We start from the raw sequence: 72,089 nt of genomic DNA on the forward strand, positions 1-72,089 counted from the left end.
ATTCTTGTTTAAAAAATTAATTACCTAGTCTTGCAATAATTTTAAAAAAATATTAAAATTAAATAATTATGTAATTTAAGGACAATTATCTCATACAAAATTCAAATGATATTAATTTCATTGTTCGTACGGGAAGAAAATTCAAATTGTTAATAACGCATCAAATTATTAATAACGCACTAACGCATAAACACGAATCAACACAAGCATTACAAGGTCTTAATTAATCAAGTTCCAAACAAAGATCTTAAACAAGAATTACAAGGTCCAAATTGAAAAAAAAAAACGTTCTTCATTCCATAATCTTCATTCATCATCAAGTGTAAAAGGTCGAGGAACCTGAATAATTAACATTCAATGCTGCCATTTAGGGGAGAAGAAACAAGATAATATAAGTCACAAGAGGAAAGACAAATAACTAAAGTGAAAATATGAGCTCAATTAGGCATAAAAAAGACAAAATTTATAATTTGAAAATTGAAATTGGAAATGTAGACAAAAGGTTACTCACCAAGTTTCATTCTCCAAGATGTGTTAAAACATAATCTGTCTTTTGGTGAATTGGAAGGGCTTTCACAATAGCTAACTGTTTTGGATCGTCAGCTAACCATTTAATCGCTTTAGTCCATTGTTGTCTATTAAGATCTGGTATCAAAGCGGCCTCATGTAATACTTCTTGAATATCTTCATCATCAACTTTACCATCCATTTTTTCCACCATTCGGTTAAAAGAGTTCGCCATTTTATCCAAAGAAGCTGTTATTCCTTCTTTTTCTCCCATCTTTCTCTTGTGAGGATGTGTGCCAGAAGAAGTCCAACCTTGTCTTTTTCCTTTTGTATTAGAGCTTGGTTCTTCTAAATCTATGGTAGTAGCACCTAACCCCATGAATTCCAGTTCATTTGTTTCTCTACTCATCGCTTCATTAGCATCCATAGCAGTTTCAGCTCCATGGCCGGTGTCTCTATCTTTAGCACACAAATCCACTATATCATCCCGATTTTGAAGCACCTTGTATCGAAACGGTTTAGCCGATTTATGCGACTGGAAAACAAAGAAAAAGTCAAATCCAATCTACTTTGAATAACAAATAGCAACATATTAAAGAATACTTACAGTGCAATATTCATTCCAAGCATTTTCATTTTCAACTGTGATCATGTGCTTAGTGCCATCCCAATCAAATCCACTCTGGCCAAGGATGTCACTTACAACACCATACCACAATCTCCATAATTTGATACGGTTTTTGACATTATCTGATGTGACATTAACATTGAAGCTTGTAGATAACATTGCGGCTGCAGCATTCAATGCTGACCTTTTCCAACCTCCATCACCCTTGTTGCCCAAATTCCTTTGATCTCTAAGTACATCAGCCCATACACGTTCCATTTCCAAATTCCATGTAAAATAACTTCTTGTTTCCTCATTATTTTTTCCTAAAACTTTTCTTTTATCCGTCATTTTTTCATTAGATGACTCCATTGAAGTTAATGTCACTTATTCAACCTGCACATAACAAATAGTAGATATGACCTACTTTATTCATTTGACTAGTCCACTGCACAATCATAGAAAATATTTCAAGCAAAGTTTTTATGCAATAGCAAAGTACATAAAAGTCTATCTTCAATAGAAAAGTACAATAGTAACAAAGCACACAAAGTTTGTTAGCAATAGCAAATTACATTTAAAAAAGAACTATCCCTAAGCAAAGTTTCTCCTAACTTGATAGTTAGCAAACATATTCATAGCTAATGTATCTCGAAATCTTGTCCATTCCTCGGTAGCTTGAATAGTTGTGATATCATCTATGACATTATTTTGAACTTCTTCCCTTGATTGATGGACTAACTCTTCATCAACAACAGATAAAAATTCTAAGTCTTGAACTTCTAAAAGTTGATCAGTTTGTTGTTCGTCTCTTATGAAATTGTGTAACACAAAACAAGCATTGATAATTCTTATTTGTGTCTTTATATCAAAAAATGAAGGAGTTCTTAATATACTCCATCTTTTTTTCAAGATCCCAAATGACCTTTCTATTGCATTTCGGGCACTTGCATGACGAAAGATTAAATAACTCCTTGTAACTTTGAGGGGTGTTTCCAATCCACTCATTGAGATGATATCTAGTCCCTTGATATGGTGCTAAAAATCCCGGACCATTGGTATATCCCGCATCCACAAGAAAATACTTACCTACAATGTTTAGAATAACAAACATAGACTTAAACTAGACCAAAAAAAAAGAAAAAAAATTATTTCTAAGAAATATTACCAGTTGGAATTTCAAGTTTGTTTTGACGACGTAATGCATCTCGTAATACTCGAGAATCTCCTGCAGACCCTTCCCACCCAGGTAACACATAAATAAACCTTAAATCTAGACCACAAGCAGCTAACACATTTGTAGAGACATCACCCTTTCTATTACGATATCTAGGTCTCTCATCAGGAGAAACTGTAACCGGAATATGAGTCCCATCAAGTGCTCCAATACATCTCTACAAACAAGACAATTTTTTTAGATTCTAAGAAAATTTTATAATTAACTAATTTCTCCTAACAATTGATAAACTTACCTCAAACCATTTCCACTTGTTTGCTTCCGCACCTTCTAAAGTACAGGGTTGAAAATTCAAATAGTCTTTGCTCACTTTCATTACCGCTCTCAAGACATCATTGAATTGCCTACTTATGGTTTCTTTAGATCTACAATAACTAAATTGCACTACCCTATATTTTAGGTTGTGAGCAAGGATATGTAAAAACATTGCTACTGCTTCAGTTGTTGGAACATTTCTTGTTCTTACTAATCCACCCTTTTCTTGTAAAATTCTACAAAGGTTAAAAAATGCATTTTTACTAAGCCTCAATTGTTCAATGCAATCTTTATTTGTTCCTCTATAAAGACGATTAAGGAAGTTGTGACGTTCTAGTTCCCAATTACGGGTTGGTTCCTTAACAAAATAGTTATTATGATACCATGTCACTACACCAATGACCATATGAACAACACAAGCAGCAGCTAATAAGATTATCTTCTTATACTCTTCTCTTTTACGTTTTCTTGAAGTCATTGCAGTGTCAACTATGCTATGATCCATTTCTTCTCAATCCAAACTGCATGATAATGATATAAGATAATATGTGCATATATTATTTGGAGATTTAAAACAAATATCTAGGTAAAAGATGTAAAACAATAATACTAGTGCAATACAAAGATGATCAACTAAAAACAATGATACTATTAAATAGGATATGAATATGATGTGAAAAATGATTGAGGAGACATGAAAATGTTTCTCAGAGATTGGATTCAAAATGCGTGGATAGTTTTTTGTTAATAAAAGAAAGTGTACAGTTCATTTAGAAAGGATAGATGGTAAATTTCTCTTCTTTTTTCCTTGGGAAGTTGGCAATTTCTTGTTTAATTTGAGATATTTTGGAGACAAGGTTGAGATATTAATCAATTAACAACTTAAATGCTTCCTCTGTCAAATATAATACAGTATATAATTGGAAGGCAAAGAAAATGAATACAGTATATAATGGATCACAATATCACGTTCACAAACAACAATATTTATCAAAGCAAACCAAATTACTACTTCAATTAAAATATAGGAGTATTAATAAGAAGCATGCATCAAGGAATGTAAATAAAAGAGAACATAAGTTATGTAGAAAATAAAAGACAACACACAACAACCATTCCAATGAAAACAACTTAGCCCACGCATTTCATATTATTTTGTAAGATTAATTAGATACCTCTCCAGCGTTCACCGTAATGACATGCGGAGTAAACCAAGATCCTGGCAAAAAGATTCCATTAGAGGATACCATCACATGCACAAGAAATTCAACCTTTAACTTCATGAGTGAAACAAATGAGATCGTGCACATTTTTTTCAAATAATATAACATGTAGATATCCAATAGAACAGTGGACACAAGCAAATAAGAAATTAGCATATTCAGGACAAACAAAAATAAAATAAAATACACATAAGAAATGGGAACAACAACACATGACACACAGGCAAAAGAATAATTTTGAAAATCAGGGAATCGATAACCCGATGGAAAAGGTCCCAACTCCAAAATTACAGTTCAAACATATAGATAAATAAAAAATATTTAAGTACAATAACAATTAACAGGTATCACAAAAAGGTAGATAGTTCCATTGCATTCATTTGATTCTTTTTTTGTTTTGCAGTTGTCAATTGCAAACCTGAAAATTCCAGCATTGTTACTAGTTAGCAGAAAGCTCTACATCTGCCAATTGAATAATTAACATTGTTACTTGTTATTCCAGCATTGCTTAAAACCTATTTATTTATTCATTCATTCAGTTTTAGCATATTCTTTTACCCTTACACCTTTTCAGTTTTTTCATTTTATAGTTGAGAAAAGAAAGTGTTACTTAAGCATTAAATTGTTTTGTTTGCTATTGTGGTAATCATGTTCATGAAAGGCTTTCTGGACTTCCCAGTGGCAGTGCATTGTTTGTAGAAGCTATGACATCTCAACAACTTATGCTTTCCATTCAAGAGGAGGATTTCATAGAATTGAATGATATTGCATGAATTGATTGGCTTTAAGAGATAACTGGTAAGAAATTAGTATTTTTCAGTCAGTTGAAATTAGTATTATTAATCATAACTGCTTGCAAAGAATAATTGAATGTGCCGACACTAGAATACTGCTCCTCGATGTATAATGCAAAAGGTTTAAAATTAGTGATAAAAAATAATTAAAAATACTGGATAAGTTAGATGATAATTGAAAATTTAATAGTTTATAAATATAAAATGAAATGAAAAGATTTTAAATTTTCTTACTGAATTTCAAAATTCGCTACTGTACATATTTTTAGAAGATAATTATTTTATCCTAAAAATTAGAATTGTAAATTTTTTTACTTCTAATTTTAATTTTTTATGAAATTAATTAAATAAATGAATTTATACTATAATTTATTGGTTTTGTATTGTAAAAACTATATATCTATATAAAAATATATAAATGGGGCATTTACTTTTGATGTCCATTTTAATTTAATAGATTTTGCTCCAAAATTAATTAAGAAATTATTAGTTCCTTCTCTTCCATTGCTCATGCACCCAACCTCAATTGTTATCACAGTAAATAAATTAAGGAACAAGTAATTTATCTAATATTTATATCTTGTTATATTTGTGGGACCATCAGAATTTCCTCTCTCCACTATAGTAGCAAGACCTATTTGTTACTGTTTGTGCTACTTTCATTTTCCAATCTTGTTCAGGAGGCAAATCAGATGAATTCCAAATTGTAAGTGTTACAACATAATGATAGTTTATGAATTGACTTAACCTTCTTTGTACTTTTGAGGTTAAGCTGACTAATTTTATGTTCTTCATGGTATTTTTGTTTGGATAAATCTCTCCATAAATACTTATGAGAGAAGAAAATAAAAGAAAAAATGAAATAAGCTTCTCCATAAACTAAAACTAGTTTATGCATAGGTTAAAAATTAGCTTTTGGAGAAGTAATATGAGAAAGCTTCTACTCATTAGCTTATGGAGAAGCTTTTTCTTTTTAATTTTCTTCTCCTATTAGTGCTTATAGAAAAGCTTGGCATTGTTGGTGTTTGGAGGAGTAGGGGCAGTTCTTGGAAAAACTCAGGTGACAAGGTCTTGTCGTAGGGTTCTGGTTGGAGGTTGCATGACTATGGCCATAACATTTGGCATCACCAAATTGATTGGCTCAGTTGATCTTTGAATGTCATTGTTTACTAGTCATTTAAGTACAATCCCATATTAGTAGTAATGTTTTTTTTTGGGGTCGTGCTGTGAGTAATCACGGTAGCTAGTATTACTCTTTGATAGATCAAACAACAGAATTCTAATATTTCTTAGAGGAAAATGGCATACTAGCTTAAACTTACTATTTGTGTAGACAGTTAGGTTGGGATTCTATATCTGGAGAAGATCATTCTATTTCACTCTTGAGAGGAGAAAATTTTCAAGCCTTGGCTACCTTTGATCATGATAAAACACAGCAAGAAGCATTACGCCGCTTTCAGATTTTGTTAGATGGCAGAAATACTTCTCTGCCTCCAACCAACATTAGAAGGGTAACATTCATAATTTTTTTATAAGACATTGCTTCATTGCTTTGATTCTACTTATTTTTGACATGTAGACTTGAAAAATACTTTCAGGTTGCTTATGTAGCTGTAATGAGGAATACTACCACAGAAAATAGGACTGGATTGGAATCCCTATTGAGTTTCTATAGGAGTACTGATGTATTGCAGGAATTGGAAAAATATTACGTATGACACAAGCATTTAAACTAAATGCAACTTCTCAAATTCCATAATCCCCATTATAGTAGCCAAAGCGCTAAGCCACTTGATTAAATGTTGTTATAAATTCATGCAAGTTCTATAGCATCAAGTGCAGATCCAAATGTAGTTATAGAAGTTCTGAATCTTTTGTTGTCTGATGCGGTATTATAATTTTCTTATGCAATTCTTGTTATAAGAAGCTGAAATTCCTTCCTGTTTGACCTTTTTTTATCTGATTTCTTCTTAGATTCCAGATCAAGATATTATTTATGTACTAGCAGGAATAAGCAATGAAGGCAGTGAAACTGCTTAGAGATGGTTGAAGGTATGTGCTTCCATGGTAACAAGTTCTTAGTTGCTCTTGTGCTTTCATTACTAATATACCATATAATGTCTATAGGAGTAGATCGGAAAACAGTTTTGACTTCTGAGATTCATCTAAAACCAGTGAGGATTTGATAAAGACCACACTGACAGTGCATACAAAGAAACCATTGCAATTCAAGGTCAGAGCTGTGGTGACAGTGAGGAATAAGATCAAAGAGGATTTCAAAGAGACTATGTTGAAGCATTTGGATGCCATCAATGATAGCATAGAAACAAGAAATGTTGTGCTGGAGCTTATCAGCACCGAGATTGATCCAAGTAAGCCAGCCTTTCTAATTAATAATTTTCTTTTCCTAGCTAGCTAGCTAGCTAGGTGTCACAAATTGACCATTTCTTTCTTCCATCATTTTAATGAATTGGTTCTGCTACTTAGAAACGAAATCTCCAAAGAAGAGCAGCAAAGCAGCTGGTCAAAGAAATCCAATGTCAAAGCAGAGAGTTAATTATACAACTGAATTCATTGTGGACTCGAATTTTGGAGTCCCTGGAGCTATTACTGTGACAAACAAACACCAAAGAGAGTTCTTCTTGGAAAGTATAACCATCGAAGGGTTTTTCAGTGGAGCAGTCCATTTCCCCTGCAAGTCGTGGGTACAAGGAGAGAGGATATTCTTTTCTAACAAGGTAACTAACCGGTCATTTTCCAACTTGGAAAGGTCAAACAATTACTAGCTTAGTTGAACAGACACTCCATTTTCTTTTTTTATTGACAAATTTCAAACTTTCAGGGAGTGTGATTGATTACTTTGCTAACAAACTTAAGCAGATGACTTCTTGGGTTGCCATCTAAACACTAAAATGGGGAGGTAAACAGAGATTGGAATTTACCATTAAGGGAAATTGGAGAACACAAACAAGCACAAAGAGGAAAGATACAAATAGACATGAGGCTATGAAATAGCATAAAATAAGAGAATGACCAATTTTATGTTATAGGATAGGATTGTAGATTTGGGGAATTCGGCTTTGGCCCATGTGCCATCACCTTGATTTGGGGTTAAGGCTGCTCGATACTATCAGCCTATTTAAATCTCAATGTAAGCTCAATCCATTGAACCTGTGAGTTAAATGGATTAGATCAAGTTGACCCGTGAACCAATCCATTTGTAGGATTGTGTTATTTTACTTTTTGTTTCTTTTGTTGGAAGCTGATCTATTACTTTTTATTCAGAAGAATCAATGCTACAACATCTCTGAGGATACCTGGCAACAAGTTCTAGCTTTCAACGGGTTTACCTATGAAAGGACTAAATGCTTAGTAAAAACATAAACTAAAAAGAGATCCAAAACCAAAAAATGGAAAGCAAAGTTGGACAAATTTTAAAGGAAGCAATAGGACATGTCTGCAATCCATGGTAGCAACAGGGTTTGTTCTGCCCATAACGCAAATAATTATAATGATGGGCAGCATAAAATGGAAGTTGCAATCATGAAATCGTTGTTTAGATAAGAAGAGATGCTTCATAAAACAAACAGATCCAGAGTTGGTGGCAGTGGTTTGCTTCATAAAACAAACAGATCCAGAGATGCTTCATAAAACAAACAGATCCAGAGAAGTTTCAATATAGGCTTTCAATCTCATAGAAAACGAAACATAAATAAAAAAAATAAGCAACCCTTATAACTACAAAAATGAAATCAAAATCAAACAAACATAAACTTGAAAAAAGAAAAAAAATACAGAGATGAGTGAGGGAGAGAGGAACTTACCAGCGAGAAGAAGAAATGCCACGGAGAGGGACGCTGCTGAGAGGGAAAGAGAGAGAGTGGTGTGCTGAGAGGGAGAGAGCTCGTGCGTGCGATGAGGGAGAGAGCTCGTGCATGCGATGAGAGAGAGAGGTTCGTAGCGTGTGGTGTGAGGGTTACGAAGAATTTTAAATTCTTTGCTTTTTAATGAGAATTTCAAATTCTCTGAAATTAGCATATAAAATACTTTGTAAAAATGACAACATTTTAATTACTTTTAAAATATCCCATCCAAACATATTACATTATTAAAAGGCAATTTAATATCTTTGTTGAAATATTTTACCTACTTAAATTTCCCCATCCAAACACAGGGTTAATGATATTGTTATTAATTTTATGTATATTAAAATGTGTAAGATTAGAAATCTATTCCTAATTGAAATGAAAAGATACACTATAATTTTTTTTTCAAATTTAGTGGACCAGTCCATTGAATCTACAAATCCATCTCAAAGTGGATCAGGTCGCATGGATCAGGTCAATCCACATTGCCATCCCTTTACCCACCACTACAAAACCATGAGAGAAGGGGGGGTGGGGGGGGGGATGATAATTGGGGAAAATACAGAAGAAAAATAGTCATTAGATCAAATTTAAAATAATCTAACGGTTGAAAATAAGCTTTCTCATGGTGGGAGACATAGCTAGCTCTTCCACCCTAGCCTCTGCCTTCATTGGCACCATTTCATTTCCATAATAACCTCCGCTAGGTACTACGTATAAAATAAAGAAAACGAGAAAAACAGTCTCATATTCTTATTCTTGTCATTTCTTAATTTCTTATTATTCCTTCTTCGCTTGCTTGCGGTGGCGAGTGCATAAACCCCAACACAACAACACACTCTTCAATTTTCTAGGGTTTGATTTTTGCTTCCTTCGCCTTCTCCAATGGCCGCTAACTCGCTCCTCAGATCCTCGCTTCTCGCTCCTTCCTCCTCCGATCTCTCCAAAGTCTCTTTCCCTCTCAGCTTCTTTTCTTCTGCATTTTGTTGTAAAATATCTCGAAACGCTGTGAACTTGACTGTGCTGTGATATGTTTTATTTGTTTTCGGTTGGTTCTACGAATTTGTACTTGGTTTTGGATTTGTTGAGCTCTGTTTGGTTACTCAGAGACGCAGCACCTTTTTTTTTTTTGAAACCGATTCTCTAACGTGCTTCAGCTTTTGATATTCATTTATTCTTGCGTTTTCTTGGAAAATCTGGTGGAGACTTTTATATAAACTTGTTTTTTTTGAGGTTTTAGAAAATGGTCCGACTGAATTTTTTTTTTGAAGAACGTTAGAGAAATGAATTTTTGCAATATTAAGAATCACGACGAGACCGCAATTTAAAACCTTGGACTGTTCGCTTGTTTTGTTTTTATTGTCTTGATTAGTTCTCAAAGTTTGGTTTTGGGTTTGGTGGAAACCTGTGTTTGGTTGCTTAGAAAACATGGTAGGTGGGAACGAGCTGTAGCATTTTCTGAAGAAAATAGAGATTTTGAGAGATGATAAAGAATAAGAATAGTTTCGTTCTCATAGTCAGTGTATTGGCGTATTATTTTGATGTAACATTCTACTCATGTATCTATATGTGTGATGTATGATTCAGGTATTTACCAATGCCTCGGGTTGTAATTTAAAATCCAAGGGATTACAGACCAGCATTTTTGGTACTTCAATTCAATGTGACTCCTTAGTCTTACAGTTGAGTAGCTCAAACTTTTTTACCTAGTGCTCTTCTCTTTAGTGTGCCTGTTTCGGTTCCTTTAATAGTATGTGGTTTTATACACAGAAATTGCAATGCTCGTCACATCCAGCGTATTAAAGCCACAGCAACGGAAATCCCTCTCCCCACCCAGCGTAAGAATAGAACCACTATTGTGTTAAGATTAGGGTGACTTGCATGCAATTTCTTGATTCTTACTTGTGGTTGATCTGGTCTGTTCAGAATCAAGGAGCACTGGGAAGACAAGAGTTGGAATCAATGGTAACTTTCTTGTTATCAGAGTTCCCTTTGTAGTTTCTTGTATCTACTTGCTGCATTTAATTTTATTATGCACTTTCAATTTTGCACTGAATACAAAATTCTTCATAGATGATGAATTATTTCAAGCTTTTCCTTCCATACCATCTTTTCATTTTATCCAGGTTATATTTAGGATAGCTTATAAGAATAGCTCGACTTTTTTATATTCTAAGTGACTTTTGCTTATGACTGTGACATATGTAAATAGTTTTGTAAAGATTCCTTGAACTGTCTAATTGCTTTAGACGATATTGGTAGCCTCCTCATTTGTGGGTAATGTTTGAAGAAGGTAATCAAATGTGCCCTAATTTTGTTATGAATCTGTATGCTTTTAACCTGAGAGAAAGATTTCAAATGATATTTTTGTAAAATCCTGATTTTATTGGAGGAGTTTTGCAAAAAAGTTGAGGTAGATTTCTCAATTAAGTTATAAATGAAAAACAACAGTAGACTATTAAGTTCTTTGACTTGTTTTTTGTTTGGTATTAGGAACTTGCATATCAGTCGCCTGAGCCAAAAAGAACAGTTTAGTATCATCTAAAATGTGGTTATATTGAAGATGAAAAAACTTGGTTTTTGAATGGAAAACTTATTCATGGATTTTTTCTGTGTGTCTTTAGATAACTTACATATGCTTAATGTGCAGGTTTTGGTAGGATTGGAAGGTTGGTGTTACGTGTAGCTACTTCCCGAGATGATGTTGATGTTGTTGCAATTAATGATCCATTTATTGATGCAAAATATATGGTATGTAAATGCAAATTATGCAATTACCTTAATGATCCTTTTGTTTATAATATAATATGTTCATAATTTTGCTATTATATAGACTAATAGACTATTAAATTTGTACTTTCTTGCATATGTGTTTATGTATACATGCATACATATGGTGATATATACATCTATCACAAAGTTTTTTGCTTTTTGTTTCTTGTGTTGCCTAACATTTAGGATTTAGATTTATATTATAGAATGTTTGGTAAAGATTAAAGTTGAAGAAGTTCTCACCTATTTTTGAAAAGCTCTCTTGGGAAGCTGGAAAAACAAGTGGTTTTTTCTTCAAAATAAGCTGAACCAAACTTGTTAGTATAATGCTCTGATCTTGGATGCCTACCATGTCACCAATTTGCAGTGACATAACTTTATCTTGTATCTGTTATGCTGATTAAATTGGGATGTTCTTCTACTATGGTCTATGTTGCTTAATGCCTCTTGCCTTTTGCTATTTTACATATCTTGAGATTTATTTAGATTATTATTATTATTTTCACCTGAAGCCCTGTGTCTATACTTTAGGAGAATCCAATTTGTGATCTGTTTGAAAACATACAAAAAAATACAAAGGCTCTATTTTAGTATTTCCTCATTTACTTTTGCTTAGTATGACTGAGTTTCAAATGGAACCATAAATTAAGGAGACTTTCTTGTTTTGGTACACAATAAGAGGACTTTATCTGTTTGCTCAACCCCCAATTTTTTGTTATAATAGTAGCAAAACTCCTTTTAAATATTGGGAGTATAGAACAAAGATTGTGTTAAAAAGACAATCATGTGAGAAGTAAGTTTTGTGACATTTGTTGGGAACCTGGGAATATTTGTGCAAGTATTTTTCTGGATTAAAGGTATCATGAGTTATGCTGAGCAGTACACACAATGATAATAGATGTTCTAAAATATTACGAGGAATTGATGAGTGTATTGTTGTACACTTGTATTCCAATTTTTTCAATAAATAAATTCATCTTTTGTTTTATTTTATTTGTTGTGCATGTATCTTTTTTAATTCATTTATGGCTGATGCTTGGCTTTTGATTTATATTTAATTTATTCTCTTTGTAATTAGACCTTATTTAGTCAATCCTTACATTTTGCTTTATCTTTTAATTAATCGTTTTCTCTTGTAGGCATACATGTTCAAATATGATTCTACTCATGGTCCATTCAAGGGGACCATTAAGATTTTGGATGACTCTACTTTGGAAATTAATGGGAAGCAGGTTAAAGTGGTGAGCAAAAGGTATCATGAGTTGAGCTCTTATAATTAAAAGGGATGTTATGTGTGTACTAGATTACAAAGTGTTAAAGAGTTCTAAACAATAGATTAACATGCACACATTTATTTTATGTATTCAGAGATCCTGCAGAGATCCCATGGAGTGATTTTGGGGCTGAATATGTCATTGAGTCTTCTGGAGTTTTTACAACAGTGGAGAAAGCTTCATCACATTTGAAGGTATCCAATTACCTGTCTACTAAGTGTTGCTTCTCTTTCCTTGTCTCCCCTGTCTTACTCTCTCCAGCATCAAATCTTAATTTGAGCTTTATCTTTTTACACTGTAGGCTGGTGCCAAGAAAGTTGTAATATCAGCTCCATCTGCAGATGCACCAATGTTTGTGGTAGGAGTGAATGAGAAGACATACAACCCAAAAATGGACATTGTTTCTAATGCAAGCTGTACAACGAATTGTCTTGCTCCTCTTGCCAAGGTTTGATTACGTCATGTATTGCTAAGCTTTATTGAACTCAAGGCTTTCTCTGTGATGAGAATGTTTAATGTTTTTGTTTGTAGTTTAATGGTATAACACTTAACTTAAAGGTTTAATGGAAGCACCTTTTCCTTAAAGAGCAAGGAAAAATAATATGAGCAAAATATTTTAGTGATTCTGTAACACATCCTTAAAGGGGGGCAAGCTGTTTGGTGTGTGTCTAACATGAAATATTCTTTTATCTATTCTTCAACTTATACTATCACATATTCCTTCTTAATTAAGTATTTTCTACTGATATAGATCCTTTTTAAGTGAACTTAATGCTGATCTATCTTTAAGTTATTTGAATGAAAAATGTGGCCCAGTGTTATTTGATTCAGCCAACACATACATATGTAAACCTGAGGGTATATCATATTGGGGCATTGTGTTAGAAACTTGCATAGCAACATCTAACTTTTCCTATATAAGTTACTCATCAGGTGGTTCATGAAGAGTTTATAATAGTTGAAGGTTTGATGACAACAGTACATGCAACAACAGGTCTCTTTTCCAAATTTGCTAATTGTAGTCTCTAGTTTCATTTACTCATGCGGTCAAACCATCCCTTTATGTTTCACATGTGGCATTGGTAACATCCAATTCTTTTTTTTTTTCTCAGCAACACAAAAGACTGTAGATGGTCCTTCTATGAAGGATTGGCGAGGAGGAAGAGGGGCAGCTCAAAATATAATTCCAAGTTCAACTGGTGCTGCGAAGGTACAAGATGGATGGACACAGATTTTATGCTTTCTATTTTCAGTACTGGTATTTGTGATTAGGTTTGTTTTATGAAATCACAGGCTGTTGGGAAAGTTCTTCCAGAGCTAAATGGAAAACTCACTGGGATGGCATTCCGTGTTCCGACTCCCAATGTTTCTGTGGTGGACTTGACTTGCCGGCTTAAGAAGAATGCATCCTATGAAGATGTTAAAGCAGCAATAAAGTATGTCTATTGCTTTTTGTTTTTTTGCTCCACCCTCATTGCTGTGATTGTTCTGTAACCTTTTGCTTGATTTCTATGACTTTGCTACTGAAAAATATGAAGGTATGCCTCAGAGGGACCACTGAAAGGAATCCTTGGGTACACAGACGAGGATGTTGTCTCTAATGACTTTGTTGGTGATTCAAGGTACGTTATGTTCTTCTATTACCTTTAACGGAAAGACTTTGCTGAATTACTTTTCTGGTTGAAAAGTGAGACACCATAGAAACTGACATACCCAGTTTGGTTGACACATTTACTCCTGTTTGAAACATTTCTAATTTGAACATAAGAAAACTGAACCTTCATTTCTCTTTCCCTAGCTAAAATTTACTCATTTGGATGTATTATTTGTGAAATAATTATTCAAAATGAATTCTTTTCTCCAGGTCGAGTATCTTTGATGCTAAGGCTGGCATTGCGCTTAGTGCTTCCTTTGTTAAGCTGGTTTCGTGGTATGACAATGAGTGGGGTTACAGGTATGTGTGTATTTTGTGTATGTAGACCAAAACCAGCACTGATATTCGTAGGCCAATTTTAATAGCAGAAATTTCTGTTCATGCTGACCTTTAGTTGATATTTTTTTGAATGGTTTGTGTTGCAGCAACCGAGTATTGGACCTTATAGAGCACATGGCATTGGTGGGAGCTCAAAATTGAACACGATTAGTGTATGTTGTGTTGCAATTCTTGTTGAATAGGTTTAATATTGGTAGTGGTTTAGGTTGAGATTTTGGTTTTGATCTGATTTTTATAAGATTGTGAGGTTAAATGATCACATCATGTACACTGAAAATAAAATAAAAAAGGATATTATCCTGGTTACGTGCTTTGGAATTACCAGTATGAATTTTACAATCTTCCTTTTAAAATGGTAGACATTTTAAAGGGGAATCATTTATTCTTGGCCTGTTCGGATAGGGTAACAGACAATTGTGTAGCGATATGTTGTGTTGCAATTCTTGTTGAGTTAGCTTAAATATTGCCAATGGCTTAGGTTTTCAGATTTTGGTTGATATGATTTTCTAAGATGTGAGTTTAATGGTATGTTTGGTTGGAGAAAACACGGGTCATAAATTTTTTTTGGTTGAAGAGAAAATGGAAGGAAAAGGAAGAGAAGAGTTGACTTGCAGAACAAAAAATTTGAAATTTTCCTTCCTTTCACATTCTCTTTAATTCAAATTTCAAACTTTTCTCACTTTCTCTCCAATGTTCCAAGCAGGCTGTGTTCTTTATTTCATCTTTGAAACCATCAAGTCAAAATTGCAAAATTGGTCCCCCACTTTATCTCCAATTACGGATTTGGTCCCCCTGTAATTTACTTCACAAATTTGATCCTCCAGTTTTATAAATCCCTGCAAAATTGATCCTGGAAGCCCGATTTGGGTGTTGACCGTTAACCTCAGACGTTGACTGTCACGTGTCAATGCCACGTGTGACTGTCACGTGTCAATGTCACGTGTCAACGTTTGAGTGATTCCCTGTAAAGGCTTCATTTTTTTAGGTAAAATTGTACTTTTGGTCCTCCAGTTTTACTCAAATTTCGATTTTGGTCCCCTTATAGTTTAATTCACACATTTAGTCCCCCAATTTTATAAATTTCTTTATAAATTGTTCCTATGAAATTGGTCTTTTGAATGGTTTAGCCACTGATGCTAAAGACATGGTAGGTCTTGATAAATCTCACTTTTTTTTTCATCGCAAGTTTTTCACTCACTTGGAACTCAGAGCAAAATCACTTTTTCTCTTTCTCCCACTTCCAGGGTTGTTCAACTTGGGAAAGTGGCGCATGAATCCCAACCTGGGTTTGAAATTTTCAGATCTCTTACTTTAACAGGTTCTGTAATAACCCCCTATTTTTTTTTTCTTTTTTTGCTCCCCCATGCGATATTATGTGTATACGATTGCTTAAGTGGCCTATGTTGACAATGATATTTTTGTTTGAAATTTGAAATACAACTTCTCCAGTAATGAATTTGGTTGAGTTTATAAAGAGATTTATAAAACTGGAGGACCAAATGTACGAATTAAATTATAAGGGAATCAAAATCGAAATTGAAGTAAAGTTGGGGGATTAAAAGTATAATTTTACCTACAAAAAATGAAGTCTTTACATGGAATCACTCAGACGTTGACACGTGGCATTGACATGTGGCAGTCAATGTCTGAGGTCAACGTTCAAATTGGGCTTCCACAGAACTAATTTTGCAGAGATTTATAAAACTGGGAGATCAAATTGATGAATTAAATTATAGGGACCAAATCCGAAATTGGAGATAAACTGGGAGACCAAAAATGCAATTTTGTCAAACCATCAAATGTGGATCTTGACCCATACCAATGCAATTTCACTATTTTAAAGATGTCCAAAATTGATTTAATCTTTTGATTACATCTTTGCTCTTTCCTTCTCAAAGCACAATAATGGTTTCCTGAAGAAAACCTTCTAGTTATTTGTGCTATGTTGAATGCACAGGAATGTAGTAGCCGCTGTAATTTTCCAACACAATCGATGACCCAATTAACTTCAACTTCCCTTGTAGAGCAACTTCACTACTGTTATTCATAGGATAACAAAAGTTTGATCCGATTTTGGATCTGATTTTTGCAAGACGTGGCTTTGAATGATCACATCATGTACACTGAATAAATTAAAATGACACCACGTTTTGGAATTGCGAACAATGAATTTTACGATCTACCTTTTAAAACGCTGTGCATTCTACACACAGCTTAAACTTGATCTCTGATGAAGGTTTTTTCTTTTTTCTTTTTATATAAAATTACTTCATTATTCAGAAGCAAAGTCTCATCTACTGACTAGTAATGTTAAAAACGAAAACTGTAGTTTACAGATTCTGTATCCTAAGTAGATTCAAAAACAAGATTGCTTATAAGCAAACGTGTTACTCACCTATTAGTTTTTTAATCCTCTACGTAGAAAAGCTTGAGAAGCAAAATCAGAACTTAGAAAAGCTTAAGGAGCAAAATCAGAACATAGAAAAGCTTGAGAAGCAAAATCAGAAGGTAATGTGCTTGTGGGAAATACCCATATCAGTATATAGGGTCATAATTCAATTTCTTTTTTAGTGACCGACTGATTCACTTTAAAACTTTTATTGGTTATTAAGCCAGACATAAGAGAACTCAATGTGAAATATAAACTGTCTTTTTGGATGCAGAAGGAGAGATGAAATTTAATGAAAGAGTCACAATGATTTCTATGGAAAAACAAGAAAACTTTTCTTGGCTATTAAGCCAGACATAAGAGAACTCAATGTGAAATAGAAACTGTCTTTTTGGATGAAGGAGATATGAAATTTAAAGAAAAAGAGTCACAATGATTTCTATGGAAAAAGAAGAAAACTTTTCTTGACTATTAAGCTAGACATAAGAGAACTCAATGTGAAATAGAAACTGTCCTTTTGGACGCAGGAGAGATGAAATTTAAAGAAAAACAGTCACAATTATTTCTATGGAAAGAGAAGAAAATGATTTGCCAAATTTCTTTCTTGAATGTTACGCACTATCTTCTTTCGTTTTTTAAGGAAAAAAAATAAGGAAAGGAGAAAAGTTGTCTAACCATGAATGAGCAACACATAGTATGATAGGAATGCATTATCAAACTAGTATAGTATCCGTGGCATTGCACGAGCTACGTTGATTTTTAAATATTTTAAAATTAATTGTGTATTTATAATTAAAATAATTTATTATAATATTATACATGCTTTAAAATGACATATTTTTTAAGCTTAGTCAATATAATCCAAAACCAAATAGTATAGGATTAATGTAAAATATTATCTTAAAAAATGTAAAATATTAGACAATACTAATGTGAAAATATTGAAGTGAAACAAATAATGTTAGGGTAATAACTAACAATCTTAAAGTATCTTCTATGTGATTGATTGACTATATATGTAATGATACTTACATTTGTAAGAATAAATGACTTGTTATTGTTACTTTGGATGAGAAGAGTCTTAAACACACATACATATGGAGAGAGAAAAATCAAATTATACTAATATAGCTTTAATAATTATTATATTATTTTTATTATTTGATATAAAATGTGATTTTTATTAATCTAACCATTGAATTATATTTACATATTATCAAAATCGTTTGTGTCATATTTATCAAAATTGAACAACAATAAGGAGGTAATCAAATGATTTGTATTTTAGTATATTTTGAAATGTTTATATTGTGTCGATTTTAATCTATATGAATGAGGTAGCAAAAATTATTTTGGATTAATATGAAATTTTGCATATGTAATCTATGTGAAATGAACTTTCAATCCAACGATGAGTTTTAATGAAATATTATCCGTTGAAAGTTATAAAATGATATAATAGTTGTCAAAGTTACACCGATGTAATTTGATTCCTCCTCATATAAAATACTTCCTCTCTTATGATATGAGAGGAAATATCTTGTATGAGATAGATGATTAAATCTGGATTGTATAACCATAGGTAGAGGATTAACATTTAATATTTTTCAAGATTTAATATTTAAAAAGTCATGCGATTTTTTAAGTAATCACATTACATTAAATCTTAGCTCTCTATGTTTGATTATAAGGTTCAAATTTAATCCTCTCACTCTCATATAAGATATATTCCTCTCATACATATGTCCTTATATATATATATAGGAAAATATCTTATATGAGAGTGAGATGATTAAATCTACATTATATAACCAAACATGAACAGTCAAGATTTTTTTTAAGCAATCACATCAAATTGAATCTTAACCTTTCATGTATGGTTATATAATCCAGATTTAATCTTCTTACTCTTATAAGATATCCGGATTTAATCTTTTTACTCTCATAAGATATGGTCATATATATATATATATATATATATATATATATATATATATATATATATATATTCACTTAATTCATTCATTATTCCTAATTTAATAATTTTTTATATAGATCACGGATATTCTACTATAGGTAATCCCAAGATTGTTTACATGTTCGATTGGTTCAAATTTAAGTTGAAATAAAATTCAAACCAATCATATTTAATTGACTTAGTTTTTGTAAATTTTTATATTCAATACAAACCAAAGCAATTCAATTAACATCAAGTTGGTTTAATTCAAATCATAAGATTATGTTAGAAAAATTATTATATTTCTTTTGTAGTTTTTATCTTCAATTATTGTCTATTTTATAAAAAGATTAACTTTTATATTAATGTAAGGTAAAATATTTCTTGTTCTTTACTAAAATACTTATTTTCTTGATATTTCATTCACCACCACCTAATAATAATAATATAAAAATACCAAATGAAATATAATATAATAATCCTAATAAGAGTTTTATGATTTACGATTAATATTCACAATTTGAGATGTTATAATTAACATGTTTAATATTGAATTTTGTTTGTAAACTTACTTATTCCAGCATAATTTGCCACAACTTTTAAAAGTTCATAAACTATCAAGTATTCAATTTAAATTACATGATCCAAGTCCATCTTCAAAGTACAATCTAAGTTTAAAAATTTCTTTACACGGTTTTTCATACTCAATACTAAGAGCATCAATTGAGATTTGTGAAACATTTAATCAATCTTATTGGAAGGACCTTCTTAAGTTGCTTCCAAAGCTGCTTGATGACGAGTCGAGCGATCACATAAATAGGAAATTGAACCATTGCAAATATAGTGACAGGAGAGAAAGCAGCACTGTATGTCAAACTTGAGGTCCAATTCTTCCATTCCAAACGAATGGTCGACAACATGGTTCCACTAAATGCTAGTATTGTTGTCAACAATGACAAGAATAACAAAGCAAATCCCAAATTCAGTTTTCGTGGGAGAGACTTGTGAAAATCCCACAACTCATACGGGGAAGTAAGGATGGAAAGGAACACCACCACTGAAGTTAGGGAGGTTGCAAGAGCCATAACATCCATGAAGGTGAAAGAGAAAAACATGAGAATGAAGGAATACTGGTGTACCATTTTCAGTTCCATCGGAAGTAGTGTAGGCCGCAACAAATACAACTGTAGAAACTAGAATAGCAACAGTGGAGCATGATTGATCTGTTTCCTTTAACCATATATTTTTGTGCCTCTATTAGCATTCCATTATGCTCACTTTCTAAAATATCGTCCGCTGTTCGCCCATCTATGTCGTCACAATGCATGTTATAGTGTTTAGGCACCATCCTTCTCACCTTCTGAACATGCAATAAAATAGTTATTTTCTAGTCATTGCAATTATATATACATAGTAAATGATTTATTTTAAGTCATTATGATTGAGCTAATTATGAAGTACTCAAGTAATGTGCATGAAATCTAAGTTTGAATCTTGTTGTCATTGTTGTACTAATAAAACCAATTTATTCTATATCTAGATACATGTGTGTGGACTTTATAGCCGTTTTAAAGGATTTGAATGTAATAACATTAGGAATTAAAAAAATTATAACTATACAAACTAAATGAAATATTTTAAACTATGATAAAAAAAATTAAAGTTGTCACAGCCATACCATAGAAACCAAAAGGGGTAATTTAACCTATATAATTAATTGAAATTAAATTTATGCATTTACATGCAAACAGTTGAAGACATATTTTGTTGACCGAAAGACATTCATTCAAAGATTTTTAAAAGTGATCACGAGTATGTTTTAATTAGTCGATCCAATTAACACTATCTTAACTAATTAAGTTATATGGGTGTGTTTGACTTTTTTTTAACACATAATATGTTTAGTCAAAAGTTAAGAATCAGTCTCGGATACTAAAATCATCAATGCATTTCTATTAGTCTATATTAATAAATCATATAGATGGGTCGTGTCTATTCCAGTCATTAGTATTTTTTAGGCAAAGACTATAACAAGATAAACAAGTTTAACGCTTTACTTTTTCCTATACTTGTCATTTTTCTATAATGCTATATATTTATATAGAAAAAAAAACCTTTTTATATAAACTTTTTAAGAAATTAGTTAACATGGGTTGGGCACACAACTTTCTATTTATCCTTACATGATCAATATGTTCTGCCCATTCTTAGTAACATGAAAAGTAGCCGAGGGATTCACATCAATGAATTTTTCAACAAGTTCCACAATTCCGATTTTAGCTGCCATGAGTAGTGGTGTGCACTCGCCAATGGATTCTCTATTGTTTTTTCGCCTTTCTTGCCTCTTACTTTTACTTAACCTTCTCCTTTTGGCCACGTTGAAGGGGAGAAGTGGCATTGTGATCAATGTTATCCTTTTACAGTCATTATGGGATATTTGCAATGATAAGTCATATTGTACTAAAATATTTGCTAGGCATTCAGCTAACTTATATTTTTTCTTTTGCTTCCAAATATGATCAAACCCTTCAAACTCTGCGATGTTGATCAAGCATAAGTTTCATCATAAAGAAATAATAGGTTGAATATAACTAATTAGTAAAGAGCTATGGAAATTAATAAGTGATGTTAATGTTAGCTAGTCCAATGAATCAAAATATTAATATTAACTATTTTTTAAAAGATGACATTGCTTGATATATATATATATATATATTATCACATTTGACTTAATTTATCACACACTTATATGGTTCACAATATTTTCCAATATATGCATGTAATTTCAATGTGCATGTATCTCTACTACATGCAAGAAGCCATAATTTCTTCGGGTTGTAGTTTGAAGTTTTCATACATTAGTCCATTATCTAAGAGTTAAACTCAGGCAGAAGAAATGTCCGCGTACATAGAAAATCGATGCTACTTCCTACTCCTATAAAAGAAGGAAGCATCTAGCATATCAATATACAAATTTCAAAATTTAGTCAATTCCAAAGAAGAAATTAATAAAAACAAGTTTAATGGCAACCCTATCATCCTTAGGATTCCACCATGAAAAAGATCTTAAAATAACGTTGAAAGTAATCCTTAATTTTCTCTAAAATGAAAAGATTTGACATAAAATTTGATCAAGTCAAACAAATTATGATACGTGTTTTTTCAACATGTGTTTTTTTTTTTTTATTTAAATATGTTTTTAGTCCTTTTAATATATAAGAGTGTTACTTTTAGTCCTTCAAATTGAAATTTATTTTTTTTAATTATTTAAATTTGAAAAATTCTTTTTTCATTCCTTACATCAAGATGACATTAACTGGATGTGTTGGATGACAAACAATTTTGTAATTTTTGAAGACTTTTAGTTGTCAAAATTTGATTTTGAATACAACTTTTGGTGATTTTTTTTTTAAAAGGACTTCTCCCATACATACATTCCTTTTGAGTGTTGCTTTGGATATCCAATATTTTTGCTAGGACACCTAACAACCTAGGTGCAATACTTGACAAATATTTTTTCAATTTTTTTTTATTTTTTTATTTTTGTTTAGAATTTTTTTAATTTTAAATATATATTTGTCAATTAGTTTTTAAATTGTTTTGTAGTGTAATTTTTTTTCTAATATTTAGTTTAATTTTATAATTTTTTATGATTTATTTGTTAAGTATTGATATTATTTATAAAAACAAAAAAAAAGTATTCTAGTTAATACTAAAATTAGATTCGCCAAAAAATTAATTTTAAATATTGTAATATTATATTTATTTAACTTTTAAAAAAAATTGAAACAAATATTTAAAAGATATTAAATTTTTTACTTATGAAAAATATTGAAATCATAATTAAAAATAATTTAAATTTGTTAGTTACAAAAAATATTGAAACGAAAATATTAAAAAAATTTAAATTAGTTATAAAAAATATTGAAACAAAAATTTTAATTGTAAAATAAATTTATTAGTTATAAAAAATTATTGAAATAAAAATTTTAAATATTTTAAAATTGTTAATTAGTTTGAAAAAATTGATTGAAACGAAAATTTAAACAAAAATTGATTTTAAATTTTAAAAATTGATGAAACCAAAATTTAAAATTTAAAATATGATAAGATTGTTATTTTAAAATAATGTTTTAAATCAAATTTTAAATTATATTAAATTAGGTACTTATAAAAAATATTGAAACCAAAATTTAAAATATATAAAGGTTGTTAGTTTTAAAAAATGATTGAAACCAAATTTTAAAATGTATTAAATTTTTTAGTTTTAAAAAATATTGAAAAAAATATTTAAAATAATTTAATTTTGTTTGTTTTAAAAAATATTGAAACAAATATTTAAAATAATTTAATTTTGTTAAGTTTAAAAAATATTGAAAGAAATATTTAAAATAATTTAATTTTTTTAGTTTTAAAAAATATTGAAACAAATATTTAAAAGTGATAATAAATTTGTTTGTTTTAAAAAATGATTGAAACCAAAATTTAAAATATTTTAAAATTGTTAGTTAGTTTAAAATAATTGTTGAAACTAAAATTTAAAATATATTAAAATTGTTTGTTTTAAAAAATGATTTAAACGAAAATTTAAAAGATTTTAAATTTGTTAGTTTAAAAAAATGATTTGAATGAAAATTCAAAAGATTTTAAATTTGTTAGTTTAAAAAAATATTGTATAAATAATGGTTAGAGCTAGAGGTCTCGGATGAGCTTTAGGTTGAGCAATAGGGAAAGCCCTGGAAGGAGAGAGGCGATTGACGATGATAATGATGCCTCAGTGGCGAAAGCTTATCACATTTGTTTTGAGAGAAGTTGTTACTGATGTTGATGTTGAAGGTTTTCCAGGCGGACCCCATGACACATTAGTTTTGAGAGATTTTGAAAATTACATTGGTCTTAGAGTTTGGAATGGAGTGGTATGTAAATCTTAAAAAACATAAAGCACGTAGTTTACAACTTAATATTTTTTTGTTACATGATGGATATTATTGTTTGCAGGAACATCCTGAGCTAAAGTTATCTTCCCATGGAAGGAAGATGGCTAAGTTCGGGAGGCATGCTCCAGAGATTGAAGGCCTTGTGGCTTCCAGCAGACTAAGTCCTTTGATCGCATGCTCCCTAGATATGGGCAATCTATAGAAGCATATATGATATGAAGTTTTGATGATCTCAAAGATAAGCGTTTCTCAAGTTTGATCTAAGAGTCACAACTCTTCAGAAAATAACTCCCAAGAGTCACAACTCTTCAGAAAATAACTTCCAAGAGTCACAACTCTTCAAATAACTCTTAAGAGTCACAACTCTTCAGAAAATAACTCCCAAGAGTCACAACTCTTCAGAAAATAACTTTCAAGAGTCATAACTCTTCAGAAAATAACTCCCAAGAGTCACATCTATTCAAGAGATTTTTGAATGGCCATCAAAGGCCTATAAATAGGTGACTTGGGACACGAAATTCCTAAGAGAGTTTTTCTGAACTGAAATGTCTTATCCTCTCAAAAAGATTCCTTGGTCAAACACTTGCATATTCAATAAGGAATCTTGATTGATCTTCAATTGTAATATCCTTCTCTTAAAGAGAGAAACTTCTTCTTCTTCTTTTTCAAAGATATTGATTAAGGGACCGAGGGTCTCTTAAGTTGTAAGGATTTATAAACACAAGGGAATGATTGTCCCTGTGTGGTTCAGACTTTGTAAAAGGCATTTTACAAGAGAGTGGAAATCTCAAGCGGGTTGCTTGGGGACTGGACGTAGGCACAGGACGTGGCCGAACCAGTATAAAAACTGAGTTTGCATTCTCTCTTCCCTTAAAACTTCTTTTTTCATTGCTATTTATCTTTTGCTTTAAAGAAGTTTATTTTGAATTGTCTTTTGAGTAATTCATATTAAGGGTGCATTGTTAATCCAAAAAGAGAGAGTGAAATTTTTAATTGGGGAATAGTTTTTGTATCTTAACTCAACCCCCCCTGTAACATCCCAATTTTTGTAGTCTAGATTAAAAAGGATTGTTATTTATAAATAAATAAAGTTTTAGAAAAATGATGAGATTTTATAAATAAATAAATAAGGAGATATAATTATTAATTAAAATAATGATTTGAGAGAAAATAAAAAGGATATTTCATTTATTTGTTTGATAGAAAATAAAATAGAGTTTGTTTTTATAAAATAAATAAATAAATAAATATAGAGCAAATAATAGGTTGAGTACCCTAGGTATAAATAGTTGTTTTAAGTCAGGTGTCTCTTTTTGGTCTCATTTTCGTTTTTCCCCTTCTCCTCTCAAAACTCTTTCTTTTCCCGCAGTCCACCAAACCTGTCTTAGAAAAATGATGATCTCGGGCTCATTCACCGTTGGATCGTCGTGAAATTTGAGCACCACGTTCGCAACCCAATTACGAGCATTATCACCGTTGGGAATTTCGATATTACGTCTGAGCTTAGAGGAAAACCTTTCGCATTGTAGCCTTTTATTTTCCCGCAAAAACTCAAAACTGTCTCGGTAAAACTACGATCGCGGTTTTGTTAACCGTTGGATTTTCATGAAATTTGGATATGTTGTTTGAAATTCAATTGCGCACACTTCCACCGTTGGGATTTTCGAGTTAATATTCATGGAGGGAGAAAAAAGGAATCGCATGAAGATAGTATAAGTGGAGGTTTCAATCTATTCTCCGTCTCTCTGACGTTTGGGAATTTTATCGGAGCAGTCGGAGGAATAATTGAAGGAATCTCAGGGAACCGCTACAGATGTTACTATTTCTAGCTGAAGACACGTGAGTCCGCTCAGAGGTAAGGGATGAGTTATTCAAAATTGAGGATTTGTGAGAACATATGTAGGGATCCTTAGAGATATCAATTGGAATGAGTTTTTGGGTATTTTTGCAATTTTTATTTTATCCTTATAATTATTACAGTGAATTATATATGTTTGACAAACCAATTATTGTGAAATTGATATGCTATTGTGTTGAGCGTGAACCCTATAAGTAGAGCATTTTTCTAATTAATATGAATTGATGAAATAAAGTAAGGAAAAATTTACAGAGAGATATTGATTTTGTATTTTCTCTTTGTCTTATTTTTTTAGGTTTTTATATATAATTTAAAAAATTAATATCATAATTGAAATTGACCAAAGTGTTCATATAATTATTTAAAATTTGTGCATTGAAAGCTTACTTTGATATTTGTGATTCAATATGATGTATGCTAGCTTATATATAGAGAGGTAGTTATTTATATTAATAATTTATGTAAATAATATTGTAGAGTGTTATAGTATGATTTCAAAAATTATTAAGTGTTGGAGTTTGAGAATATTATGGTTAAATTTGATGAACATGTGTGTGTTGTACTTTATGAATATCATTAGGAATGTTATGAGATGTTAAAGTGTGGACATGATATTCGATTGTGAATAAGTGTATGTGTTTAACACTTGATGTTACATTAATTATATTGTGAGCTATGAACTATACAATAACCCGACCAGTGTTTATGCGCAGTGTTAAAGAGAAAGTGTAGGTTCCTAGTTAGGAGCTAGCGTTAAATTGTAGCGCAATTGTGTTAAACATATTTGAAACATGAGTGTGAGGTCGTGGTATTGTATAATTCATTAGCAGTGTTTATAAATGAAATATGTGATGAATTATGGAATAATATTTTGCCTTGAGATTATAATATTGTTATTGAGATTGAGTAAAAATGTAAAGTATAACATGTGTTGAATTGTGAGATACGTGAAAACATGTGATGGTGGATTGTGACATTATGAGATGTGAAATTGTGAATGAGTTTTGGTTGTAAATAAGTGTGTGATTAACTCTTGATGTGACATTATTTGTGTTGTAAGCTGTGAATTGTACAATAACCCGACCAGTGTTATCTTGAGAAAAGTGTAAATGCGCAGTGTTAAAGAGAAAATGTAGGTTTCCTATTTTAGGAACCAGTGTTAAAGAGAAAATGTAGGTTTCCTATTTAGGAACCAGTGTTAAATTGTAGCGCAATATGTTGTACGTGTTTAACACACGAGTGTGAGGTCATGGGTATTGTATAATTCACGAGCAGTGTCTGTGTGCTAAAATGATTTTAGGGGTTGGACCTGAATCAGGAGGGAGAGGCCCTGACGGACTCTTCGGAGTGTAGGCCATATGGTTGGAGCATTCTCGCAAAACATCGTGACCCTTACTGGTCTCCCTATGATCTTACTTAGTGAGAGTGACCTGATAAACCTATTGCGTGGTGTGTCTTGTTATGGACTCCTAGGCGCCCCAGGGTGGTTTTTCACTGACATGGTACCACATTGCATATAGGCTTGAGTCTTAGCATAACTGTCTCATGTGCTTGCTAATTGTTTATTATGAAATTGATGTGTTATTATGTCTTGATCAGAGCGTGTGATTCTTGTGTAATGTGATTGATGATTGAAAAGTGAACTTTGAATGACAAAGTGGTGGAATTATGTGAATTACGCGTAACTAAGTTTTATTTGGTTTATATGATATGTATATCTAGTTGTCTTGTTTCTCTATTAGTTAGGAATGTGATAACTCATTCCCCGTGTGTTGTTTGTGTTTGGATCCTGTGATGATCTTGAACTTTGTGTTCGGGGGAGCAGATGACTAGGTGAATTGCTTTAAGGAACCATGTGCTGAAGGACGTCAGGACACAACGCTCTGATAGGATGTGGCATTGGGGTATAGGGTTTTATAGACGGTCTTGTTTGAGCCGAAGTGAATTTATTATATATTTAGAAAAGTTTTATGATGATGTTAGAAAGGTGAATGTGAGCCTACTACCCTATTGAAAGACTTGTATTTAAATATGTTTTAAAAACTTGAATTAAGTTTAATTTTTTTAATTATTAGTACATGTATGTGTGGGGTAGAGGGTGTCACATTTAGTGGTATCAGAGCAGGTCGAACCTTTCGGCCAGTGTGTTATGTGCTTGCCATATTCTGTGTGCACTATGTATGGTTACTTATGACTAGTTTTGATGAACATGCTTGAATTATTAATTTATTTTCCTTTGCATGATCGAATGAGACTTAAAAAAAAATAGTTGTATGTGCCTTGCATCCTTAATATTTGCTATACCATAAATCCACTATTGAGTCATGAGTTATGAGACTGGCCATCTCTATAATTTGTGAAGTGCGGTTCGACATTATGGCAAGCCGTTAAGTGATGCAAGAAGCCTTGATATTGGTGGATAATGCTTAATGAGCCCTTATCTTCTTGCGTGTATGTTGTTAATAAACTTATTTCTATCTTGATGTGTGGATTAGTGTTGTAAAAACCTTTTGAACCATATATATGTCTTGGATGAGTATGTCTTTCTTGATGTGTAAACGCATGACTACTTAACTCACTTTATTTTGTGTGTAGTCATGAATGTAGTAGTTGAAGTTTGTAATTTTTTTAATACATCCTTATTAACTATTAAATTCTTACTTCTTATATGTACGTTGTATACTTATTATAAGAACCTTATAATTTTGGGTATGTTAGTAGTATGGTGTTTTGCCTTAATTGCATAGATAGTATGGTTGTTTGAGATTCTTGTTCTTAGCGATGGTGATACTCTATAGTTCAATGACTCATAAAAAAAAATATTTCATAAAGAATACTCTTTTGACCGTACCTTCTGATTCTAGTGCAAACTATTCTTTGTATTGTGTGCTTAAGTCAAGTAATTCAATTACGTTTCCAAGCTTGAGTATAATTCATTCTTTGTGTTGTGAGCCTACATCAAACATTTGGATTATTGATGTTTCTGTCACAATCAAGCAATTGTTAACGTCCTCATATGGGTGTACATTGTGGTCATGTTTTCGTTTCTAGAATTCATTGAAATATTGTTGTTGATTCTGAATAAGTGATCATTTTTTTTATTTCAAAATTATTGTCTCCTAATCAATCGAGTGTTCATCTTATTATCGGTTGCTCATCTTCCAATCATGTCTTGTTAAACTGCTTGATAATCTTTCTTGTTGTTACTTCTAATACGAATAAAGAGAGACTTTTCCTTTGACAATCACGTTAAGATATTTTGAGAGGAAACACTTGAGTAGACATGATCATTGTTACCTATAGACGAAAGTCAAACTTAGTAAGACAAGTACCTGTGTTCCTTGAGGATATGCTTAGTTACCACCTAGGTGCAAGATTGAGAATCTTATAAGTGTAGTACCCATAGAAACTTGTAACCGTAGTTCGTGGGAAATATCTAGTGTAGAGTTGTTGGAGAACATAGTGTAGTTGGAAAAGTTATGAAGTATAGTTAAGAGGTTTAATGTGGAACCTTAAGAAGAGAGTAAGGTAGTTAGTAAGACATTAATTGTTAAGCATAGAAGGATTCAAGAGTGAGTGTTCTTGCATAAGGTAGGTGACCTAAAAGATTATTGAGGATAGTTGTATGATTAGCAAGATAAATATTAGTTCTTTTTACCTTAATATGGAAAAAGTTTGTGGATGCTTTAAGAAATACCTTAGTACCTATTGTGACCTCTATGTGTACCTGGTCATGTCATAATATGATTGATGTCCATGTGTGTTCGTGGAATGCGTGACAGGATCTCTCACCTTGAGTTAGCTCTTGTTGTGGTTTTGATGATTAGTGTTTAGTATGTTTCCAGTTAAGTTGAATTATGATGTGCATTATAAGGTTGTTATAGACCCTTGGGCATCATGTTCCAAGCTAAGAGTACTTTAGGGTATCAAATTATAAAAGTGCAAAAGATATGTGGGATACCCTACAAGTAACATATGAAGGTGCAACATATGTAAAAAGATCTAGGATAAATACATTGACTCATGAATATGAATTATTTATAATGAATCCAAATGACAACATACAAGACATGCAAAAGGGATTCACTCATATAATTAATCATCTTGCATCTTTAGGAAAAATCTTTCTAAATGAAGATCTTATAAATAAAGTTTTGAGATGCTTAAGTAGGGAATGACAACCTAAGGTAACAACCATTATTGAATCACGAGATCTATCTAACATGTCTCTTGCCACTTTGTTTGGAAAGTTACAGGAACATGAAATCGAATTAATGAGATTGAATCAAGATGAAGAAAATGATAAGAAGAAGAAATGAATCGTTCTTAAAGCTTCATCTTCAATCCAAGAAGAGAGTGATAAGGAGGACTTAATTGAAATAGACGAAGATGATGATCTTAGTCTATTTGTAAAAAGATTCAACCAATTCTTGAGAGTAAGAGGAAATCAAAGAAGATCAAACTTTAAACCAAAAAAAGGGTAGAAGATTCATCCTCTACTCTAAGATGTTATGAATGCAATCAACTTGGACATCTGAGGGTTGATTTCCCAATGCTCAAGAAAAGAATAGACAAATCTGAAAAGAAAGTCTTTAATGAAAAGAAGGCTAAAAAGGCCTACATTACATGGGATGATAATGATATGGACTCTTTTGAAGAATCAGAAAATGAAGTTGTAAACCTGAGTCTAAGGCCAAGAGTTATGAAAGTGATGAAGAGGTATCCTTGAAGAAGAGTTGGTACATATATATCGGATGCTCTAAACATATGATAGAAGATGCATCAAAGTTCACTCAGAATCATTAGAATTCTTGGAGTTGGAAAAATATATGATGTTTCAGAATCATTAGAAGAAATGCATATTCATAAAGAAGATCACAAAGGCAAAGGAGATGGAAATAATGAAGATTTTCACATTGATGAAATCTAAACAAATGCTGATCTTCCAAGAGAATGGAGAACTTTTAGATATCATCCTCTTGACAACATTATTGGTGATATATCAAAAGAGGTAACCACTAGACATTCTCTCAAAGATATATGCAATAATATGACTTTTGTTTCTATGATTGAACCTAAAAATTTGAAATAAGCCATAATTGATGAACATTGGATAATAGCTATGCAAGAAGAGTTAAACCAATTTGAAAGAAATAATGTTTGGGAGTTAGTTGAGAAACCTGAAAATTACCCAGTTATTAGAACAAAATGAGTATTTAGAAACAAGTTAGATGAAAATGAAATAGTTATTAGAAATAAGGCTAGATTAGTAGCCAAAGGATACAATTAGGAAGAGGGGATAAACTATGAGGAAACATATGCTCCTGTTGCTAGATTAGAAGCCATAAGAATGTTATTAGCCTATGCATCCATTATGAATTTTAAACTTTATCAAATGGATGTGAAGAGTTCCTTTTTGAATGACTTTATCCAAGAGGAAGTATATGTAGATCAACCCCCTGGATTTGAAAATTCAGATAAGCCCAGTCATGTCTTCAAATTGAAAAAGGCTTTATATAGCTTAAAGCAAGCCCCTAGGGCTTGGTATGAGCGTATGAGTAAGTTCCTTTTAGAGAAGGATTTCTCTAGAGGTAAAGTGGATACTACTCTTTTTATTAAGAAGAAATTAAATGATATTTTATTAGTACAAATCTATGTTGATGATATTATCTTTGGATCCACTAATGACTCTTTATGCAAAGAATTCTCTCAAGACATGCAAAGTGAGTTTGAAATGTCAATGATGGGAGAACTAAATTTCTTTCTTGGGTTGCAAATCAAGAAAACCAAGAATGAAATTTTTGTCAATCAATCAAAGTATTGCAAGGAATTGATTCACAGATTTGGGATGGAGAATGCTAAGCATATGGCCACACCAATGAGTACTGCTTGCTATTTGGATAAAGATGAAACCGGTCAGTCAATAGACATTAAGCAATATCGAGGTATGATCGAATCACTTCTTTATTTATCTGCTAGCAGACCAGATATAATGTTTAGTGTGTGTATGTGTGCTAGGTTTCAATTAAATCCCAAACAATCACATCTCAGTGCCGTTAAGAGAATTATAAGATATCTGTTAGACATGAATATAGGATTATGGTATCCTAAAAATTCCACATGCAATTTAATAGGATATTTTGATTCTGACTTTGCCGGTTCTAAAACTGATAGAAAGAGCACCAGTGGAACTTGTCATTTCATTGGATCTGCTCTAGTTTATTGGCATAGTAAGAAACAGAATAGTGTTGCTTTATCCACTGCTGAAGTGGAATACATTTCTGCTGGTAGTTGTTGTGCCCAAATTCTTTGGATGAAGCAACAACTTTCTGATTATGGAATATTTCTTGATCATATTCCTATAAGATGTGATAACACAAGTGCTATAAATCTATCTAAGAATCCTGTTCATCACTCAAGAACTAAACATATAGAAATAAGACATTATTTCTCGAGAGATCATGTTCAAAAGGGAGATTGTGTTCTAGAATTTGTTGATACAAAGAATTTGTTAGTTGATATCTTTACAAAACCTCTCCCTAAATAAATATTCTTTGCTATTAGGAGAGAATTAGGTCTTCTAGATGTCAATGATCTAGGCAATAGGTAACTCAAATTGAGTTTTATCCTCCTTATGATCAATAGATTGTCTATGAGTCTAGTTGCTTGTGTTATTTGATTTTGTTTGTGATTGATGATTTTTGATTGAATGTGTTTGATTGTGCTTGTGATTGAATGTTTTTTTATTGTGTTTGTGATTGAATATGTTTTTTTTTTGTGATTGATGATTGTTGATTGAATGTATTTGATTGTGTTTGTTTGATTGTGCTTGTGATTAAATGTGTTTTGTTTGTGATTGAATGTGTTTGATTGTGTTTGTGATTGATGATTAGATGTGTATTTGACATGAAATAGTTAGCTTTAAGTGAAAAAGCCTTGTTTAAAGGGTCTGGTAATCGATTATATAAGAACAACAAGGCTGTAATCGATTATAGAAGCCTGTAATCGATTACCAGTAGGCACTATTAGTTACAGGTTAATCCTGTAATCGATTACAAGGCTTCCCTGTCTATAAATATCTGCATTTTCATAGAACCCTTATTCTCCCGTTTCGTGTGACGGCACAAAACCTTCCCCAATCTTCAAATCCACATATCTATCTCATTTCTTCACCAAATCACTTCAAACAAAGCCCAATCTTCATCATTTTTCATTCTCTTTCAAACCTACCGATCAAAATCAGCTACAACATCTTCAAATGGCATAGTCATCGAAGAAGCGAAAAGGGTCTTCCTCCACCACCACCACTGCTGGCTACCGCCGCCAAGGAACCTCTGGAAACCCACCCACACCAGTTCCTCCTTCTTTTTCATCTCCTAGATCATCCACATTGTTTTCCTCGGATGATCAGCATCAAAGGTATTATTCTCAATTCTATAATAGAGTCATTCTAGACCCTAAGTACCTTGACCTTGAATTCTTTGATGAAGAAACATTTGATTGTGACCAAGTGTTTCAAAATTTTGGTTTGATTGATTTCATGTCTTTGAAACTGTCGTACTTTCTTGAATTAGTTAAGGTGTTCTATAATAACTTGAAAATTCAGGATGGTATTCTTTACTTTGAGGTGCATAATATTCTCATTGTCATTGATCAGTCCTTGTTCTTTTCCTTGACTAAATTGCACAATCAAGGTGTTCCTTTTGAGGGCACCCTTGTTGATGATTAGAAATTTGATTATTCTAGTCGTGATGCTCGCTACATGGTCTGCAATGACCAGGCTGACATGACCGGCAGATTACTTGTTGGGTCATTAACTTTTGATTGTCGCATTATGCATTATATCATTGTTTGTATTTTGCTTCGATCTTTAAACCTTGCTCAAGCCTCTGAGGAGGATTTGATTATGATGTGGGCCTTTCAAACTGGTCGTCAGATCGACCAGGCCCATCTAGTTTGGTATCAAATGCATAAGACATTACGGGCCAATGCACCTCTGCCTTATCCCCGCCTTGTTACTCTTTTTCTTCATCATTTCAATGTTCCTTTGGATGATGAACCATATGTCAAGGTTAAAAGGTCGTTTTCCATTGGTGCTGGTGTGGTTACCTCCTTTGGTTACCATAAGGATGCTGATGGACAATGGATTCATAAACAAGACTTGCCTCCACCTATTCTTGATGAACGTACCCCATCTCTTCCACCACAAAGGGCTGATTCCTCTTCTCTTCTGACCGAAGTCCTCATAGAACTCCGTGGTCTTCGAGCTTTTGTAGGTGAACAATTTGATGCAATGGATACTCACCTTGATGCAATGGATGCACACTTTGATGGGATGGATACGCAAATCACTCGTCTCAAAAATGATATGAGCTTCATTAGGCATTGCTTCGATCCCCCAGCTGACTCTTGGTTTATTTTATGGATTGCTTTAGTCTATGGATGGCATTTGATATGGTTTTGATGTTGCCTTCGCTCCTTCTAGACACTTTTGGCTTTTTGATGTTGCCAAAGGGGGAGAGAACAAGGGTAGAAATCATAAACCTTTAGGCATAAATTCCAAACTTAAGGGGGAGTAAGTGTTGTGAGCATGCTTTATCAATTGTATATAGTTTATCTTGATTTCAGGTTATTGTCATCATCAAAAAAGGGGAGATTGTAGAAGCATATATGATATGAAGTTTTGATGACGCCAAAGATAAGCGCTTCACAAGTTTGATCCAAGAGTCACAACTCTTCAGAAAATAACTCCTATGAGTTACAACTCTTCAGAAAATAACTGCCAAGAGTCACAACTCTTCAGAAAATAACTCCCAAGAGTCACAACTCTTCAAAAAATAACTTCCAAGAGTCATAACTTTTCAGAAAATAACTCCCAAGAGTCACATATTTTCAAGAGATTTTTGAATGGCCATCAAAGGCCTATAAATAAGTGACTTGAGACACGAAATTTCTAAGAGAGTTTTTCTGAACTGAGATGTCTTATCCTCTCAAAAAGATTCCTTGGTCAAATACTTTCATATTCAATAAGGAATCTTGATTGATCTTCAATTGTAATATCCTTCTCTTAAAGAGAGAAACTTCTTCTTCTTATTATTCAAAGAGATTGATTAAGGGACTGAGGGTCTCTTAAGTTGTAAGGATTTCTAAACACATGGGAATGGTTGTCCCTGTGTGGTTCAAACTTTGTAAAAGGCATTTTACAAGAGAGTGAAAATCTCAAGCGGGTTGCTTGGGGACTGGACGTAGGCACAGGACGTGGCCAAACCAGTATAAAAACTGAGTTTGCATTCTCTCTTCCCTTAAAACTTTTTTTGATTGCTATTTATCTTTTACTTTAGAGAAGTTTATTTTGAATTATCTTTTGAGTAATTCATATTAAGGGTGCATTGTTAATCCAAAAATAGAGTGAAATTTTTAATTGGGGAATAGTTTTTGTATCTTAATTCAACCCCCTTCTTAAGATAACTGAGGCCACTTGTCTACCACGATCGAGGACTAATGTCTATTTTTGTGGAACGCTGGCATAAGGAAACTAGTGGTTTCCATTTGCTCGTCGGAGAAGTGACTATCACCTTGGATGATGTGGCGTCGTTGCGACATTTGTCTATCGTAGGGGCGTTCCAAAACTTCGAGTAACTTCATGTTGACGACGTTGTCGATATGTTGGTGGAATTACTCGAGGTCAGTGTTGCAAAGGCAAGAGCTGAGACGATTCAATGTCATGGCTCTTATGTTCGGCTATCGTGGCTATGCTACGTGTATCAGACAAAAATCAAGACATGTCACTGGATTATAGCAGCGCATGCGTATTTGTTGCATCTGCTTGGATGCACACTCTTTGCTAACAAGAGTGCCACACACGTGCACGTGCTATTCTTGGATGCACTGCGTGACTTGACGCAGAGTGGGACTTACGCTTGGGGCGCTGCTGCACTTGTGCATATATATGATAATTTAAATGAGGCGTCAAAGAGCACGACAAGGCAGCTTCCAGGATATATCACTCTATTACAAGTTAGTTCAAATGTTAATAAAATGTTTTTTCATTGGCGTTGGTTATAATATGTTGTCGCTTATTTTAATGAATATGTTTGCAAAATATATATAGTATTGGATCTACAAGCATTTCTCGTCTGTTGCTTCTGCCTTAGTTGTCGAGGATTATGACGAGAGGAGACCGCGTTCATGCTGATGGACCTTTGGCAAGGCACTGCTCGTGTCGACGTATCGCAGGCATCTGGACAGACTGACCCTTGACGTTGTGTGCTAGATTCTGTATGGTGACCACCGTTCATTTAGAGAATTTGAGGTCATCTCCTTGTTTTTTGGCTATCTCAGCTGGGGTCCCTTGACAGTCATTCACCAATCGGAGAGGGTTGTGCCTTCGGTTTCTATTGAAGAAATAAATGCTATATGGATGCAGTTTGGTGACTACATTGGACCTGTAGGGCAAATCTGTGTAGTGTCTGGCAAGTGTTCGTCAAATTACATGGAGTAGTTCTACATGATTTCACATCCATTTATGACTTCGGCACAGCCAAGGGATCCTTCTAGAGTTTCACCAGTTCAGCAATATGACACATTTGTTGAACCAAATGTGCATCAACAATCAATGGCGGCAGTGACACTTGATGAAGCAAATGTTGATGTGCATCGTCTTGGACATGCAGTGGTAATATATTTTTTTTTGGTGTTTTATGTTTGTTGTTTTCTTTTCTATTTTATTACTAACTATTGTTATGTTTTTTTTTTCACTTACTAGGATGGTTATGTAGCAATTGTTGATAAGTTGGAAAGGCTACTGAACTTGAGGATCTTGAACGAAGGAACAGAAGCCTATATTGTTGTTGAAGAATGTCTGAGCACACCAGAAGCTACATTGGCCAACCAACTGTAGGTCACAGATCGAGGTGTAGGCGATGTACGAACGATCATTGAAGTTGTTTTTTTGCCTTATATATGTCAATTTTAATTTTTTGGATAATTATTTATTTTGTACATTTATGTATTGACATTGAAATTTGGTTAATTTATAGTTTTGGTGCGTTACTTACGGACACGTTTTTAATTATTTTATACAAAATTTTGTTATCCGTTTATCATTACTTAATAGTTATTGTTGATTTGAGGAATAAATTAATTCATCCATAACAAATTACGAATGTATGTTTTTTGCAACATTTAGGCATCATAAATCATTTTCAAAGTTGACAACACACTATGAATTGCATGCGTCTGTTTAAAAAAATGAATACTACACCTACATACTGACATAGAAATGACTACTCAGTTGTTTTAGTTATGATAGTAACAATGCATGTCTGATGTAAAATTAAAGCATGACACAACATTGTTGTACTTGACAATACATGGGAAGTGCCACGCGTCTATTTTTAAAAAATAACGCAAGCAGTCTCATTGAAAAACATCTATATATACCATACCAACACTCTCAACAATCATACATTCTTGCCCAATCTACCTTTAGAAACCAAATTCTACAAGAAACTGTGGAATTTTTGGGAGAAACAAGCAGTCAGACCATTGTCAACTCCAGATTAGCTTTTATTTTTCTGAATGGATCAATTATTCACAACGAATCTGGTGTTTATTTCAGAAGTTCCACTCTGATACCCATTTGAGTACCTAATGATTGTGGTTTTGAAACGCTAAAAAGCAGAATGCACAATACCCTTCAACTAACTAACAATCAATATTTGGATGAAATTTACTATCGGCAGCCATTTGCAGATGTAGGTAACCAATTTGCCTTTCAATCTATGCAATTGAAAAATGATGATGATGTTAACATAATGTTAATGTGTAATGATCAATACTCGTGTGTTGGCATAATTGAATTATTATGTACCATTGGTAGAACACCGAATGATATATTAAACTTACTTCAAGCCGCTATGGCTCCTACTCATGATGCCCTGTTATATTACAACGAGAGGTGGAACATGCCATGCCAACACGACTTTGTGGGTTACTTGTTCAAAGGAAAAAAATCCAAAAAGATTTAACATTCCTTCGAGATGTAGCATCGATGGACTGAAGGATGTGATCAAGCAAGTTGCACCTCAAAGGGTTCCTCCTTACACTGCTTTGTCTGATAATGATAATGTGTATTCCACAACAACGCTAATGGTGATAAAGGACAATGGTCTCGTAAAAAAACCTACTACATAACGGCAAACAGATTCAATGTAAGATAACCAACAACATTGTCAGCATGTATACTAACATAGTAATTATGCAATTACCTATACAAAATGATTCTCATACACATGACCAATGCATATTGCGCGATGCACAAAAGAATCTGGTAGTGGTTGACTTCTAAGAGGAAAAAATATCATGCTTTGTTGTCGTGAAAGAGAAACAATGATCATGTTGTATCGTGAAACAATGACATATTCCATATCCGTAATATTCATCCACTTGTCTATGGTAACCTACATGTATCAAACAACAAATAACGGTTACCTAAATGTTATTTTAAGAAAAAGTGACATAACAATAAACTTACGCACCATAGATAATCTGTCAACAAGTAGGGAACGTTTTAATTCCTCAAATCACTCTATGCCACCAAGCAGGTTGATATACTCTTCCGACCAACTTGTCAGTTCTTTATGCAGATGGTTACGCACCAATGACCATGATTCTTTACCCATACTCAATAAGGCAGCTATTGCACGATAACCACAATTACCATCTACTTTGACATCAATAATGTTTTCGACAAAATCCTGGATGCACGGATGAAATTGGTCCAACATTGGAATATTTCGTCTTTTTATTGGTTGCTCAAATGATGATGCACTACGTTTCATTGAAGAATTACTATTTTGCACAAAGTGTAACGCATCAACATACTCCCAATAAGACGAATCACATTTTGTTGACTTTTGTTGTTTGGTCAACAATTTTTTTGGAGCACCCTTGGTCTTCACCTTTTTTAGAGGAGGACACATAGAGTTCAGATCAGGATAAGAAATATCTTAAAGCTTTATCTTCAAATGTACTTTGCCACAAACATCAAGTTCCTCAAATCATTTTGATATGGTTTCCATCTCCTCAGTTATGGTCACCTCAGCCTCACATAACCCTTGATCTGAAAAACTAAGTCTCCGCCAAAAAATGTGGATTGTCTCTAGTGGTATGGAGCTAACAATATATTTAGACAACTCACATGCACATGGAAGACCGTGGGTGGTCCTCATGACACATCCACAACGTGAAGGGTTTTTTCCTGCATAAGGTACACACTCATACTCAGCAACAATTTCATTTAAAACATACCTTGATACCATGCCAAGTAGTTTTTTGTACAAGGTAACTTCAAACACATGCCCAACCACATGCGTGCTTGTCTCAAAAGATGCTTTAATTTGGGTGTGTTGAAGTGTCATCATGTTGTTCATTGCTTCCCAAACACTTCATATGTCACCAAGGGTGTTTTGTATGAGTCTCTTTAATGACCAATGAGCACTCTCAATCCTACAAATGAAATATACTACAACGTATAAACAACTGCAAAATTTTCATTTAAGTCAACACCTAAACAAATCAACACAAACAAAAAATAATATTCATACTTGTTAGTAGTTTTGTTTCCAAGATGCATCACTTTGTTAGTCCATGCTTTCACAAATTTTTCTTTGTGCAGAATCACCCATGTTTGACATACATAGTCCACAAACATAGGCCACAGAGAGCAAGCCATTTCAAAGTTTTTAAGGTGCTCATCAAAAGAACTCTCACATGGACAGTCAACCAAACTCCCCTAAGCCTCCATCACATTATCCCATGCATTCTTTTGAGCAACCAGGGTTTTGCACGTTGCCTTCACATTCTTGTCAATGTGAAACTGACACAACAAGTTCATAGCATCCGAGAATACAGTTTTCAGTGCATTCATCAAAGTCAAATCTTTGTCGGTAACAATAACCCAAGGGAGTGCATCAACTTTCATGAAAAGACCCCGAAGTCGTTGTAGAGTCCAAACAACATTATTAAGACGTTCTCCTTCCAAGTAAGAAAAAGTAGCAGAGAATGTCATTCCTGTTGGTGTAACACCAACAATATCAAACAACGACAGTTTGTACCTATTTTTTTTGTAGGTACTGTCAATAAAAAAAACCAAATTATAAAAATTGGTTAATTTGACTGCATCAGGATGACTTTAGAACAAGTCAAGTACAAAATTCTCATCCTTCATCCTATGCTAGTGAATATATTGATCTCGGTCAAGTAACATCATGAGCTGTTGCATTTCGGTGTTACTTCCTCTTATGAAAGAATGGTAAGCATGTTTGGCATTGTAAATTTGTTTGATTGTTATAAAACTGTTGGCATTGTGCTCCTTCAACGTCAAAAGAATATTTCTTGACTTTACCATGGACTTCATCATATCACCAACAATAATCTTCTCATCTTTAGTCAGTCGACCCACTATGGATGCCCAACAAATGACTTTGTCATTTCATGATTGTGAATCCCACAAATTAACTTCACCATCAATCCTTCTCCTCCCAAAACTGGCTTCATACACAACTTAAATGGGTGCATGTTCTTACCAAATCATTCTTCTTAGGCCTATACTCACCACTCCTTTCGCAAGCTATTAACAGAAATGAGGCCCTTCCTCTAACACCAATATTTATGTTTGACCTCGTTATCACGACAACAAATCCAATTTCATGAGTCACCGATCGATCCAATGTAAAACTTCATCACGGGTAGCAAACAACTATAACACAATTCAAAGAAGGTCTGAGATCAATGAACATTTATGTAATATAATTATTGTACCAACAACAAAGTAAACAAATACCTAAGAAGTATTAAGGCATCAGAGCAATCAACATGTTGTACTTTCACGCTAGCATCTTTCTCATTTTCAATATTCATATCAACTTCTTCAGACATGATACTATCATACATCCACTGTTCTTCGTCCATCTTAATAAAACATTTAACAAATTCAATGATAAACAAAATACAACTTAAAAAGATTATACAATCGTCTCATTTGTTATCAACACAAATATAGCTTTATACAAAATAAAAAAAATGTATTGTACATGATATGGCCACAAACTACATTTTCACAACATATCTTCATTAAAATATCATATAAATTCTAATAAATACATCATTCAATAAATATCATATAAATTCTAATAAATACATCATTCAATAAAATACCAAATTTATTTAATTATCAATTGCTGTAATAAATATGTAAATACATCATTCACTTAAATATCATATTTGTTTAATTTTTAATCACTATAATAAACATCTAAATACATAATTCAGTTAAATATCAAAACTGTTTAATTATTAACTTTAGTAAATATTTTAAATGTATACAAAAAATTTGTTTTAGCAATCTAATGTTACTTTTACCAATCTAATTACTAAATTATTTTCAATTAATTATTAAATTTATTTTTAAGCAATCTAATGTTAGCTTTAGCAATTTTTAAAAGTTTATATATATTATCATTTTTTTACCAATCTAATTATTGAATAAATTTTTTTATTTTTTTTATACCACTATAAAATAATATCACCAAATCGATATTTCTAAAATTGCTAAAACTATTACAAAAAAAAAATTACACTACAAAACAAATTAAATAAATAAATAATTTTTTTATTTACAATTAAAAAAAAGCATATGGATCAATAATCTGTATGATCCATATAGATTGTCAATCTAGTCCAACAAACACGGACAAATCCAGTCCAACAAGATGAGAGACCGAAACGCATATCTAAAAGAACTCGTTGTGGGATATCATATCATTATTAGTTTAAAAAAATATGTATTTTTCATTTAAATGTCATCAATTTCAAAATAAAAGTTTTCACATTTTTGGTATCTTCTTTTAATTTTATTATGTATTTTTATTAATAGATTATCTAAATTTTAAATTAACAAGAACATTTAAATAAAATAATATTAAAAATATGTAACATATTTTAAATAATAAAACATTAAAATAAATTAATGACATATAAAATAAAACCATAAAAAATATACTATTAATAAGTCAAATTAATATTATTTATTATACATTTAAATAATTTTTAAAATATTTTAAAAAATAAGAAAAAAATAAACCGTTAAAGAATTATAGATTTGAAAAAAAAATTAAAAATTAAAAAAATTGATTTACAACTTCAAAGTCGTAAACAAAAAAAAAAAGATTTTATGACTTTAAAGTCGTAAAACAAAAAAAAAAATTCTTAAGACCTTGAAGTCGTAAAAAAAATAAATTAACTAAGGCTTACTGCTTTTAGGTAATTTAACTAAGACTTCAGTTTAAACAATAGAAAATCAAGTGTTACAATATCTAAATCAGAAGTCGTAACACTTGTTACGACTTACCGCTTTTAGAGTGTGTTTGGATAGAGAATTTTAACTAAGGAAAGCAATTTATCAGATAATTTGAATTTCTTTAATCTAGAATTCATTGTTTGGATGTTTTTTTGTGAAGAATTTAAAATTTTAGAATTTTAAAACAAAATTTTAAACAACTAAAAATTTGGAATTTCAATTTCCTTCTAAAAGGTGAGAAATTGAAATTTTCTTCTTACAGTCTTCTCCAAGACAAGAAAACACCGAGCTCGTGGAACATCGATCGGGTGTGAGCGTAGAGGAACACGTATAACTAGCACACCAATCATATCTTCTCTTTTTTTCATTCATTATTTTTTCTGATGTAAGCTCCATTGGAGCTTGTAGGCCTAGGATCTTCTTCATCAATGGATTCCTTTGCTTCTTGGAAGATAAATGGCAGCGGAATGGAGAAGGAAGAGAGAGAGGAGATGCTACTTCAAGGAGAAGATGAGTCTAGAAGAATCTCACCACCATAGGAGGCCATGGATAAGAGCTTGGAGGAAGAAGGAGATGAATGAAGGGAGAGGGAGAGAAGAGCACGAAATTTTGTGCTCTAAAAGAGCTTTGAAATCTGAAGTTAATATTCAAATGATCAAAGTTCAAAAAAATGCACACATATGACCTCTATTTATAGCCTAAGTGTCACAAAATTGGAGGGAAATTTGAATTTCAATTCAAATTTCACTTGAATTTGAAATTGAATTTGTGGAGCCAAACTTTGGAGCCAAAATTTCACTAATTATGATTAGTGAATTTTAGTTATGGTTCAGCCCACTAATCCAAGATCAATTCCAAGATTCTCCACTAAGTGTGCTTAGGTGTCATGAGGCATGTAAAGCATGAAGGACATGCACAAAGTGTGACTATATGATGTGGTAATGGGGTGTAGTAGGCAAATGCTCACCTCCCCCTCTAAAATTTAATTGGATTAGGCTTCTACCAATTCAATTAAATTTATTTCCAACCACACACATCAAATATTCACTTAGTGCATGTGAAATTACAAAACTACCCCTAATACAAAAACTAGTCTAGGTGCCCTAAAATACAAGGGATGAAAAATCCTATATTTCTAGGGTACCCTACCTACAATATGGAGCCCTAAATACAAGGATAAAATATAATGACATCCTAGTCTAATATGTACAAAGAGAATTGGACCCAAACTTGGCCCATGGACTCAGAAATCTACCATGAGGTTCATGAGAACCCTATGGCCTTCTTCAGCAGCTCTAGCCCAATCCTCTTAGAGCCTCTTGCTCTTGGCTCTAGTGACTGGTCCCTTCCTAGGGAGGATTGTATCATCCCCTTTCCCTTGAAAAGGATTTGACCTCAAATCTGTTAGTTCCTCCTCCTCAATATCAATTCCACCTACAAAAGGAATTAAATCAGAAATTTTAAAAGTGGTGCTGACTCCATACTCTTCTGGGAGGTCCAACCTATAGGCATTGTTATTGATCCTCTCCAAAACCTGAAAAGGTCCATCCCCTCTAGGGCTAAGCTTGGATTTTCTTTTAGTAGGGAACCTATCCTTCCTAAGATGGAGCCAAACCCAGTCACCCTTATTAAGAACTAACTTTTTTCTTCCTCTATTGCCTTTAGTTGAATACACCTTTGTTTGGTTCTCTATTTGGTTCTTAACCCTCTCATGCAACTTCTTTACAAACTCTGACCTAGATTCCCCTTCTTTATGTATAAAAGAAGTGTCTAGTGGGAGGGGAATGAGGTCTAACAGTGTTAGGGGATTGAACCCATAGACAACCTCAAAAGGGGACTGCTTGGTGGTTCTATGAACCCCCTTGTTGTAGGCAAATTCTACATGAGGAAGATACTTATCCCAAGACTTATGGTTTCCTTTCAGAAGAACCTTTAAAAGGATGGATAAAGACCTATTCACTACCTCTGTTTGCCCATCAGTTTCTGGATGACAAGTGGTAGAGAAAAGAAGTTTAGTTCGTAGCTTAGCCCATAGGGTTTTCCAAAAGTGGATAAGGAACTTAGCATCTCTATCTGACACAATGGTCCTAGGAAAACCATGGAGTCTCAAAACTTCCCTAAAAAAGAGTTTTGAGATATAGGAAGCATCATCCACCTTGTGGCATGGTATAAAGTGTGCCATCTTTCTAAACCTATCCACCACCACAAAGATAGAGTCTACACCTCTTTGGGTTCTAGGAAGCCCAAGGACAAAGTCCATACTAATGTCTACCCAAGGTGTAGATGGGATGGGTAAGGGTGTGTATAGCCCATGAGGCATCACCCTAGACTTGGCTTGTAAACAAGCCACACATCTAGTGCAATGCTTATGGACATCTTTCTTCATATGGGGCAAATAAAACTTTTCTTTGAGTAAGACAAGGGTCTTGTCTATCCCAAAGTGGCCCATGAGCCCACTCTTATGGCTCTCTTTCACAAGTAATTTCCTAATGGATCCTTGGGGTATGCAAAGCTTTCCCTCTTTGAACAAATACCCCTCAGCCAAATAGAATCTATCTTGGGCCTTTTTCCCACAACTCTCATAAATGGGAGAGAAATGTTCATCTAAAGCATACAAGTCCCTAATATTATCAAATCCTAAAATTTGAGCTCCTAGGGAGCAAAACAATGTGTGTCTCTTAGAGAGGGCATCAACTACCACATTTGTTTTTCCCTTTTTGTATTTGATAACATATGGAAATTGCTCTAGGTACTCTACCCATTTTGCATGCCTCTTGTTTAACTTGCTTTGCCCTCTAATGTACTTAAGTGATTGATGATCACTATGAATGACAAATTCCTTGGACACAAGGTAATGTTCCCAAGTTTGGAGGGCTCTTATTAAGGCATAAAGCTCTTTATCATAGGTGGGGTAGTTAAGGGTGGCACTACGAAGTTTTTCACTAAAATAAGCAATAGGTGTCCACCTTGTAACAATACAGCTCCAACTCCCACTCCAGAGGCATCACATTCTAGCTCAAAAGTTTTAGAAAAGTCAGGAAGAGCTAGAACAGGTGCCTTAGTAAGCTTTTCTTTGAGCAAAGCAAAGGCTTGCTCTTGTTTTTCACCCCAGGTAAATGCCACATTCTTCTTCACCAGCTCATTGAGAGGTGATGCAATTGTAGAGAAATTAGGAACGAACCTTCTATAGAAGCTTGCTAACCCATGGAAGCTCCTAATATCTCCCACACTTTTTGGGGTGGGCCATTCTTGGATGGCCTTGATTTTATCAGGGTCCACTTGGACCCCATTTCTACCAACTACAAAACCTAAGAAGACTATATTATCTACACAAAAGGTACACTTCTCTATATTTGCATAGAGGGTTTTTTTCCTAAGGACTGAAAGAACTTGCCTGATATGTCCTAAGTGATCATCTAGGCTCCTATTGTACACTAAAATATCATCAAAATAAACAACTACAAATCGACCTATGAAATCCCTTAAGACATGATGCATAAGCCTCATAAAGGTGCTTGGAGCATTAGTGAGCCCAAAAGGCATCACTAGCCATTCATACAAACCAAACTTGGTCTTGAAAGCGGTTTTCCACTCATCACCCTTTTTCATCCTGATTTGGTGATAACCACTTTTAAGATCAATTTTTGAAAAGATATTGGCACCATGCAACTCATCAAGCAAATCATCAAGTCTAGGAATGGGGTGCCTATACTTTACAGTGATGTTGTTGATGGCCCTGCAATCTGTACACATTCTCCACGTACCATCCTTTTTGGGCACCAACAACACTGGCACAGCACATGGGCTTAGGCTCTCTTGGACCCAGCCCTTCTCCAACAACTCTTTAACCTGAGACTCTATCTCCTTAGTCTCCTGAGGGTTAGTCCTATAGGTTGGCCTATTAGGAAGGCTTGCTCCTGGGACTAAATCTATTTGGTGTTCTATTCCCCTTAAAGGAGGTAGCCCAGGGGGTATCTCTTTCGGAAATATATCACCAAATTCATGTAAGAGTTCTTGGACCTTTGGGGGTAAGGTCTCAAATGTAGGAATTGTGGCAGTGCTAAGGGATGTTTCCCTTGATAGGAGAAGGTAGAAAGATTGTTTAAGAAGGAGTGCTCTTTTAATATCACCTTTTGTTGCAAAATGATTTTCCTTCTTAACAATCTTCATGGAGGAATCCTTTTCCTCTTTTTCCTTCCCCCTGGCCTTTGAAGACAAGGCCTTACTATCCTTCTTTTTCTTTTGTTTTTCTAATTTTTCTTCCTCATCCTTCTTATCTTTCATAGTTAGTTGATCTTTGGCCACCTGTGAAGGTGTTTGAGGATGCAACACAAATTTAGTGCCAGGATGGGTGAGGGTAATCTCATTAGTTAGGCCATTATAAATGATCTTCCTATCAAATTCCCACGGCCTTCCTAAAAGAATATGTCCTGCCTCCATGGGAACTATATCATAATTAACTTCATCCTTATATGTCCCAATGGATAAAGGTACCTTCACTTGTTAGTTAACTATCATTTCCCCTTTCTCATTGAGCCATTGAAGTTTATAAGGTTTTGGGTGGGGAATGATAGTGTGGTTCAACTTGGAAACTAATCTTGTGCTACAACAATTGCAACAAGATCCACTATCCACAATGAGAGAACAAGTTTTATCTAAAATTTTGCATCTTGTATGAAATATGTTCTCTCTTTGGGATTGAGATAGATCACAAGATTGACCTCCAAGGAGCCTTCTAACCAGTAAGAGGTCACCTTCTTCATGGGGGTAGACTTCCTCACTAGACTCTTCACCCTTTACTTCATCTTCACTTCCACTAGAGGAAGGGCAAGAAGTAGTCTCCTCTTGACTACTATAAATGTCCTGACCCCTCATGATCATGGTTTTCTTTGTGGGGCATTGAGAGGCAATGTGACCTCTCCCAAGACATTTGAAGCATTTAATGTTGCTAGTCCTTTCTTGGGAACTAGTCTTAGGAGTGTATTTCTTTATGGTCTTACCCTTATCTTCCTTGGGTTTTGAAGGTGCAGCCCCTAAAATTCCATGGGCTTGGTCCTTCCTTGGATAAGAGTGAGAGCCATATGATTTTGAAGAAGGCTTTCTTTTAAGTTGTTGCTCCACTCTTATACAAAGTTAGACTAGCTCATCTAGGTCCCTATATGGAAGGAGTTCAACCTTGTCCCTCACTTCCATATTAAGCCCACTAAGGAACCTAGCTATGCTTGTTCTTTCCTCCTCCCTAAGTCCAGCTCTTAAAAGGAGTAGTTCCATTTGTTGCCTATATTCTTCAACACTCATACTCCCTTGTCTAAGCCTTTGGAGCTTGTCCATAAGCTCCCTCTCATAGTCGGAGGGAATGTGTCTCTTCCTAAGGGCACTCTTAAGATCATTCCAATACTCTACTGGAGGATCCCCATGAATCCTTCGTTCCCTAACAAGGGAAGTCCACCAATAGAGGGCATACCCTTGAAAGCTAAGGGTAGCCAATGGAACTTTTCTCTCTTCGCTAATATGATGGCAAGCAAAGAGTTGTTCAACCTTCATTTCCCAATCTAAGTAGGCCTCAACATTATCTTTTCCATGGAAATATGGGAGGCTAATGTTAACCTCTTGAGGCCTTCTATCCTTTTCTCTTCTTTGGGAGTGATGTTTAGTAAGTGAACTATGACGCCCTCTATAATAGTCGCTAAGTTCTTCACTTAAACTCTTGCAAGAGTCATGACTACTATAGGAGGCATGTTTTTCTCTTTTCATTTCTTTCATTATTTTTCTTCTTTTTTCCTCTCTTATTTTCTCTCTTTCATCTTGACTTATTTCTTCCACTCTTTTTTTTACCTTTTTCTTTTCTCTCTTGTTTTTCTTTCCACAACTTAAGGGATCTCAACTCATCTAATATCTTATACAAGGGGTCCTTAGGAGTAGAACCCTCACCATTAACACTAGATGAAGAATGAAGACTCATGTTGGTTCCTAAGTTATGGTTCTTTCTTGTTGGGGGTTTGAAAAAAAGGTAAAAGAAACTATGGTTGAAACTAGCCAAAATAAACACTAAAAGAGGTGTGAAAGATAAGGTAAAAACTAATTGGTAAAAGACAAGCTATCTAGGTGGTTTGACAATGGAGGGTAAAGGAAATAAGCTATGAAAGTAAGCAAGAAATTAAAGTGCAAGAAATGCAAACTAGGCGAATCCTAGGAGTGTTTGAATGACCACATTTAAGGTTCCTAACAAAACACTCACTATCCTAAGGAAAAACTGCCTAAAATTATTACACACAAATGGAAGTAGGGTCACCTATTGGAGGCTCCCAACTTACTTCCAATGAAAGGCCTTTTTGTTACAAAATTTGAAAACAAAACAAATTGCCAATTACAAAATTACAAAAAAAAATTCCTCAATTGTGGTGGCTATTCTCTCTTTAGTGTTTAACTCAATTTGGAGTGCTTCTTAGTCCAATAGCTCTTAAGGTGGTTGGCCCCTTGCTTCTTGACTCAAATTCTTCAAGATATGGCACCAATCCTCCTTTCCAATTCCCTATATGGCAACTCACAAGCAAGGAAACAAAGAGACAAGCAATAACCAAAGACCAAAAAAATATGAAATGAAAGCTAAACCAATAGAGTTTTAACAAGACAAATTTCCAAGGATTATTCAACAATTAAAGCAATGAAAAGCACAAAAAAAGCAAGCTAGGACTCAAAGAGAAACCTAGAATGGCTCTAGAGTAGAGTAGAAAAACTAAAAAAAAAAAGACACAAGAAACCTCTAGTTTTGGCACTTGTTTTCACAATAATTTTCAATTGAAATTTCAGAACTAGGATTGGTATAAAATAGGCACAATTTATAGAGCAAATTTTGAGCCAAAACAACAAGCACACTTTCCTTTCACTTTTTCTTTTCCTGGACACTGATTTTTTTGCCAACTTGTGCGATTTTTCTTATTTTTTCCTTTAATCCAAATCGCTTGGTTCTTTTTTTATATTTTTTTTCCAGATGTCTAGAAAATTCAGTAAAACTTTCAGCTCAAAACACGTAGTGACCAATTTCCAGTAATTTATACAAGTTCGTATGTTCAAGCTGCCAACACCAGCGATTTCGACCTAGAAATCAAGAGTAGTGTTTATGTTGCTTAAGGCTTGGATAGTTACAATTTGTGTTTACTTATGCTCAATTATCTTGAATAACATAATTCAAGAGAGCTTAAGACTTATTTTGATTCACAAATCCAGCCACAACTCAACTTCATCGTAGGCATCATGTAGAAAACTTAGAAAACAAAAAAAAGTTCAAGAATAAGACTACTTCTAGAAATTGATTTAGAACATGTTATGAACTAAATAACATGCATGAATTAGACTCAAAATTCAAAAAATAGGCTAAGAATGACAAGAATACAAGAACAAATGTATCTAGAATTCAATCAACAAAATACAAATTCAACACAAACTTAGAACATAATGTATCAATTACTATGACTAAACATGACTCTAAGACAACATGGATTAAGTGATTTACACTTATATTTTTGTGTTTTTTTTCTAATTAATATTTTGGAAGAAAATTTAGATCTAAAGGTTCAGCACAAGAATATTATGAATGAAAAATGATAGAACCTAAAATCAACACAAAAAACATGATTCAAGAGTAGATCTACAAAATTTGAACCATAGAAATACAAGAACAAGTGTAGATCTAAGATTTAATCGGTTTATTTTTTTGAATCTACTCTAAACAGCACCAAACCACAAGAAAATGGAGGATATACAAGGAGAATAAGATGAAGAACAAGGAATTAAAGAGAATTCACCGAACAAAAAGATAGAGGAAGCAAAAGAACATCACCTAGATAAATATGCTCTTGATACCACATGAGGTAAGCTCCATTGGAGCTTGTAGGCCTAAGATCTTCTTCATCAATGGATTCTTTTGCTTCTTGGAAGATAAATGGCAGCGGAATGGAGAAGGAAGAGAGAGAGGAGATGCCACTTCAAGGAGAAGATGAGTCTAGAAGAAGCTCACCACCATAGGAGACCATTGATAAGAGCTTGGAGGAGGAAGGAGATGAATGAAGGGAGAGGGAGAGAAGAGCATGAAATTTTGTGCTCTAAAAGAGCTTTGAAATCTGAAGTTAATATTCAAATGATCAAAGTTCAAAAAAATGCACACATATGACCTCTATTTATAGTCTAAGTGTCACACAAAAATGGAGGGAAATTTGAATTTCAATTCAAATTTCACTTGAATTTGAAATTGAATTTGTGGAGCCAAACTTTGGAGCCAAAATTTCACTAATTATGATTAGTGAATTTTAGTTATGGTTCAGCCCACTAATCCAAGATCAATTCCAAGATTCTCCACTAAGTGTGCCTAGGTGTGATGAGGCATGTAAAGCATGAAGGACATGCACAAAGTGTGACTATATGATGTGGTAATGGGGTGTAGTAAGCAAATGTTCACCTCCCCCTCTAAAATTTAATTGGATTGGGCTTCTACCAATTCAATTAAATTTATTTCCAACCACACACATCAAATATTCACTTAGTGCATGTGAAATTACAAAACTACCCCTAATACAAAAACTAGTCTAGGTGCCCTAAAATACAAGGGCTGAAAAATCCTATATTTCTAGGGTACCCTACCTACAATATAGAACCCTAAATACAAGGATCAAATATAATGACATCCTAGTATAATATGTACAAAGAGAATTTGACCCAAACTTGGCCCATGGACTCAGAAATCTACCCTAAGGTTCATGAGAACCCTAGGGCCTTCTTCCGCAGTTCTAGCCCAATCCTCTTAGAGCCTGTTGCTCATGGCTCTAGTGACTAGTCCCAGTCCCTTCCTAGGGAGGATTGCATCATTTTCACCCTCATAACTTTAATTTTTTTTATCCAAAACATAAAATTTTGAAAATAAAATAATTTCAATTGAAGTATTTGAAATTCTTAGAATTTAAAATTTCTTCATATCCAAACACACTCTTAGGTAATTTTTTAAAACTTACCCCATGGGAAAATAAGGCTTAAAAATATCGATTTTGATAAAAAAAAAAAGCAGTTTAAAATAACTATAATTAAATTAAAAAATAAAACGTTAGCTAATGCCTTCTTTTAAAAATTTTGGAAGCACACCGTACAGTAGACAAACATGTCTCATCACTCTTGTCCTCTTTCTACTTTCTTTTATCCTCTTTTTCTCCAAACAACACACCCTAATTGACTAAAGTTGGTTGTGTTGGCAGAGAAGCCGTTCTTCACAATTTTTATTTTTTTTAACAAAGTCACAACAAATGAATTAGTTGGTTAACTTCTCACAAAGTACACATGCATGTCTTACCTTCTAATTGCCTCTATTACCATTGAACAAGCTTATAGAGCTTCATATAATTGATAGAGACAAAAAGAATCATATAATTCTATGAAATATATAAATTTACGTGATGTTATGTAAGTTTTTTTTAATAATGGATTGTTTTGTTTTAGTTTTTAAAATTGAAATAAATTAATATGTTTGATTTCATTTGTATTATTTTAAGTAAAAACCAGGATCATCCTTTACCAGGACCATCCTTTTTTTATTATTTTCCTTAGTTGATTAGAAAAAAATTGTATAAGGAGTATAGAGAAAACAGATAAAAAAGATGCAGGATAAGAACTCATAGAACTGATAAAGGTGTCCAATCTCTTTGTATATATTATATGTTGATTCCATGAAATAATACATGTGCTGAAGACCAACGGGAAGCCACACACACACTTCTATCTATAGCAAGTTTAGAGGATATGATGCACCCTTATAGATTGAAGCATTCCTTTCCAGTCACATACACTACACCTCACAAACCACATAGGGCCATATTGTTTTGATTTTCATTTTAATTCTTATTTCTAAACCCTTGAAAGTGGGCATGAAGAAACTGATCCAACCAACTAGGACAAATTCATCTCTAGCTGGAAAAAATTGACCTTCCATTCTGTCGGGTCTTCCGTGCATGAAGCAGTTCTGTTTGTCCATTCTGAAAGGGCATGTTTTGCTGCTGTAGTAATTAAGGTTCTTTAGGATAAAGAGTCCAGTTTCTGAAAAATATGTTGCATCTCTTTGTTTCTTTGGTCTCCAAGCTACTGGCATATATGTTGGAAAATGATTGATTTAAGGTTCTGGAGAGGAAGGAGTAGCACGATAACAAGCAGAGTGAGTGGTAATAGGAACACACCTTCAGGAGTGTTAGGTGGACGCGGACAATTGAACATATTATCCCTTGTGTTGCCTCAAAATCAATAAGCCTAGGTATATGGAATATACTGATATACTCTGAAGGTGTTTATAACAGTTAACTGGTTTTTATTACTTAATAGTTCAGGTTTCTGTTTTAACTTCTGAGTGTCTAGTTAGGCATTGTTGCTATAGTAGTGCTATGGAACTGAGGAAGCTTCAACTTGCACAAAATAATACTTAAAAATTAAATAGTAACAAATTTATTAAATAAAATTTGGTGCGTGTTACATGTTCGCTGGACTTGGGTCGATGCATAAAGCCCACTGAGCCCAGGAGTGTAATACTATTGTTTAAATCAAACTGACATTTATTACTAATTTGCTCTTAAACTATTTATTGTGGCAATCATAGTGTCAGACAGTACTTATTGTGCAACCAAAAAAAGTCAGTCTTTGTTGTCTTGGTTATTGCACTACAACGCTCTGTGCTGAACTGCTCAAGCACTGACCCTAATTATACTGCCAAATCAAAATACTTCATACAATATAATAATATATTTTGCACGTGTTAGATGAACAATATCGAGGGTCTTGCCTGGTTTTTATTTCCTGTGATTGATGCATACAGTACTATTTTCATTTTAATTTTCTACATCTATCTTTCGTAATAGATGGTTTTTATTTCCTGTGACACGCTAGAAGTCATCTCTACTTGAAATACCATAAGACAATAGCATTTTTTCTTGACAGAGATTCAAATTGTCCGGTGCTTGATTGGTATTGCTTCCACTTGGAATACTACTTACAATATTTTTTCTTGAAATTTAGAAGAAAACAAAATGATTACATGAGTTATCATTTTCTTTATATTATATGTTTATAACATTTTATTTTTTCATTTTGTACCCAATGTATGATATTATAAGTTACCAAATTAGTAATTGCTATTGCCAGGTTATTTTGAGGTCCTTCCATTCTGACTTTTGTCTATGTTTACAAGAAATTCGTTGGTTAAACTATTTCTTTGTGCCTTATAGTTCCTATTTTAAATTTTAGTCATTGCACAAGAAAATTGTGACTTGTAGTAGCCATATGAGAAAACATTAAGTGGTAGCCTCTACACATGCATAAGAATTATTAGTTTATACTGTGATGAGAAATCGCATCCTGTCATCCATGTCATACAGTACCATACTAATAAGTTCTAGAAAACTCTTAGTTATACTCAGTTGTTATGACTTGAACCTGAAAATCAATTTTTTGTTGTAATCACAGGTTCTTGAGTTGAATAATTAAGTATATTTGGGACATTGTGTTCGATTTTTTATTGCTAAAGGAAAGGGTCAATATACCTCCAATACAAGGTAATGTACATATTTAATGAAACTTTGCAATTGCTTTGCCTCTGGTGACTGTTTATCAATCAATTATTAACTATATCCATTTTTTATATATGTTAATTATTAAATATAATGGATTTTATAAATAATGATAATAAAAATATTGTGTCATCTTTTTTTGTTCATTCAGCATAATCAATATAGGCAACAAAACTAGCAGAATCTACAGCTTCCAAGAGAAGCATTTGAACATGGGAAAGTGCTCCGAAACTAAAACATGTTGAGACCAACACACTTCACGTTTAGCTAAAATATCAACATTTTTTTACCTTTAGTATGGTAGAAGTTAAGCAGCCAATCTTCATTCTTGAAAGTCCCTATATATTATAGGTGCATACGGATTGCTACCTGTTTTAGGCCTTCCTTGGTAGCAGAGACCAACTTCTTTCCCTCAAATTCCTTAAGCTGACCAACAGCATACTCATCAATTGCATCAACCATGTAGAGAACCTCATACCCCTTCTTCCTAAGCTTTTCAAGGAAGGGGGAATTCTCGACAACTTTCTTGCTTTCACCAGTAATGTAGTAGATGTCATTCTGTTCTTCCTTCATCCTTGTAACATAGTCCTTGAGGCTGGTCATCTCATCACCACTCTTACTTGAGTCATACTTGAGCAATTCAATTAGCTTTGTCTTGTTCTGAGAATCCTCATGAATACCAAGTTTCAGGTTCTTAGAGAAGCCTTCATAAAACTTGTTATAGTCTTCCTCAAAATGTATGTTGATATCCTTAATAAAACGAGCCTCAGATTCCTCAAGTGATATTCATAAGCTCCAACTCATTTCTTAACATTTCTTTTTGTTCTACTTGGTCAGAGAGGCATGATATCTCCACTTTAAGCTTTATTAGTTTGTAGACCAAGTCATGATATCCAAGCCATTGTCTCCTGCTCGGTCACACCTAGATTAATTAATTATACTTTATTTATTGATGTTTTTTAAATAACTATATAGTTAATTTTTAGTTACAATATTGATTTCTTAATTATTTTAGGTGTATTGATTTCTGAACATTATGTGTTTGGTAGAAGTTGTAAAAAAGTTTTTAAAAAATTGGGGCGGGGGATAATTAAATTGATAAAAAATTACTTATATTTTGTTTGTTGTGTTTGTATTTCCATAATAAACAATGTAATGTTATTTAAAATAATTTTATAAAAAATTATTAATAATCGTGTTTTAAAATTGATTTCAAAATAACATTTGAAACAATGATATTTTAAAAAAAAACAATATTCCTTTTAAATATGCTCATTTAGCTTATACCAAACAAAAGGCAATCTTCCAAAGGATGGGACGCAGATTCAATGCACTTCATTTATTTTAATTGTTATAAATAAATTCTTTTAAATTTCAAAGAACCAGACCTATAAGTAATCAACATAAAAATAAATATTGTACATGCTTGTATAGTGGGTCCTGGGGACTTTTATTTTTATTTTTTTTCTGATCTGTGGGGGACTTATATATATACTTGATGGGGTACAACTCATCATGTTGATAAAATTAAAAATATCATGATTTTTTGTGTTTTGCCTCCCTTATTTTTATAAGAAAAAATATATTCTAGGTTCCTATGATTTTACGTTGATAAAAATATATTCTAGGTTCTTATTAATGAAAAACTATGATCAAGTGTTGAAAATGTGAGAAATTGAATGTGATTTGTATGGAGTAAACTCTAATTTTTTTCGTTAAAATTGTAAGCGTTTTTTAACTTAAAAAAATAGTATTTTATTCCCTACTTTGCAAAATATGATTTAGTTTAGTCTATTGTAGTGTAAAATGACAATAAAAATATACTTTAGTCCCTACCATCTTTGACACTGCTGGCCTAGCTAGCCTCCTCTTCTCCTGGACATAATCTTCTAATAATAGTAATGATAGTGATATAATTATAATACATGAGTGACCTAAATAGCTAGCTTAAGGTAGATGAGACTCAGGAAAGGTAAAAATGTATAATAGCAGAAACAAGGGACCAAAATTACCAGTGTCAAAATTCGCAATAATAGTATCTTCACCATATCTGGCCTTCCTAAACAGTGAATAAGAGGGAATTACCCCATCATTCCCTTCCAGGTCCATGAATACCCACAAATGAGTAGTGTGTAGTTTTCTTCCTTTTTGTTTTAGTGAATTTTTAACACAAAAAGTGAGACACCTGTGCAAAAAGTGAAAAGGAAATCAAACAAACTCACCTAGTGACTCTAATAAAAATTCATAACTTCTTTTCTTAACTTTGATGTTGACCTTGAGCAAAAACTTCTCATTTGAGAGCCTCCTCAACAGTTCTCATTGAGCTTGAGCAAATATTCACCAACAATGACATTGGATGCGGTGTCCAGTGCTTTAGGATTGTTCTTACTGATAGTTTCTAATCCAAGAAAATCCCAAGAATGTGTTGTGTGAAGTTTATTCATTTTGCTCTCAAATACGGACAATACTGATTCATATTCTGAAACAGAATTCAAAACGTCATTCAGAGCCTGATCAAGAAAGTGGTGAATGAATTCCATATAGAATATGCTTATCACTCTGAAACTTGAAAATATACGGCTCCAAATTATTGGAGGCTTGGAGCCACCCCATCTAAATCGAGAAGCCTTTCTCAAAATATTGAATTAGTCTTCCATCTGTTATTCAAAATTTTTCCTTGGCCAATATAGTGGGAAAGATAAAGACAGAAGGGTATAACACTGGAATAAATACCTGCAAGTTAACTAGCTTGCTCTGGTGTAATCATGGCTGAGAAACCTTGGAAGCTTTTACTGTAATGGTGGAGTGCTGCTGCTTTTGGTTCGCTGATGCTAAAAAGTGCAAAGAATTTACAGAGGAAGACTATGTTAGACTACGCTATTCCATTCTGAATAAATCAAGCTTAAAATAACATCATTAGTTATAATGAATTCCTTGAGTTTTATCTTAAATTGAGTGACATGCCTTCCAGTAACTGAAGCTAGTATCTCATGGTTTGCTCTGATTACAGATTCTGAATTAGGGTGTGAATGATCTCCCATGTAAACTATATAATGCTACATTAATGCAAATCCCAAAGTTAGTTTTGTTCTATATAAGTAAGTAGTTAAGAGCTGCTAGTAATGTAGCTCATAGGCTGTAGATGCATGCAACTCACGTTGACAGCATGCATTAAGTTCAAGTGAGTATGCTCCTTACCTTTGGTGTGGATCCATTCACCAAAGTATACCCAATGAACAGAAGGGTGAAAGAGCTCAAAATTTTGGCAAACCTCATGATAAGTTGAAGGGGTCCAGAATAGATGCTAGATGTGGAAATGTTGATTCATTTTTTGGTTGGTGATTCACCTATTTTATAGCATACACGGACCAACTTATATGTCATGTCACACATATAAAAATAATCATTGCCGGCTTTATATGTTTCTGGTTATAACTTAGTGTACATTTGGGATTCTTCAAAAACTTAACTGACATTCACAAGAGGAGATAAGATGAATATATATTTAACGAACTAATACAAATTTTTCTGGTTATAAACAACAATTATTGGATTGATACTTGTATCATTCACAGCTACCTTATTTGGAACTAATACAAATTTTTCAATATTTTAGACTGCAAAGGACGATGGGTGGTTCCCTTGTCTGAACTTTGAGAGTATGTTATTGGGAACCACAAATCACATATGCTTACAGACCATAAGCTATAGTGCAATTAAGATTCTTAAAAAAAAAAATAAAAAGATAGAAAATATAAGCTATATTTCATTACTAGGTGCTCTGCCAAAAATGTTCCATCCTTAGATTCTTTTGGCATTTTTTGTATCAACAAAGGTTAGTTTTGTTAAAAATATCACTTGGGGGGATTCGAACTCATGACTCTCCCTCCTCCCTCCTCCCCTCTCCAACCACTGGGCCATATCAACAGCACCCCAGCTTGGAATTATTTTGTTAAAAATATTGTTGTCATAAACACGGAACATTACGTCAGAGACAATTATAAAAGATTAAGAAACACCCCAAAAGGAGAAAAAAAAGAAACACCCCAACTATAATTCACAATATGGGGTTTTAAGATATTTAAATTTTCTTCTGGTACTAGAATACTTCAAAATTCAGAACAAGAAAAATTGATGGAGACAATCATAGATCTCCAGACAGGGGAAATGCAGAACAACTGAACCATCATTTGACTTAATCATATTAAAGTAGAGGAAAATTCATAGAAAAAACTAGAATATAAAAGGTAACTTTTTAAAAAACATTACTTCACGTAACGTGTCAAAAAACGCTAGAAACTATTTAAAAAAATTTATTTACCAAATAGTTAAATAATTTTTTAAGTCAGTAAATAAAAGTTAAAAATTAACTTAAATGACTTCCGGAAAATAATCATAGTATTAGTATGTTAAGGATTTCACCATGTACGAGACAACTTACATAGCTTTGTGGTTTTCTTCTCAAGGCCTCTGGCACCTGCATGTTACCCAAAAAGAAAAAGGACATTCTAGTGCTAAGGTTGTGCTGATGTATGTGGAAACTGGAAATATATACTTAACTAATATGACTTACATAACTAGTTGGATGGAATTTTATGCAATCTCTAATGACCTTGACCTTGTTTCTAGTTTAACAAATTACAAATGACTCTTATGTTGGCCTATGCACTATTGACTTAGAAGTAAGAAGCAATACCTGTTAATCTTAGATAAGGAGCCAACCTCAAGTTATGAGTAGTCAACTAGTCATAACTTACTTGGAATATAAATTCTTGTAGTCAACTAATCTGTAGGTTTTTGCAGGTACTGAGGTTAAATCCCCAGATGAATATTAGCAACTTGTTTTATATAAGCTACTAGAACCAAAGAATATATGTATAGCTTTTCAACTAAATTAATAACTCTTGGAGCTAGAACTAGCTAAAATAGCATGCGTTTCCCTTTTGCCTGAGCCCTGAATTATGAGGATCCAAGAGATTGCTACAGCTAACTTGTATATGCTCAATTTTTAATATCTTTTCGATTTCAAAGTAGAAACGAACAAAATGGATAAACAAAAAGCTACCCTTATAAAGAAGTGAGTCTTCTATTCCCTCGTATTGTTTAGCTTGGTAGGAAATTTGCAGAAAAATTGATGGACACAATCATAGATCTCCATAGAATTCATAAGAAAAAGTAGAGGAAAAGAAAAGAGTTCAAAGTAAAGAGTAACACCCATAATTGATCACTGGTTAACTTAATCATATTAAAGTTTCAGAATTCAGAAATAACAGAAATTGAACGTCTGTTAAGGATATTAAGATAGTTAGGTGTATTTGGTTTCTATTTTCAAAAAATATATTTTTATTTTTTTAAAAAAAATTAGACACCTACGCCATGTTCATGCCTTACTACATGCAATACCTATCTAGATGATCCACACTCTTGAGTTAGGATTACAAGACAGAAAAAAAAATTACCAATTGTTGTTTTTTTTTTAAAGAATTTTCAAAACTTATTAAATTTTGAATGAAAAATTGATTACTAAGCAACATGAAATTCTGTAAAAAAAAAAAAGAAGAATGAAATTAATTTGGAAAACAGTTTATAAAATAAAAAAAAGTTAGGATGAAAAATCAAACAAACTCTCTTAGTATTGCTAGCTACCTTAGAAAAAAAAAAATCATATTCTAACTTTCCAAGCCTCTAAATAACCCATGATTTCATCAATGATTAACTTAATTATTATATATACATCAAAGTTTCACAATCAAGAAAACACAGAATTTGAAAATTTGTTAAGTGTACTAACTAAGGCCTAAGCCACTTACATGTCATCCATGAACTTGGCAGCTACCATGACACTAGTGATCAGCAAACGGTGCACGTTGAAGGTGTTGATGGGAAGGGAGGGTTGTCTCTGAGTGAATCGATCGAGGTAGACGTAGGCAACGACGAAGCACGAGGGGTTGCAGTTGGCGTACTTGAAGATTCTCTCAAGGTAGCTCTGAATTGAGATGTTTGGCCTTGTCAAGCCATGGAACACTGAGATCTTCTGGTGCTGTTGGTTGTGATCATTTGACTCAGCCACCCTTTCAAGAAGAGAGGAGAGGAAGGCGATCATTTGACACAGTTTAGTGATGAAATTAGTTTGTCTCTTGCGGCTGGGTGAAGCATAGCAGCTGAAATTGTCAACCCTCACCCCAACTTGGAATCTGAAAAAACTCAAACCTATAACTATCATAAAATTTGTGACATCTACATTCAAAAAGCCGACCAACATGAGTAACTGGAATCACATATTCACATAAAATTTATTTTTCTGATCATTTCATCAGTCTGTTTTTATACACAAATTATGATTAGTAAAAATATGCATTTCACTTGATCCAATAGCTCTGTAAATTACAAATCATAACATGTTTAAACTAGTGAAGATGGTTGAAGAAAAATTCTCTCAGAATTATCCTTCCTCTCCGAACTCCTTTGTGAATCACTCATGAACATCAAGGTCAGACTTGCTTACGGTGGGTCTTTGTCTAGCAAGTACTTTGTCAAAATCTGTTCTCGATATAGGAGGCGGCAGGATCTGTACAGCAAACAAGAACATAAAAACTCTTATTCTCTAATTCTCATTTAGAAAAAGAAGTTATGCAATCCTACTATCATCAAAATCTGCAGCATCTTGAATACCTTAGAAGCAAGTCCTTTCGCCGCAAGATCCTGAATTGTAGTTTGTACTGCACTCTGTTACTTTGGTCCACATAGGATCCACATATCCTCAGGATTCCTAAAGAAAAACATGACATCTTGGGTAGGTCCAATTACCTTTAACACTAATTCAAATAAAATGATCATTATTCTAACCAGGTATTAAATATAGAAGTCAAACTTACACAGACAGATATATCTGAACCTGAAAACCCCTCTGTCTTGCGAGCCAAATGTTCAAAATCACTTTCAGCCAAGTTATGGGGAGTATCTCCTAGGTGCACCTGTTCAATTTATCAACCAAGAAAAAGACATTGTAAGGCCATTTGCTAGGTTCACAATACACAAGAAGACCAATGAACATCATCATGTATATTGCCCATGCCTTGAACATGTGTTGGCGAGCCTTTAAATCAAGTTGATTAACCAAAACGGCATCCCATTGACTCAATAAAAATAAAAAAGTAAGCAGAACTATTGTCTTCTTACCTGGTCTAGAGCATAAGGTGTATTTGTAGCTGCTAGAACAAGAACTTTCTGATCATTGTGTCCTACACCCTACAATGTAAAGTGGACAAACTACATTATGATTAGGAACAAACACGAAAAAGAAAATTGACACCAAAGGTGTTGGAAACCTTGGATCTTCTGAATTAGGAAAATAAGGATGCATGATAATAGTAAATAGTCATTATTGGGGGAGGGATTGAACAGTTTTTTTTTTTTGAAAAAAATTACAAGCTACTATGTTCAGCTTAAAGAAAGAAGCTAAATACAACCGGATTTAAGTCGTTAGTCAAAAAGCTGAGTGCAACTTTCTGTATGACTAAAAATCATCAAACAAGTTACTTTACAGATTTTTTTACCAGCAAAAAATATTATAATAATACTATAGCCAAGTATAATAGTCAGATGATGATGGATGCCCCCCCCCCCCCCCAAATAAATAACTGCAAATGTTCACACCATTATAATATTGAATAATTTATGTCAAGAACCACACTTTGTATTTTCTAACAAGATAATTATCTTGGATTTTAAAAACTCCGGAAACCAAGAAATACAAAAAAGAAGCAAGAATGGAATATAATAGATGTGGATATACAAGGCAATATGCACAATGGTGGAAAACTAAAACAAATTTGCAGCATAAGTCAAGGATAAGAACTGCTTGAATTATAATATTTAGGTAGTAGGCAAAGGGAGAAAGAGAGAATAAAGACAATAATATTCTCATATTGATATTGTGTGTAATAAATGATAGATACAATAGTCCTTGGCCTAGCTATAAAAGTAAGCACCTCTATATGGTTCAGTAAAATTTGTTTGTCAATTGAGTTAGCAATGTATGATTTTATTTAAATTTTCATCAACTGCTGATAAACGATGTATAATTTGTTGTGCTTCATAGCTGTCTACACATTGTTGTGGTTTCCGTGGCTACAATTTACGAGTTTTGTATTGGACAATTCAGACTTTGTTGGTTAACCCACGAGAAAATTGATAGTATTTGAAGCTTCCATTACCGCAACCATCTATCTAGGTATGTAAGTTAATAGGAATTTTATTTAGATTGTAAGTTTGTTGTTCCATAAATTAGTATTATTGTTCATAAAAATATGTGCATTGTGAGTGAACCCTAGTTTCCCGTTTGAGATTCCATACCATGATTAATACGGATAGTTTGGATTAGTTGTGGTATGGATTCTTGAATTGTCCGTTCGAACAGTTTGGGAACTCTTTTTTTTTTTTTACTTCATTCATAGTTATAGGTTAAGTATGTTGTGGTATATTTGATTTGATTTTGGTTTATTGCGTATTGCTTTGTTCTCCGAGTGCATACTTGATTGTGGTCAATTTAGGTGACCGCTTTCATTTTGTGTATTTGGAGACCAATGCGAAATGCTGCCAAAATTTCATCAAATTTAGCATAACATACTTAACTTGTACATATGAATGAAGCAAAAAAAGTTTGTTCCTAAATGGGATAGGACCCGACCTTCATATAAAAAAAGTGAGACTGTCATGCATATGTCATAACAGACGCCCTCTTGTAGAACAAGAAACATGAATAGAAGTTGGATTCAAGCACCACGCATAAGCGATGAGTATGAAAAGGGGGTTGAAGATTTCTTGAAGTTTGCACAACAACATGCACCAGCTGTGGGTGGAAAGTATTTCTGCCCCTGCGTAAACTGTGTGAATGGAAGGCGTCAGGCATTAGTTGTCATTAGATCACATCTAATTTGTGATGGCTTCATTCGGAGTTATACAAATTGGATATAGCACGGTGAATTGCCAGAGGTCTCATTACCTGCCGACAATGAGGTGGTACCGTTAGAAACTGGAGATCGAATGGAAGACATGATACGTGATCTTGGGCAAGAGGGATATTTGGAAGCTCATGTACCCTATTATGAAGATTTGGAAACAGATTCCAAGTTACCATTGTACTTGGGGTGCACAACCTTCACTCGGTTATCTGCAGTGCTAGCTTTGGTCAACTTGAAGGCTAGATTTGGGTGGAGTGACAAAAGTCTGACTGAGTTGCTTGTCTTATTGAAGAATATGCTTCCCAATGATAACAAGTTACCAAATAGTCACTACGAGGCTAAGAAGATATTATGTCCTGTGGGTCTGGAGTACAAGAAAATTCATGCTTGCCGTAATGATTGTGTGTTGTATAGAAAAGAGTTTGTCGAATTGCGGAATTGCCCAACATGTGGGGTATCACGATACAAACAAAATGACGGGGAATACACTAATGATGTAGCCTCATCCAACCCTCGTCCAGCAAAGGTTTGTTGGTACCTTCCAATTATACCAAGGTTTAAGCGATTGTTTGCTACTACACATGATGCTTCTAACCTTAAATGGCATGCAATTGACAGAATAAATGATGGGTTTCTCCGACATCCAGCTGATTCTCCACAGTGGAAGACAATTGATCACTTGTATCCTGAATTTGGAGCCGAACCAAGAAACCTTCGACTTGGTCTTGCTTCGGATGGCATGAATCCATTTGGTAACTTGTCCACTAATCATAGTTCATGGCCTGTGTTGCTAATGATTTACAACCTTCCTCCTTCGTTATGCATGAAGCGCAAATACATTATGTTGTCTATGATGATATCGGGTCCAAGACAGCCAGGAAACGATATTGATGTGTACCTTACTCCTTTGATTGAAGACATGTGCAAGTTATGGGTAGACATGGTTGATGTGTATGATGCAAATCAGGGTGAGACTTTCAGGTTGCATGCGATGATATTTTGCACCATCAATGACTTTCCAGCTTATGGGAATTTGAGTGGATATAGTGTGAAAGGTCACCAGGCTTGTCCAATTTGTGAGCAAAACACAAGTTTCATCCAACTTAAACATGGGAAGAAGACAATTTATACACGGCATCGTAGGTTTTTAAAACATTATCACCCCTATCGACGATTGAAGAAAGCATTTAATGGTAGCCAAGAGACTGAAGAACCTCCGGAACCGTTAGCTCACCATGAAGTGTATGACCGGGTGAAAGACATCGTAACTGTTTTTGGTAAGACACAGCGGAAGGATCATGCTAACAAGAACATTTGGAAGAAAAGGTCAGTGTTCTTTGATCTTCCTTATTGGACCAATCTAGATGTTCGGCATTGTCTCAACGTTATGCATGTGGAGAAGAATGTTTGTGATAGTTTACTTGACACCCTTCTTAACATCAAAGGCAAGACAAAGGATGGTCTGAAATGTCGACAGGATTTGGTCAATATGGGTATACGAGAATAGTTACATCCGCAATCACAAGGTCAGCAAACTTATTTGCCCCCAGTGTGTTACGCAATGTCAACTAAGGAGAATGTCAACTAAGGAGAAATAACAATTTTGTCATTGTCTAAAAAATGTGAAAGTCCCACAAGGATACTCTTCCAATATCAAGAGCCTTGTGTCAGTTAATGATTTGAAGTTGGTTGGCTTGAAATCTCATGATTGTCACGTGTTAATGCAACAATTGTTGCCAATGGCTGTGCGTGGTATATTGCTTGAAAAGGTAAGGGTTGCGATCAGCCGCTTGTGCTTTTTCTTTAATGCAATCTGTCGTAAGGTCATTGACCCAAAACAATTGGATGATTTGGAGAACGAGGCAGCCATTATCCTATGTCAATTAGAAATGTACTTTCCTCCATTGTTTTTTGACATCATGGTTCACTTAATTGTTCATCTTGTAGGTGAGATTCGGTTGTGTGGGCCCGTGTTTTTACGATGGATGTATCCAGTTGAAAGTTACATGAAATTGTTGAAAGGATATACAAAAAATCCATGTCGACCAGAGGCTAGCATTGTTGAACGATACGTTGCTAAGGAAGCTATTGAGTTTTGTTCACAATATATAGAAATGGCTACACCAGTGGGACTTCCTCAAAGTCGTCATGGATCCACCATGGAAGGTAGGGGCACACGGGGGTTCAATGTTGTAACCATGGATCGCCAACAGCTGGCACAAGCTCATCTATATGTATTACACAACACAGCTGAGGTAATCCCTTACATAGATGCTCACAAACAACATTTGTGTCGTATTCACCCAAAAATGAACATGATGAGGTTGTTGCAAGAGCACAATAGAACTTTCATATCATGGTTTAGACAAACAATCTTCGCCGATGACAGTGCTTCAGACACATTAAGATTGCTAGCTGTGGGTCCAAATATGAATGTTCCCACTTGGAAGGGATATGATATCAATCAGTATTCTTTCTACACAAAGTCCCAGGATGATAAAAGTAGTGTGCAGAATAGCGGGGTCAGTGTTGATGGTCAATCAGAGCACTTTTGTAGTGCTGTTGACAATAATCCCATTGAAGCTTGCATGCCTTACTATGGAGTCATTGAAGAGATTTGGGAGGTTGATTACGGTGAATTTAGAGTACCTCTTTTCAAATGTAAGTGGGTCAATGGAAACACAAGTGTGCGTAAAGACAAAATGGGATTCACTTTAGTAGACCTTAAAAAAGTTGGTTACAAGGACGACCCATTCATAGTGGCAGTGCAAGCTCGACAGGTGTTTTATGTAGAAGATCCATGCGACTCTAGATGGGCAGTGGTTTTGCAAGGGAGAACAATTTGTATCGGTCATGATGTTGATGGATCAACACTTGATGTCACTGACATGCCATCTTTCTCCAAAGATATGCCTTCAAGTACTGTTGAACAAGAAGAGGATGATGTATATGCAAATCGTACTGATCATGACGAGGGTTTATGGGAGAACATTCATACGTAACTATGTAAGCACAACCATATAAGTATTACTTAACATTTGTCATGCATAAATTGCTAAGTTGTTTTGAAAATCATGCACCCTATTACATTATTGAATTTGACATATTTATTACACTTTTTTTTTTCCGCAGGGCCATGGCAACACCACCACCGTCCCCGCCACAATCAGAAAACCCTCCTGAGGTTACTTCGAAAAGGACAAGACAATCCACGAGGCTCAGAAGTTTGACGTCTAGATGCTTAGATGACCCACGACCAGTTGTGAACGTGAATCCGGCTACAGGTAGAGGGTCAGGGCCTCATAAAGAGAAATTTCACAGTTATTTAGGGGTTGTCGCAAGGGAAAAAGTTCCTATTATACACGCGAATTGGAATGTTGTCCCCGACGATCTAAAGAGCTTAATATGGAAAGATATTTTGGTAAGTAATTCACACTTGTATTCATGATTTTGTTGTTAAGTTACTTTTAAAGGATTCATTTACATACTGTTACATAACTCCTTTTGTTGTGTAGCGCAAATTTGATATCCCTGAAGGTGAAAATGCAAAAAAAAAGGTGATGTCAACAGTTGCAGCAAGATGGAGGCAATTTAAGTCTTCATTGACTTCAAAATTTGTCTTTGCTGACAATGAAGGTCAGCAAATATCTGATCCTACAGTCAAGTATGGCCTTGATCCAGAAACATGGGCGGAATTTGCAAAAAGCCGCAAAACCCCTAATTGGCAGGTTTGTTTAAGTATTTCTGTATCTGCAATAATCGATTCAATTTTTGCTTTCGTTGTTTTGTAACATATATATGACTAGTACAAGCTTGTCTTTTTAAGGGTATACAAAAGAAGGCCCAGGAAATTCAAAAATTTAATGACTGCCCACACGTACTGTCTCGTGGGGGGTATGAACTGCTTGACAAGAAACTTATGGAGGAGAAGAGCAAGTGTGGGCATGAGGAACATTCGTGTACTGAAAGCCCAACACTCAATGTCAACCCACCATCCCCAGTTGCAAGACACTTGAAGTGGAAGATCGCCTGCACAAAGCGGCATGGCCAAATGACGTCTGAAGTGGCACAAGAAATTGTAGACAAAATTGTGAGTTCATATATTTTTTGGTTACTGTCATTGCCAAATAATGGTTAGCTAACCTAGTCAAATTTATTTTATTCAAATTCAACAATTGTATATCCATGCAGGATTCATTACAAGAACAAGAAACATAGGGGAGTTTTGTTCCGCATGGGTGACAGGACATACTCAACACGGCCCTTGGCCGACCTGAGCATCCAGGCCGTGTTCGCGTCACAGGGACATGTGTCACAATAAGCCAATACTTTGGCCAAGCCTCACGTGCTTCTAACACATCATCACCATCGATCAACCAACAACAATTGGTTGATATCATTGGTGGAATTAAGGATGACATAAGAAAGCAGCTACAAGATGAGATAAGAAAGGAGGTACAGGATGAGATAAGAAAGGAGGTACAACAAGAACACAAGCAGCAACAAGAGGCTTGGATGAGGGCAGTTGAAGAAAAACAGTGGCAAAATTTGGAGATGATGAAGCAAGAGTTAAAAAAATCACTGAAAGTAGAGCTATCTCATATTGCATCACATCAGTCAGCCCCCATTGAGGCGCCAGAAATACAAGCTCTACTTATGCGTGTTAGCACAAAGGGTAGCTGCGCTGGACCTGAAGGAAGCAGATTACTTAAAGAGCTTTTGAATGGTGATGACGATCTGATGGGCTTGTTCGTAGTTGTAGGGCAAAATATTGTGCTTGCGGGCTTGGGAAAAGTGTTTGAGAATTCATTCACCATACGTAATATTCGTTATGAAAATGATGTTGTTAAGGTTCAGGTTGTCAGAACATACATGCCTCACGCTGAGGTCCCTATTCCTACATCAGAGGTTCATTATCTTGAGTAGGCCGTTGGCACATTCGTCGCATGGCTGACACATCTTGTTAGGGAAGTAACTAATGAGGTTAGTTTTTTTCTCCTATGAATCTGTTCTATTTGTTGACATGCATAATTACCTGTACACTAATTTCAATTATCATAGGTGGTCGTAGGACCCGATAAGCCTCCATCAAAGTCTATTGGAGAACCGAACAGGTTAACATCTGTGGCCATAGATGGCCCACTGGGAGAATTGGTTAAGAAGTCATATGTGGTTTACACAAAGCCAATGGAGTTGGCATGGGATGGGGCGAAATTTGGGTTACCTAATGCCACAAATGGTTTTTTCGTCACACATGCAGATGTGACTGAAATCATTTTAGGTGACAAATGTTTAAACATATATGTACTGTAGCTGTGGATGATGTAAGTAAATCATATTATTTGACTGGTTGTCATATCTTACTGTCCACTCCATATTTGTCTAAGAATATTGTTGATTGTGTTTAAAACAGGTTTATGAATGATTGGAGTACAAGCATTGGTTTTTCTCCAGTGTACGGTTTCCTTGAGCCCCAGTCTATACGCTGCACAAAGGACACGTGTGAAGAATGTCAAAAGTACATAGAAACGTGGGTCAAGGAGTCACATCGAGAAATCTACTTAGGACCTTACTTCAATCAGTAAGTCTATTCATGTGGTTGTTATCAATGTGTTTGCATCAGTTTGATGGTGAATTTCATGTTGTTGACTTCAGGGCACATTGGCAACTTCTTGTGTTGTGTCCAGGAGAGAACATTATAGTATGGTTCTGTTCTGTACGAAGAAAGCCTGATGTTCACATTAAGTTTGCAGTGAACAAGTACTTCGCAACCTTATTCAATTTAGCATTGGTCATTACTTGTAGTTTACTAGTCAAAACATTACATGTTAACTTCGGCTTTTATTATTGTTAAACTTAGTGCAATGAAGAAAATATGCAGTAATCTCCAAGGCAAGGACAATGCACCTCCACCTCCACCTCAATGGATTGAGGCTAAGGTATGTTGTAATCCCTATTTTTTTAAAAATTTGAAATAAGTCTGATGTTTCAATTGGAATGATCCAGCATTTATTGAGCGCTTATATTGCATGTAGAGCCATGTACAACAAGGAGCATATGAGTGTGGATATTATGTGATGCATTGGATGTGGTGCATCGTTAGTGGTGGTTTGAAAAATGAACTCCACAACGTATGTCCTCTATTAGACTAACAAATAAATTTGTGTAGTATGAAATGGTACTTAAATGTTTGATGTACTAACTAAATTTTATTTTCTTCCACTTGGTAGTATTTTTCTGATGGAACAGCATTAGACACTGGCACCATGACGACACTACGCAAGAAATGGGCAGCCTATTTTCTAGAAGTTGGAAAATGGATGTAAATTAGACAAATTTAGATGACATAGGAACATTAATCACCTTTGTAACGTAAAATTTTCATTGCACAAGACACATCATTATGTCTGGTCATGACTTTTAATTCGGCATCGTTACATGATTATGTGACTTGTTTACGTTATTAGTCTGCACTGCTTTTGGGTTGCATTTTGTATTGGTCCCAATATAGGATCAGTTTTTTTGTTGTGCAACTCTAATTGTATGCAGGTCAGCGTTTGACATGTTCCTGCTTGGGTCGTTCAGTCCGTCGCAACCTTCTCATACATTGGTGCAAGAAATCATCGGAAAAGCTCCTCAGGTGCTGCAATAATCACCTCTCTCCTTTTTTTAAAATTCAAATTTTATAAGTTTATAATTACAAATAAAAATGCTATGTTATTTTCATCATTTGTTGATAGAAATTTCTGATAATTTGGTTTTTGGGCATGGCTGTGGCTTCCCCCACACGTTGAGTGGCATTTCATTGGGCATTAGCAAAGCAACAAAGTCAAAACACTTTTGGGTATTCTTTTTTTTTTTTTTTTAAAGAATTTTGTTTCTCAACAAAGTCAAAACTCCTTTAGAAGACCATCCCTTATTGCAGAGCTTTCTGGATGGAGATGATGCTTATAGGAACTCAAGATTTAAGCTCATACCATATATTTGTAAGGTACATTTCTACTAAAAATGTGACATGTAATAAACAAAAAACAAAAAATACAGGATCAAGATAATAAGAGTGTCTAATGGTTTTTATCGCCACGCGACTTGTTTCCCTCAGGGATCATGGTTTTCCTAATGCAAAGTGTTGGAAAGAAAGCATGTTTAGTGGGGCAAGCGCTAGAAATGCTTTATATCCGTGGGAAGAACTATCTAGAGGTAACATGGCCAAATTCACTAGTGATTTTGTTGTATCAGTTTTGCTTGTGTAATTTCTTTTGATATTACTGATTCACACAAAATTTTCCTTATTATTTTTAGCTCATTTCTCTTGTTTTATAAGCTAACATTTAAATTATGTTTGCATTATTAGATTGATATCGACGTTGGATCTTCAACCGTGGCAAGCGGGGTGCCTAGCCTAGTTCTTGGATACCTGAACAATTTGGTGGTAGAAATGGCATTTTTGGTACAGGTAAAATACTGCAAGTAGCTTCTTTTCCTTTCCCCGTGTCTTGTTTTATTATCTGGGCTTGCAACAATGTTTTTTTTTTTGCTGCATGAAGAGGAATTAGCACTATGCTTTTGTATTGTGGATTGTGTGAATTCAAATTTATGAGGTGAAATTTGTTTTTGGTTAGGCACACAATGTGGTGTAATCAAAGGAGAGAATTTGTGCTTTCATACTCAGTGGTAGTGTTTAAGTTGATTTAAACTTAGATAAAAGTTTAATTCAATTTATCTTTTTATTTTAAGTACTTAGTACTCACTGAGAGGTTATATTCTTCTTCTATGAAACTTGCTGAAAAGTTTATACAAATAGGACCACAGAGTAGTGTCTCAGAAAAAGGTGTGTTGCTTATGATGTCATTCATTTAGAAGTTGAACCTGGTTTTGTAGTCAAGGGGAAAACCTGAGAGGGCCTGTTTTATTGATTGGGAGAAGTTGTTTTATATTTGAAAGTGAATTTTGTTTGCCAAGAGAAGTTTTCTTGATGAGAGAGGTCGAGAAAAGGGGAAAGAAAACATTCTCTTCCAAAATATCTGATAAGGGGGAAAATATTTGCACTTAAAGGGCTTGTAATTTGATAGGAAATTTGATTTGACAATGATTAAAGAGTGCGATGACAATTACAATTGTAAACTACTTTGCTTGATTTTCTTTTGGTTTTAACCATGAAATCCATGTACTAATTGAATTGTTGCTGCCATGGAGCGGAGAGTAAGAGAGACCTTCTTTTTAGCTTATCTGAAAAGCATTAATACTGTCCCTTTTGATGACCCTTATTTTCTGTAGGAGATGACCTCATGCATGGACCTAGTGAAAGTTTACCTATTTACGTTAATTCAATGCTCCTGGCATATGAATGTTAAAATTTTTATAACACTTAGATTGTTATTTTTTTATTGGAATCAGCTTCGCGTAAAGATGGAGATTGGACCTGTCCTAATTGTGGGAACTTAATCTTTTCTTTTAGAACTGTTTGCAACCAGGGACACTGTGGTGCCCCAAGACCATCCCTAACTCTAACTCCAGTAAGTGCAAGCTTGTTTTGGATTGTCATTTCATATCTTGGTGAATGAATAATTTTATTTGAAAAGGTATGCAATGGACAAACTCCTGAACTGGATGTGTACAAATAGATGACCTATCGTTCCAAAACAATAGAAGAGAAAAAACTTTCAAGGAAACCACAGTGGACTCTATTTCATATCGGAGGCAATACCTCAAAGAGAAGGGCAGCTTTGGAGACCTTACCCTCGGGATTGCATTGGCATGCACCAATGGTACTATATACGAATTTCATTTTATTTCCCTATCAACCCTAAACTAAATAAATTGTTCTGAAATTAATCGCAATTTATTCTATTAGAATTCAGAAGGAAGCAATTTGTGAAATCCGAGCTTTCGATTAAATCTTTCTTCTCTTAGGTTTGAAGCTTTGTCTGACGTGTTCAATGTATTCAATTGCTCAACATACATATGTAAAGACGGGTCTAATGCATAGTTTCCAAATTTTCCATATCGGAGAGAGAGAAAAAAAAAACTCAACCACTATGGAAAATGAGAAAAAGATACAAAAAAAGAAAAAGTCAACTGAAAATATTTTCCTTTTGGATATGAGTTCTAAACTAACTGTCCATAATTTTCTCCTTGAATTGTTAGGCATTTTAGATTTTTCTCTTTGCAATTTGCAAAAATAAAGAAAGATAAGATTAGAGTTTTGAGATATTTTCAGTGCTAAGAATATTTCTGGGTAGGGGAATGCTACATAGCAGGAACTGTAGTAACATATGGACTCGGTGTTCTCTATGAGATATGAGATTATCCTGACAGATTCTACTTCTCACAGGTCCCCCTGACACATCATGTCACTCTGCAGCAACCATGCAGTCTGTTTATCCTCGCCACTTGGAGATTCCAACTTTTATTAACCCAAGGTGTGTTTGTTTGGTTAATTGTAATTCTTTTTGTGAAAGAAAATTAATGAATGACAAACAATATGTAAATTCTTGATTAGA

The 72,089-nt window shown here is 33.9% G+C and overlaps 7 protein-coding genes across 17 annotated transcripts in view; 4 read left to right on the forward strand and 3 right to left on the reverse strand.

Moving 5' to 3' along the window:
- Positions 1 to 517: 517 nt before the first annotated feature.
- LOC102663682 (uncharacterized) lies at positions 518 to 1,393 on the reverse strand. The gene is made up of 2 exons (XM_006599070.4): positions 1,115 to 1,393; positions 518 to 1,042 (listed from the first exon to the last, which is right to left on the reverse strand). Exons 1-2 carry the CDS (start codon positions 1,391 to 1,393, stop codon positions 518 to 520), a joined length of 804 nt encoding a protein of 267 aa, XP_006599133.3.
- Positions 1,394 to 6,665: 5,272 nt separating this feature from the next.
- LOC106796402 (linoleate 13S-lipoxygenase 3-1, chloroplastic-like) lies at positions 6,666 to 7,474 on the forward strand. The gene is made up of 4 exons (XM_014768661.1): positions 6,666 to 6,675; positions 6,828 to 6,995; positions 7,111 to 7,361; positions 7,466 to 7,474. Exons 1-4 carry the CDS (start codon positions 6,666 to 6,668, stop codon positions 7,472 to 7,474), a joined length of 438 nt encoding a protein of 145 aa, XP_014624147.1.
- Positions 7,475 to 9,046: 1,572 nt separating this feature from the next.
- LOC100789951 (glyceraldehyde-3-phosphate dehydrogenase GAPCP1, chloroplastic) lies at positions 9,047 to 14,834 on the forward strand. The gene is made up of 14 exons (XM_003547707.5): positions 9,047 to 9,437; positions 10,077 to 10,171; positions 10,260 to 10,327; positions 10,416 to 10,454; positions 11,140 to 11,240; positions 12,401 to 12,513; positions 12,630 to 12,729; positions 12,837 to 12,983; positions 13,469 to 13,529; positions 13,648 to 13,745; positions 13,829 to 13,971; positions 14,074 to 14,157; positions 14,400 to 14,489; positions 14,615 to 14,834. Exons 1-14 carry the CDS (start codon positions 9,375 to 9,377, stop codon positions 14,667 to 14,669), a joined length of 1,257 nt encoding a protein of 418 aa, XP_003547755.1. The 5' UTR covers positions 9,047 to 9,374; the 3' UTR covers positions 14,670 to 14,834.
- Positions 14,835 to 53,968: 39,134 nt separating this feature from the next.
- On the reverse strand, positions 53,969 to 54,409 carry LOC100786074 (heat shock protein 82-like; the record flags this gene model as incomplete). The annotated part of the gene is made up of 1 exon (XM_006599743.3): positions 53,969 to 54,409. A coding segment is annotated over one exon (441 nt), but the record flags the coding sequence as incomplete, so codon positions are not given.
- On the reverse strand, positions 54,396 to 61,207 carry LOC100787133 (cyclin-P3-1). Of its 11 annotated transcripts, none has more exons than XR_005888958.1 (8): positions 60,952 to 61,207; positions 60,803 to 60,871; positions 60,296 to 60,597; positions 60,129 to 60,191; positions 59,434 to 59,817; positions 56,357 to 56,454; positions 55,636 to 56,102; positions 54,396 to 54,531 (listed from the first exon to the last, which is right to left on the reverse strand). XR_005888958.1 is itself a non-coding variant. In XM_041010288.1 (6 exons), the coding sequence occupies exons 2-5, from the start codon at positions 60,409 to 60,411 to the stop codon at positions 56,364 to 56,366; spliced, it is 654 nt and encodes a 217-aa protein (XP_040866222.1). In that variant the 5' UTR covers positions 60,412 to 60,597; positions 60,803 to 61,207; the 3' UTR covers positions 55,623 to 56,102; positions 56,357 to 56,363. The 11 variants fall into 11 exon arrangements, 1 of the variants encoding a protein (XP_040866222.1); XR_005888962.1 differs by lacking the exon at positions 54,396 to 54,531 and having other exon boundaries at positions 55,623 to 55,808; positions 55,898 to 56,102; positions 59,434 to 60,191; ... (1 more) ...; positions 60,499 to 60,597; positions 60,952 to 61,197; XR_005888957.1 differs by having other exon boundaries at positions 60,803 to 61,207.
- A 1,173-nt stretch (positions 61,208 to 62,380) lies between these two features.
- On the forward strand, positions 62,381 to 64,093 carry LOC100787666 (uncharacterized). The gene is made up of 2 exons (XM_006599745.1): positions 62,381 to 62,503; positions 62,600 to 64,093. The coding sequence occupies exons 1-2, from the start codon at positions 62,381 to 62,383 to the stop codon at positions 64,091 to 64,093; spliced, it is 1,617 nt and encodes a 538-aa protein (XP_006599808.1).
- A 7,833-nt stretch (positions 64,094 to 71,926) lies between these two features.
- The window catches only part of LOC100788200 (uncharacterized), a 4,194-nt gene continuing 4,031 nt past the window's right edge, over positions 71,927 to 72,089 (forward strand). The window contains exon 1 of the mRNA XM_014768565.3: positions 71,927 to 72,008. Coding sequence (XP_014624051.2) covers positions 71,956 to 72,008 — 53 coding nt within the window. The 5' untranslated portion in view covers positions 71,927 to 71,955. The remainder of the gene's footprint in view (positions 72,009 to 72,089) is intronic.

Source organism: Glycine max, chromosome 16 (assembly GCF_000004515.6).
Source record: "Glycine max cultivar Williams 82 chromosome 16, Glycine_max_v4.0, whole genome shotgun sequence".
NCBI lineage: Eukaryota > Viridiplantae > Streptophyta > Magnoliopsida > Fabales > Fabaceae > Glycine > Glycine max.

Coding starts and splice junctions, on each gene's coding strand:
- LOC100789951 (XM_003547707.5), top strand. CDS start 9,375: ATGGCCGCTAACTCGCTCCTCAGATCCTCGCTTCTCGCTCCTTCCTCC. Junction 11,241..12,400: donor TTATTGATGCAAAATATATG/GTATGTAAATGC, acceptor TTTCTCTTGTAG/GCATACATGTTCAAATATGA. Junction 14,158..14,399: donor GACTTTGTTGGTGATTCAAG/GTACGTTATGTT, acceptor TCTTTTCTCCAG/GTCGAGTATCTTTGATGCTA.
- LOC102663682 (XM_006599070.4), bottom strand. CDS start 1,393: ATGGAACGTGTATGGGCTGATGTACTTAGAGATCAAAGGAATTTGGGC. Junction 1,043..1,114: donor CTTGGAATGAATATTGCACT/GTAAGTATTCTT, acceptor TTTGTTTTCCAG/TCGCATAAATCGGCTAAACC.
- LOC100787666 (XM_006599745.1), top strand. CDS start 62,381: ATGAATAGAAGTTGGATTCAAGCACCACGCATAAGCGATGAGTATGAA. Junction 62,504..62,599: donor GAAAGTATTTCTGCCCCTGC/GTAAACTGTGTG, acceptor AATTGGATATAG/CACGGTGAATTGCCAGAGGT.
- LOC106796402 (XM_014768661.1), top strand. Junction 6,996..7,110: donor CAGCACCGAGATTGATCCAA/GTAAGCCAGCCT, acceptor TCTGCTACTTAG/AAACGAAATCTCCAAAGAAG.
- LOC100787133 (XM_041010288.1), bottom strand. CDS start 60,411: ATGTCATGTTTTTCTTTAGGAATCCTGAGGATATGTGGATCCTATGTG. Junction 60,192..60,295: donor CGAAAGGACTTGCTTCTAAG/GTATTCAAGATG, acceptor TTTGCTGTACAG/ATCCTGCCGCCTCCTATATC. Junction 56,455..59,433: donor GCCAAGTTCATGGATGACAT/GTAAGTGGCTTA, acceptor TGCACTTTTTAG/CATCAGCGAACCAAAAGCAG.